At 45.0% G+C, this 72,089-nt stretch overlaps 1 long non-coding RNA gene across 1 annotated transcript; it reads right to left on the minus strand.

Moving 5' to 3' along the window:
- Positions 1–840: 840 nt before the first annotated feature.
- LOC310689561 lies at positions 841–6,093 on the minus strand. Its single transcript, XR_014517494.1, has 2 exons — positions 5,564–6,093; positions 841–2,562 (listed from the first exon to the last, which is right to left on the minus strand). It is a non-coding gene; the product is annotated as an uncharacterized lncRNA (long non-coding RNA).
- Between the last annotated feature and the right edge of the window lie 65,996 nt (positions 6,094–72,089).

The following is a 72,089-nucleotide window of genomic DNA, read 5'->3' on the forward strand; positions in this document are numbered from 1 at the left end:
TCTGGTACCAGTTTTTAAACACCCTGAGCCATGATTAAATTCTAACACTTACTGGTCCCAGGAATTTAGTAGTGTTTAGCATTTCCCCCTTTTGGCAAAAGTGGATGAAATTTACAGGTACAAGAACCCCTCCAGAGTGGATGAATCCTTCAAAATTGCAGACAATAGAGCTCAGGAGCTTTGGGTGGGGAAAGTAAAAGAGATGCACTCTCTTCCATAATCCCTTATGTGGGATTCTTCACACAGATAGTTTTTTGAGGATAGTCCTCTACCCACATTCTGTAGCAGTAAAGTACCGGAAAGATTGTACCATGCATTTTGTGAGAAAAGTCATGTAAATAACACGGATGGAGTCCAGGGATAAAATAAATCTTAATTACTGAGGGCACTGGACAAAAACTGTACAATTTGAGGAGAGAGCAATTTGAGGAGAGTTTTTCAGACTTCAGGCCTTGTATTTAGCAGGGAGACACTAAAACATACAGAGGTAAAAACTCCCTCTGAATTACGCAGCCAATCAGAGCATATGCTACTTCACTAGGGCACTCTGCACTCTGCTAATCAAGACTTCCACCCTCCTTTGGGTTATGCTTGCAGCCTGATACATAATGGCACACATTTGTGACTAAATCTATGCAGTTACATAATTCTTATACTCTGCTGCCTGCTTCACAAAGGAATTAAAGTTATGCTAATATGCACGGGGTTACTCCGAGTTCCAGGTCTTGCATGCACAGAACTAAACAGTAATTCTGCTGTGGGTGGGGCCACCATGTAAATGGTTATGAATCACGACAAACTACTGCCCTGAGCAGTCCCAGCTCAAGGAGGACAAACGACTGGTAGTTTAATTCTTTATTGACAAAGCACAGTCTTGCGGTAGCTCCTAAGGTGCACAGAACACACAAACGCTTCTGGCGACTAAATAGCTGCTGGCATCCCCTCCCCAAACTTGTACTTTGAGCTGGACTATTGGAGCAACAGCACAACCACTCCTTCACCCAAGCTTATATACCTTTGTCTGATGGGGCGCACACAAGCGACCTGCGACAACTTCTATGCAGAAGTTGGCACTGTCAGGGATTGGCTAGACAAAGAGGAGTGGTGGGAGGCACCAGCCAGGGACCTCTCATGGGAAACCCCAGAGGAGGGTGGCTCTGAGCCAGAGGATTGGTGGTGGGACATGGAGAAGGGAGAAGAGGGAGGGGCTGGATGCTGAAGGGGCAACAGGGTTTAGTGAGCAGGAAGAGCCTGTGACAGGGAGCAGTTCAGACCCCAAGGCTGAAGCAGAGGAGGTGGCTCAAGAGGCTGCTTCAGAATCCAAGGATTCTCCCCCTCCTGCTGCGACAAGCTTCCCTTCTTGCTGATCTCTAAGAACGTGCAGAATATTGAGAGCAGAACAGAGTCCAGAGGTGCACAGATGTCATTTGAGACTGCTTGGGAAACATACGGGAGAGGTGAGGCCTTAGAAAGGGTGGAAGACAGGGACCTTCAGTCCTGGCAACTGCTCCACAGGGGGCAAGACCTACTGAGAAGTGTTGCTGAGTTGTTTGCCATTTCCTTGAATGAAGAGTTAACTTTACTGACAATGGAGCCCTGCGTCTTTCGTGCTGACCTGAGTCTGGCTCTAGCCCTGACAGCTGCAGTGCCAGTCTCTTCAGGCCCCTCCGGGGACAGAGGGGGTTCTACTGCCCACCCCATGGCACTATATTTTCCTCCGTTCATTGTGTGTCCTGTTCTTCCTCCTACCTTGGCTCCTTCCCCACATCCTGCACCCATCCCTGATCCTGTCTTGCTCGGACTATTCCCCTGTCTCCAGTCCCCTAGCTCCTGCCTCGTGGGAGGTACAAACCCCATAAATTGCTGTCCCATTCCCTGGGTCAGCCTCTGGCCTTGCAGCCTTTGTCACCTGTTCCTTGGCACCCTGCCAGTCCCTGACAACTACCAAGATCTAATTTTATATCTATTCAGCGTTGAAGACATTTAATTTACGAGTCCCCAGGAAAACTGCCTGGGTGTTCTGATGTTCCTTGACTCTTTCAACAGCTGTACGTATAGTTCATAATTGCTAGAAAACAGTATGGTCCCTGATTCATAGGTAGGAAAAGAACTCCACATTTTTACATCATCTTGTATTATGTGGCATAGAGAAATGTTCTAGAGAAGGAACTCTGTCTGCTTTCTTGAATTTGATGCCTTAGTCCAATTTTACTTGGTTTTCCTCAATCCCTCAAAGCTCCTATGGACTTACAGTTAAAGTGTACAAACATGGTACTCACAAGAAGGTGTTTGGGGAGATGTGTCTTGCACTGTGTACAGTTCCAGTTTTACTATGAAACCTAATACTTCAGTGAAAAGTCTGGGGTGAGATGGGGATTTTGCAACAGAATACATGCATCCAGCCATGAACCTCTGCAAAATGTCATGTCCTAAGGCCGGAATGTGAATATTGGGACCTATAGCAGAACTTTGCTGGATGTTTGAAACTTTCAGACGTCCTTTAAGGCAGGGCTGGTGAGCTTGTGGTTCTCAAGCGTCAGGAGCCAGAGCGCAGGAGTAGGTCTGTAATAAAATACCCAGTGTCAGCGAAGTTAACTTTTTAGTCAAAGAAACCAAAACAGTGCAGACCTAGTGTTCACAGCAGCCCTTCCCAGTAGGTCTTGCCCCAATGAGGCATTGTGAGGACCGAAGGTCCTTGCTTTCCCACCACTCTCTATGGCTTCTATGGTTTATTTTAAAGTTATTGTGACTTTTATATAGGATCTGATTGTTACTATTAATGTTTGATGTTTTGTTATTATTATTTTTGTGTGTGTTGGAAGTCGCTCCGGGGTGGCTGGGGCAACCCAGTCAGATGGGTGGGGTATAAATAGAACATCATCATCATCACATTTTCCTCTGTATTCTGGGAGACCTGGGTAGGAGGGGAGTTGGTTGCAGCAGGAGGGGGAAACTCCCTGGATTCTTCAGCAGTTATGTCTCATCTCTGTTTTTCTGGTCCCCTTCCTCCCCTGCCTCTGAGACTGGACTGCTCTCTGTCCCAGCCTCTTCCTGCTCACCAAACACTGTTGCCTCTTCAGCTTCCAACACAACCCCCTCCCAGTCTACTCCCTCTGACCACTCATCACCGTCCCACCAGCAATCCCCTGGCTCTGAGCCTTCTTCCCCTGGGGGTTCCCCAGCTGCTGCCTCCCACCATTCCTCTGCATCCAGCCAGTCCATGATATCAAGATGCCATTGAACTACAACCCCCAACATCCCAGATGTTGGCTGGGGCCAAAGAGTCTGTGTCCAAAAACATCTGGAGAGTTATAGGCTTTACGATGCCATGGACTAACACAGGTTGTTGTGGTGCATTTGTTAGGACTTTGAATTGGGACAAAACGTGTCTTTGATCGTTGCTCAGGGTCAACAGGGTTATTATCCCTTGCTTCTGTGGAAGTTAAGCACTGGAGGTATTGAGCACTGTGTATTATCTTAAAATAATTTGTCTGAATCAATCCACTGAAAGGAGAACAAAGGCTTGAAAACACATGTCCCGAAACACCCTCTCCAGAGTTCATTCTGGCAATCCTGCAAGGCAGAGAGAGTCTGGAAGGTGAAGAGAACTGATTTGACATGTGGGCAGATAAACGGTGATATGCTCTACTTGTCTGAGACAAGAGGGGAAAGTCCGTGAATTGAGATGATGATGGTGACCAGGTTCACCCTGCAAAGAATGTCGGTGACGTACTGCTGAGTCGTTCCTGTCAATGACGCCGGTGAGACAATGGAATGATTGGCTGGGAGCAGTTGTGAAATCGTCAATACTGGGAAGCAGTCCAGGCAAGACAGGACAGGGAAGTCAAGGAGAGTCTCAGGAAACTGGCGGCGATTAATGCACCATCAGCCCTGTTGTAAAACTGTTAATGCGACTGTCCATGCAATCCCTCCTGTCACTCAGCTCATCTTTCCGTTTTGCATTTGATGGACTTGGCAACCAGCTGTGGTGTTGATCCATGTGATTTAAGAACACGAGAAGATCCTGCTGGATCAAACAAAAGGGTTGTCTGGTCCAGCAACACATGAAACTGCTGTATATCGAGTTAGCCCATTGGTTCTCCTGGCTCAGTATTGCCCATGATGATTGGCAGTGGCTATTTTGGGTAGGAAATGCCGGAATTGAAGCTGAGACCTTCTGCATGCAAAGGAGATACTCTACCACTGTGGTCCTCCCTACAGCAGCCAATCACATGCCTCAGGAAAACCAACAAACAGGAAGGCAATAGCCCAGGCCCACTGTTGCTCTCTCATACTGCTTCTGGTCCTCAATCCCACTACCTTTCCTCAGAGGTCCTTAGCAGGAACTGTTGCCCGGCAACCGCCAATAGCTGGTAAGGAAAGATTGGCCTCCATCATGGGCAGGGAGCCAGCTGCCCCTTGCCTTAGAGATCACCGATGGGCTTTCCTGCCTATCAAGGGCTGGCACTAAGGAAGATCAAGGATGGGGGTGCACAATGCTACCTGAATATCTATCTCTACCACTGTAAAGATACCATGTTCTTCCTGTTCCTGATGCTGTGACTAAGATTTTCCTTGCGAGAATATTTTCTAAGCCACTTACATTTCTCTCAGGAGAAATATAAGCATGCTAAAATAATGGAATAATAAAAGTGTGCAGCTTGAGTCATCATGCCCACAGTGAAGGTTTTCTAATTCATGCTAATAGAACAAGCAGCTCTACTGGGGAGGTTTGTTAGGGCTGCCATATGTCCGGCTTTTCCTGGACATTACCGGGATTTCAAAGGCAGAATTGACTTGGGGGGGGGGAGCTCAGCAACTTTTGGGGTGTCCTGGTTTTTTACTTTTTGAAATAAGGTTTGTGGAAATGCTCTGTGTATATCCACCAGGAACCTATATTTATTTTAGTTTTAAAAGCAGTTTGAGGGCTTAAATTTTTTGGGGGGGGGGCGGGCCCCAGTGTAGTGTGTGTGTGTGTGTAATTATACACAAAGAAAATATAAAACAACAATGAAAAGAAAAGCAGGGGTATGTAAATAATACAGGTAGTGAGGTTGTGAAAGAGATATTTGCCCTGAGAGTCCGCATATTAGAGGGTCAGCTGGATTGTAGTTTAGAGGTTCAAAGCACTGCTCAGCCATAAAGCTTTACTGGGCAACTTTGTGGGCCAGTTTCTGTCATTTGGTCTAGCCTACCTTACAGGGTTGTTGTGAGGATAAAATTGGATGGAAGAGTAAAAACCATGTATGCTACTCTGATCTCCTTGGAAGATATATGTGTAAGGTTCAAGAGAACAGTCTTATGCATGTCCGCTCAGAAGTACACAGGAACATAAGAAACTGCCTCCTGTCGGTACTGAAACCCCATTGACATCAATGGGACTTATTACCAGGATAGGATAGCATTGTAGCCTCAATGCATTCATCTTTGAAGACTGGGGATTTGAGGGAATTGTCTAACCTCTAGAGCAATTGATCGATGGATTGCAGACCAACACTCCTTTCTTCTAGAGAGTTTTTTTTTCTCCCGCCACTCTTTTCAGTCAGGATGGCGTGATTCTTACCTGCTACTGTCAAAAACCTTCTGTGAGCAAAGGCGAAGCTGTCCGTTTCCTTGCCCAAAGCTGTCACCTGCCTTCATCAGATGTAGGTCTTCCCCGAATCCTTTCTTTCTTTGAAGAAAGTCTGTCAAAGGCTTGATTGGCAGGTGGAGATCCACAGCCGGCATTTATCGAGCTGGGCGCACACACAATGCTTCAGGAGAAATTACTGTTTTCAAGAGCTGCACAATTAGTTTGATACTTTGTATTGGTGAAGTTGAGTCTTTCCCTCTCTCCCTCTGTGCGTGCATAAAACCATCATTTGACCTTAATTTTGAGACGCATGATAGAGAAATAAATATGATTCGTTGAACGATGAATAGTGTGCCGTGTTACTTGTGCTTAAGGAGCCGGGGGTGGGTGGGTGGAAATATATCTTACCAGCTGATGTTTTTCTGTTTCCATCTGATGGAATTTACAGTAGCTCAGTCACACGTCTGTCCTTAAAGATTGCTGAATGCTTTGGAAGAGAGCACATGCACACTGGACCACGCAGTTCTGAGATGATTCCATTTATATGGATTTGCTGGTTTGCTTCTTGTTGTGTGTGTGACTACATTATTTTTATAGCCAGGAACATTTTTCAGGCAAACAAGATCTTTGTTTTTAAGGATGTCCCTACCCCTCTTGCACATTTTGTGCCTGAGAACACAATCCGTCAACGTTACCAGTGAAATTATCTGATCCAAAACATTTCACATAGGAAAGGGAGGCCGGTTGCCAAGTCAGCAGACACGGCTCCCACGCAGGAGTAATTTTACACCTGTGAGGTGTGTCAGTTCATCGATGCAAATGGGTAAATGCTTCCATTGTCCAGACTGGGACAGAATGTTTTTTCTGAAGATTATTAATTGCTTATAACTTGGGGAACGGGAAGTGATCGTCAGCCCTGATCTCATTAACTGAAACAACAAATCTGTAAGGAGGCAGGGATTACTATTCACCAACGGAGGGCCCATTATTGTATCTCTGTGTTTGCAGGAAGTGTGTGTGTGTGCATGTGGCTTCCTTGATGGTGGAGCCTTCATCACCACAATGTACTGTTGTTAACTGCCTGCGCCCTTTGCCCTAAGATTCCAGGGCCAGTTACAACATTAAAACACTAAAAACAGTTTAAAGCAGCTTAAAATCACAAACTGCCCAAAATATATAGATTAAAAAAATGAATGTTAGAAATGTAAGGAAAAGGAAGGTACAGTACTTTTTACCATATGTGGTGGACATGTAAAGCTTTCTGGGAAATGATATGTAATGAGTTAAAGAAAATGTTTTAAAACACCTTTCTTAAAAAATCTCAGAAGCTTTTTTATTTGGTATAGTGGGCAGAGAGATACTGAGACAAGATAAAAAATTGTTCTTACAGTCATACCTCTGGTTGTGAACGTGATCTGTGCAGGAGGCACGTTTGCAACCTGCAGCCTGAAGCGTTGTGTCTGCACACATGCATGACATGATTTGGTGCTTCTGCACATGCGCGTGATGTCATTTTGCGCTTCTATGCATGCACGAGTGCCGAAACCCGGAAATAACCCGTTCCAGTACTTCTGGGTTCGGCGTAGTACACAACCCAAAAACGTGCAACCCGCAGCGTTCGTAACCTGAGTGTAACTGACTGTATATGCAACAACTGCGGCAATAATTTTGTTGGCGCAAAGATGGAAACAATAGGAGTTACCAACCAAAGAAGAGTGGAAGATGAAAATGATGGACTTTGCAGAACTGGCGAAACTGACTGGAAGAATCCAGAACAAGCGAGACCATGCATTCCAAAAGGACTGGGACAAATTATTATTATTATTATTATATTTGAAATACAACTGTAAGCAATTAACATCATTAGCAGGGTTATCTGAAGATATGTAAGATGAAATTGCTACCTATTCAAGTTGAGTAATATAATATTTTAGGTAATGATATAACAAGGATAGGAAACGAAGCGTAATGTAAAGATGTAGAGTTTAATTTTGTAAACCATCAGAGGGAAGGGAGGGAGGTCGTCTGGCTCAGTTGAGCCAAAGAAATAAAATAAGAGGGAACGATGTTACGTAATGTGATTATATGTAAAACCAATAAAAATAATTTATAAAAACCTGCCACTAAAAACAGTTTAAAGCAACATAAAATCACAAAAGGTGGGTCCTAAATATATGCACCTCAAGTATTAAAAGCCAGGGCAAAGAGGTGCCTCTTCAACATTTGCCGGAAGCTAGGTAATGAAAGTACCAGACACAGCTCTGTGAGAAGGACCAGACACAGCTCTGTGAGAAGGCAGTTCCACAGCTTAGGGGCCACCACTGAGAAGGCCCTTTTCCAGGCCACCATCCCTTGAGCCTTTGAAGATGGAGCAACTACCAAGCAGGCCCCGTCTGCCGATCTCAGCACCCAAGAGATGCAGCAGTTTTATTTTTCCTCTTGGAGTAAATTCATTTATGATAGAAATTGAAAGGGTGAACTTGACTTGAGAATGCCACAGAAGTGGGGACACACTCACTTTGGGGTGCCCGAGGCAAGGGAGGTCCGGCTAAGGTTTATCTTCCCTGCAATAGCACCTCAATTTGCAGCCTGTTCTCTTTGTTCTGCGGAACTTAATGAGAGCCGCTGAGAACAAATAACCGTTAGGAATAAGAATCTACCATGCACCTCGGTCGGGTGATTGAGACATATGCAACAATTTGGTTAGGACTCACAGGAATATTATGGGAATTTTTAATGGCGGGAAACCCTCTAATACAGCAGGACAGATCCTTAGTGAAAAGTCTCCAAACATGGATGTTGTTTTCAAGCAAGGACCTACAAAAAGAGTGACATGTTTGTTTATCGTTTTATTAGAAACTGTTGTTTTTATTAAAAACATTTAAAATAAAAATAAAAATGCTGTGTGTAAACTGGGCCTCAATCCCTCTCCATCTCACTCTTTTCCATCTGAGGTCAGATTCTAACACTGTAGACCACAAATATGCTGCCTCCTTAAATAACACTATGAGGGTGGGTTTAAAAATGTAAGTTTTTAAAAATAACTATTAGCATGGTCTGAAGGCATCAGCCTGAGGCCTGAGTCAGATCAGGGTCTGGTTCAGCCTTCTCAAACCCGGCATCTCCCCTGTTTATTTTATTTACATTGCTTATAACCTGCCATTGCTAACATGAGCCCAGAACAAAGAGCAGTGGACAATAAAAGAATATTTCATTTAAATACAACTCAGTAGAAAAACAGACATTACACTAACAATATAACTACTACAGTGGTACCTTGGGTTAAGAACTTAATTTGTTCCAGAGGTCCATTCTTAACCTGAAACTGTTCTTAACCTGAGGTACCACTTTAGCTAATGGGGCCTCCTGCTGCTGCCGCCGCCGTGCAATTTCTGTTCTCATCCTGAAGCAAAGTTCTTAACCCGAGGTACTATTTCTGGGTTAGTGGAGTCTGTAACCTGAAGCGCCTGTAACCTGAAGCATCTGTAACCCGAGGTACCACTGTATCAGCATAGCAAGGAGACCACTTTAGCAAAATGCTTTAGTGAACAGTCACATTTTTACCTGCTGTTGAAACTTCATTAGCATTGGCTCTGATCACATCCAGAGTCAAGGAGCCACTATTGAGAATGCCCTCTTATGTTGCCCGAGACTGCATCTTGGAGACCTTTGGCACTGTGAGAAGAGCAACATGCCCTGATGACCACAAAGTCCAGGCAGGTGCATAAAGAAGCAGGTCTGTGGATTCTAAGTAGGGATGGATGCAGGGCTGTCTTAAGCATATGTGGCACCGGGGTGCAAAGATCCACCCGGTGCACCTCCCCCCAGTTTGCCCAGACCCAGGAACGCAGGAGGGCGGAACCGGCCGGCCACCTCAATGTCTCGCTAGCTTGGTCATCCCCCAACTCACAGCAGATGAGCCTGCCACGGCGCTCTGACTGACGAGTGGGCTCTTCTCTGGACTCAGCTCTTGGGCCCCGGACTCAACTCTTGGCCTGGCGCCCCTAAGAGCCTGGCACGTGGGTGCCCTGCACCCCTAATGCCTATGGGTAAGACGGCCCTGGATGGATGGAAGGATCTGTCAATGTTGGTTCTCTCCATTTCTCTTTTTTCCAGTCTTATTTTTTTTATTTTGCACATTTCTGCAGTAAGCTGTGATTTTTCTTTTTAAAAACACTCATGAAAATTATCCATCATTTATTGCAGTTCTCCTAACAGACACACTTTTGTATGCAGTTTTGACAAATGTACATATTTCTGCGAGCCATTTTCCCCAATATAATGCATTGCTAATGCTATTTTCACTAACATGTTCATTTTTTACGGACACATTTACCTAATATATGCACTTTTGTAATTATTGCTTGGTTGGACAACAGAACAGCAAAATTCAAATAGCGGCAAATTTCAGACTGCAGGTAAATGCAAATTTAAATGGCTAGGTTTCAGTTTGTGAAAGTCCAGATTGGATAAATTCAGCTTTGAGCATGAACTGAATTGAATTTCTCCCTGAACCCCAAGCTTTCTATGGCTTTATAGGTCAAAACAAGGACTTTAAACCTGGTTCAGCAAATGGGCATCCAGTGCAGAACTTTCAGTACTGGTGTTATTGCATTTTATTTATTTGCTTGTTCATTTATTTATATGGTTTTTAAAATTAGATTTTGAATATTTATATTCAGAAAGAAACAAGAAAAATAAAAGAAAAACAGAAAGATCATTGTATGTCTGTGTGTATATGGGGAGGGGAAAGGCAGAATCAGCTATTAGCACAAACTTGCCCAGTGCTTGTCATTTATGCAAAGAAATCTGTGCAGGAGGTCCATATACCTATGATAGCCCATCCTTTTTTCGCTTATGGGAGGCCATTTTCTCCTAAGCAGCCAGCAGCCACCGGTGTTTGATGTTGATGGCAAGCTGCCTCCACAAGCAATCTCATTGCAGCATTCTGCACTAACGGGGGCTTCTGAGTCAGACCCAAAGGCAGCTCCATGTAGAATGAATTGTAATCATCCAGGCATGAGATTCCAGCACAATGAACCATGGGAGCCAGGCTATCCCTGTCCATAGATAGTCATAACTGGTCACCCAGCTGGAGTGGGGGGAAGACTCTCTTAGTCTTCGAGGCCGCTTGGACCTTCATCTACAAAGAGGGTTCAAACCTGATCCTTAAGGGGAAGTACAACCACATGGGAATTCCTGAACGAGACAACCAACCGCCCACAAAGCCTCCATCTTATTAGGATTCAACTTTAGCTTTTTGGCTCTCATCCAGCCCTTTGCATTCCAACACCTGCATCAGCTCTCCTGACTCGGATGCTACAGAGAAACAGAGTTGTTTCAAGGCTGATGGGGAAAATCCAACACCAGAGCGACCTAGTCTTCCAGAGAGAATGGAGTAAATTTATTCAATACAATAGACAGTTATTTTAAACATGTAAAGACACTGGCAGGACTGAGATAAATCATGCAGCGTTTATTGAAAGAAATTTTTTACTTGCGCTATAAGTCTAGATTAAGTAAGGAGAAATGTAGAATTGAGATGGTATAAATGTGTGGAATTAAGATGTGTATTTATAAAAACCAGACAACGGAATGGAGGGAAGTTGAGTGGCTTGGTGGAGCTAAAAATATATCAATGTATAACAATATGATGTTAAAAATGGAAAATCAATTAAAAATATATATTAAAAAAGAGAAACAGTTGTTCATCACCAGTGTACTGTTGACAGTTCACTCCAAGTCTAATGACCACCATTTTGGACTACAACTCAGCTCAGGGGATAGCAGTGTAAAGTTAGGATAGCTGTACTAAAAGGAAGGCTGCCTATGATCTCAAGGCTGCCATTTCACTCAACCTATAAAATGAGGAATGTAAGTGCAATCATTCAATCAAAGCTTTGGGACACACAAAATTCATGTTTCCAGGATTGGTTGATTGATTGATTTTTAAAAAGAAACCCTTGCTATGATTATTTATCTTTTAAAATATGAAGTGTTTCACCAGGGATGGGGCATTTGTGGCTGTCAAGGTGCTGCTGGGCTGAAATTCCCATCACCTCTGAAAGTTGGCCATGCTTTCTGGGACTGATGGGAGCTATAGTTCAGGTGGGGGTTGGGCAAAGGATCCCCACACCTGTTTTAGGTCATAATAACCTTGAAAACATTGCAATATATTAAAACAAAGTTGCAAAACTGCCTCCTCTCCCCCATACTTCTAGAATGCTACTAAGTACAATTTCTCTCTTGCTGAGATCGTTTCGGAGAAACATAAAAAGGGGAATTGTCAACTCCATAAGACAATAATCAGCATTTGAGCATTTTTCTAGGCCCTGTGGAGCAATGTGAGAGAAGATCTTTATACAGTTGCCTCAGTCAGCAGTTGCTTCTGTTCTAAGATAAGAAGGAACTAGTCAACACAACTGCATTCGTATCACATGAGAATGAAATGGTTTGTTTTAGCAGTAAGAACCTAAGCTATTTTAATAAAGTTATAAATATTCCACATGCTCTATTTGGGTTCTCTGTACAAGTGCAGAATCTGAAATATGGAAAAATACCAGCCTTCTGGGTTGTTGTTTTTTAATGTGCCTGTTTTTGAGACTTCATGCTTGCCGTTGGAGATCTGTTCCTTTTCTGACCTACCACCCTACCCTAAATCAGATGGTTGTGATAATGCATAATAGAGGCCATCCATTATGAGCATATATTTCAAGTCTCTCATCACATAATTTGGAATTTAAGGGTGCACTTAGCCCTGAACATCTATCTGGTGGTGGTGGTGTCAGGAGGAAACCCCGTTACGAGACAAAACCTGAAGCATCATACAAAGCACTCATGTGCTATACTACCATGGGGTGGGTCTTTTTTACCACAGTGAAGGTGCATAGCTGTGAGTGGATAGTACCTCACACTGTGGGCACACACAACGACATCACTGACTTGTGCTACATGTTGGAACTGGGGATGAAAAGCCAACTGGCTTGGCCCTAGCCGGAGCGTCTCCCTTCTTAGTGACTGTATAATGACAGTGGAAAACATCAAATCAACAGTAAAATTACATTCACAACTAAGTGCAAATGCATCACAAATCAGATGAATAATTCTACATTTCTGGATCACTCATGTGCTAGAGTGAACAGATGAGCTTTAAGCAGATACCTGAATGCTAGTGCTAGAGGCCTGATGTTTATGGGGAGCACATTCTAAAGGGCAGTTGCCACCATACTAAAAGTCCTGATCACAATGGACACTATGCAACATTAGGGACCATACAGTAGTACTATGACTGTATTTCCTGATGATCAAAGTGATTGAGCAGGGGTGTACAAGGGGAGGTATTCCCAGAGATAATCTGGTCCAAAGTTGTTTATATGCCAATGGCAAGACCCTTAAACTTGTCCCGATAACATATTGGCAGCCTGTGCAGCCCTTTTGGCATAGGTGTGGTGAGCTAGTTGAGGGTTATATCATTCCTGCCATGTTTCCTGATATCCTTGGTCCACCATCCATCCTTCAAGCATTCCTTCAGAGCATCCCCCTGCCCCATACTAAGCTTTCAATGAACACTCTCTGCTGTATTCGATTTCCTCATTGACAAGGGGCTATTCATTCCATTAGACTAAGTAGGTCAGATATGACATAGGTTTGGTGTTTGATCGCCACAATGAGTACACCACACATCTCTTGTTTTCGCTGTGATCTCAGTGGGTATGTTATGATCTGTTATACATCAAGGGCTTTTAGTACCAAAAGCTGTAACATAATCACTCTATTAAAGTAGCAGTTTAGCTGCAATTTCAAGAAGATAGTAGCGCCACTCCTTCAGCTTCTTTCAAATCAACACTCGCTACAGAAGAATTGTGCAAATCTGTTATATTTTGGCGACACTAATGTATTCTATATCCTTCAAGATGGTGCATCTATGCACGGCAGGCGGATTCAAGTCCAGGTAGTCCATTCGTCCAAGATGATGAGAGAGCCGAGGGGAGGAACCCATCCGTCAGCCAGTCAATTTTTCTAAAACACACATGCCATGGAATCTTAAAAAAGAGAAGCGTACTTTGTCAACTACAGATACGGACAATGAAACTGCTAGAATCTGTGCTACACAACAGATCCATGCATCATAAAGCATTGCTGCAATGTGAGTAATTCATAGTGAGACTCAAAAGGTCTTCTCAGTTTTGCTCCAGTTGGTGCCACTGATCATAAGACCTATGTTCTCCCTCCACCATTGGTGATAGTATGCTTCTGAATGCCAGTTTCTGGAAACTGCAGGAGGGGAGACGGCAGGCACTCCCGCACTTGCAAAAATTTAGGCCACATCCACACCCTATATTTCACTGTTATTCCACTTTAAACTGTCATGGCTTCCCCTAGCAGCCATTCTCAGCCTGTGGGTCCCCAGATGTTGAACTACAGTGGTACCTCGGGTTAAGTACTTAATTCGTTCCAGAGGTCCGTACTTAACCTGAAATTGTTCTTAACCTGAAGCACCACTTTAGCTAATGGGGCCTCTTGCTGCTGCTGCTGCTGCGCCACCGAAGCACGATTTCTGTTCTCATCCTGAAGCAAAGTTCTTAACCTGAACCACTATTTCTGGGTTAGCGGAGTCTGTAACCTGAAGCGTATGTAACCCGAGGTACCACTGTACAACTCCCATCACCCCTAGCTAGCAAGGCCAGAGCTCAGGGATGATGGGAGTTGTAGCCCAACAACATCTGGGGACCCACAGGTTGAGAACCGCTGAAAGTATCCTGGATGCTGTCATTCATAGATACACAGCTCAGTTGGTAGAACATGAGAGTCTTAATCTCAGGGTTGTGGGTTTGAGCCCTACACTGGGGAAAATAGTCCTGCATTAGGAAACAGCCAAACCAAAAGTTTGAAAAGGAGTGGGAAATTTATAAAAAATAATTAAAAAAAAGAAAAACACAGTGTCCTCAAAACCTGGACATGCTTTGATTCATTTTCGCAAACTGCAGTATAGATTATAAGTATAGTATTCAGATAACAGAAGAAATGGGGAAATGATCAAAGAAGCAGTTTAACAAATAGCTAAGACAGAAGTCTATTGGGAAAGATAAGTTATCTTGTAAGAACTTTGGATTTATGGATGGATGGATGTTTTTTTCCTTTTGTTATTAATTTATTATTTTTGTTAATTTTTGTGTTTGTTTGTCAGGCAAGAAAACTAATAAAAAGCATTTTTTTAAAAATTCCTGCGTTGCAGGGGGTTGGACTAGATGAGCGTTATAGTCCCTTCCAACTGCAGTTCTAGGGTGCTGAATATTGTTAGGAGACCCCTATCCTGCCCAGAGTTTCCTGGGGTGAGAGACTGACTATTTAACCACCACAGGAATTGTAGTTCTGTGAGGAGAACAGGGGGCCTTCTAACAACTCTTAGATCCCTTAACAAACTACAGCTCCCAGGATTCTTTTTTTTTGGGGGGGGAGCCACCGTTTAAAGTGGTATCGCAGTGCTTTAAATGTCTGCTGTGACTGTGGCCTTGGTCTCCCAACTCCGAGTCCAGCACTCTTAACCACTAGGTAACACTGCCTCTCAGGGCCTTTCAATACAGTAGGAGAGGGAAGTTACTAACGTATAGTTATGACATAAGGGGGATGTGAGGCATCAGGCATAAGCCTGCATTTTATTAATGTTTGATCAGGACTTGTATATTAGAGAGAGCCTAAAAGATTTTCAAATGTTTCAATGCCAGGCAGAGAAAACCTTGGCCATTCTCCTAAGACAAGGGGCCCCCTTTTTGATTGATAGCAGAAAACAATTCTCAAAGTCATAAAAGCTGAAATTACAGACTAAAAGCAGGACATTGACCCTACATGTTACAGAAGATAACAAAGGCAGAGATAAATATAATTAGGAATGGGCAAATAGTAAAATGATACCATGGGCCTCTCTTAAAACCTTGAGCTGTATTTTCTAAGGCCAGAGGTAAATGGGAGAAAAAACATCTAGCTGGGAAGTCTTTTTAAAGCATCTAGCTGGGAAGTCTTTTTAAAGCTGTTTCTTCCTTAAACAGATAATGGGAAAAGCAGCTTGCTAAAGGGGGGGGATGTGAACTGAAGAGCCTTCTTTTGAAACTGTTTTAAACTGAGTCCTTTTCTTTCTTTCTCTCTCTACTTTAAAAAGGCCTTATTCCTTTTAAGAGGCTATCTGTGTTGTGTATTAAATATGTTGGCTTAAATGTAATTATGCAAAGGATTTAACAAATGCTAGAAGAGTTGTATTTATCTTGAAATTAAGTCAGCCACCAGTCCAGCCTCTTGCCAGACAAGAAGACGCCATCAAATGCTGTCCTGATATATTAGCTGCCAGACATTTGTTTAGAAACCTTCAAATGAAGGATATCTTTCAATGTTGATGTGAAACTCAAGATCCTTGACATATGTTTAAGATAAAAATTTAAGATTAACCATTTGTTTTAGAAGGCAATAGGGCAGGGAGGGCAAGAGGTGAGCTGGTAATTAAGATTCCTTGTTGAGACACATGTAAGATATATTACTACTTATTTGTCATTTATAGATGTAACAATATATAGCTGTTTGTGTTCCTTATAAGGACAGGAGGATGTGGGTGTATCTTTTTGTGATTGGTTATAGCAATCAGCCAATAGGAAATCCAACCAGGCTGATTGGACAGAGGCAGCCCAAGGAGGAGCAAAGGGGGCTGGATTAAGGGAATATAAGTGCTGGCCATAATGGCAGGAGGCCAGGCCAGAGCTTGGTAACCATATACCACTGTGCCTCTCATTTATTTGTCTGACAAATAAATAATTATTTTAAATTCTCTATTGCTGCGTTGAATATTTCATTCCAGCTAAGCGTTAACCACAAGCAGGGTGCTACATTTTATGGTGCCGTGACTCGGATAAGTGGTCTGCTGGAACGCAGCCCCTTCGCTCTACTGAGCAGGGTACAAGAGAGAGGATCTCTAAACTGCTTACCCAAGCGCGCACTGGTAAATTTTTCCAGGGGGAACGCAGAAGTCTCGTCTGTCTGATACCCTGCTCACTGGCGGCGACGGACCGGGGGGAAACGGAACCAACCAGGGGTAAGTGCACTAAGGGGTTTTGGCCCTCCAATTAATTGGGAGGAAGAGAAGTCTTGATCAAACTTCTGCGTCTCAGTAAGTGGGAACTGAGTACGCTAGGTGGTTGGGTATATCAGATGGTGGTCTGGTGGGGGAAAAGGGGAAGTTGGGAGGTAGTGTGTGGTGAAGTATCCAGCGCATTGTATGTGTGAGAAAGTACAGAGCAATCTGTAGCTGACCTGAGTGTGGAGTGGGTAGTACTTCGGTTCCCAGTGAGGCGACTCCATCTGGGCAAGAAACCCCACGAAGCGTGTGTGTGAGTGACTGAGTGGATACTTCACAGGGCCATACAATGGGAGTTGGGGGTTCAAAAGGGGAAAATACACCTCTTGAATGTATGTTAAATAATTTTAAGAAAGCCTTCTCAGGGGCGTATGGAGTCAAAATGACGCCAGAGCGCCTGAGAACGTTATGTGAATTAGAGTGGCCAAAGCAAAATACTGGATGGCCATCTCAGGGAACTTTTGATATAAATTTAGTAAGCAAACTTTGGTCTAACATCGCCAAAGAAATTGGAGGGTGCCCAGAACAATTTTCATATATAGATTCCTGGCTGAGCACATTAAATAAAAATCCTCCATGGATAAGGGAATGCAAAGTCCAACGATGCAAATTATTGGCTGTAAAAGCCGAAGCCAGGAAAGGAATCTTGCCAAATAAACTCAAACCCATTTTTGAGGGACCAGAGGAAGAGCTGCTTCCACCTCCACCCTATGCTCCACATCGAAGGGAGCCTAATCCAAACACTCCACCAGTTGTAACCCCAAGGCAAGAAAGTGGAATGAATAATGGGGCTGGAGTCACAGAACTTGATTCCTTGATAGATTATGATAAATATCTTCAGGAGGCATTGGAGGCCTATAATAAAGCCCAAGCAGAAGTGGTTATTCCATCTGTGAGTCCCAGTAGAACTCCATCTACAGTCTCTTTTAGTGAAACAACTGATTGCCTACCCCAAACTCCTGTACATCCAAGTCCTAGAGAATTATTACAGAAGTTACAGGGAGACCTTAATCGGTCAGCAAGCAATACAGCCAGGCGTATAAAGCTGCTAAAAGAACGCCTTGGGACAAATACCATCCCCTATGATTTGAGGCCCCTAGAGCAAAGCGAAGAGAAAGATCACGTAGTAGCCCCTCTCAGAAGAGTATTTGATGCACTTGAGGAGCCTGTGCTGGTTAACGGGCTACCTGGACCAAGGCCACCTCGAACTTCGACCCTGCAATATATTCCATTCACGACTACAGATCTGATGAATTCGAAAACACACACCCCATCTTTCGCAGAAAAACCTCAGGCTATGATGGACTTGGTGACTTCAATAATAAATACTCATAGTCCTACTTGGACAGATTGCCGCCAGCTCCTGAATACTCTGTTCACCACTGAGGAAAGGAGAGACATAATTGAAAAGGCACAGATATATTTGCGTGAGCAGGCCAGAGTGGGAAATATTTTTAATATTGACCGTCATCTCCAAGACAACTTTCCCTTGGAAGATCCTAATTGGGATCCAAACAATGTAATTCACCTGGCCAGACTTACCACCTACCGCCAGACGCTTGTGCAAGGTATCCGCAGGGCATGCCAGAAGCCCACTAATATGTCTAAAGTCTCAGAAGTAGAACAGAAACCAAATGAGAGTCCAGGAGACTTTTTAGAGAGGCTGCAAGAAGCCTATCGTATATGGACTCCTTTTGACCCTGAAGCCCCTGAAAACAGCAGAATGATTACTGCTACATTTGTGGCCCAGTGCGCTTCTGACATTCGTAAGAAAATTCAGAAATCAGAAGGATGGGAAGGGATGCTGATGAGCCAAATTATGGCCATTGCACGCCGAGTTTATCGGAATAGGGATGAGGCTGAGAAACAAGAGAAGAAGAAGTGGCAGAAGGAAAAGATGGTAATGCTAGCCACAGCAGTAAAGCAAGACTACCGCCCCTTAAATGGAGGAAGAGGGCGGGGAAGGAATCCACCACTGGGAAGGAATCAATGTGCAAATTGCAAGAAGGAGGGTCATTGGAAGCGGGAGTGTCCTGAACCCCTGAGGTTGGAAGAAGTACGCCCAGGCCCAGGCCCAGGCCCAGGCTCCGGCCCAAGAAACCAGGGACGGGGACGGGGAATGATTCGAGATGGAAGATATCAGAGACCTGGACAAGGACGGAGTAGGGACAATGTCATTGGACTGGCAGAGGAGGATTTTACCCAAGACTAGGAAAGACCGGACTCCATAAAGTTAGGCTTCCAGGAGCCCACGGTCACGATCCAATTAGGAAGCCATTTAATAGACTTTATGATTGATACTGGGGCTGAATACTCAGTACTCCCAGAACTATTGCAGAAAAAGGCATCCAAAAGTGTAGTCATTAAAAGTGCCACTGGTCAGTCAGCTAAGAGGTCTTTCCTCCAACCTTTGGAATGCCAGATTGGGGGACATCGTTTAACCCATCAGTTTTTGTATATACCTGAGTGTCCAATACCTCTCTTAGGTAGAGATATGCTGTCCAAATTGCAGGCCCAAATCACCTTCACTCCTCGAGGTCCAGAAATGAAACTGCCATCAAAGGCAGCAGGAATAATTTCCCTCTCAGTACCTAAGGAACAATCATGGCGCCTAATGTCAGCCCTGCAAGTCCAACCTACATTGGATACAGAGTTAAACAAGCTCCTCCGAACTCTACAGGTGCCACCAGGAGTATGGGCCGAAAATAGCCCACCAGGAATGGCCAAGAATATAGCTCCAATTGTAGTAACCTTAAAACCTATGGCTACCCCTGTATCTGTAAAGCAATATCCTTTACCCCGGCGAGCAGCAGAGGGCATCCAGAAACATTTGGACCGCCTATTAAAATATGGTCTGCTTAAGCCCTGCCAATCAGAATGGAACACACCCCTTTTGCCTGTTCGAAAACCTGGGACAGATGAATACAGGCCAGTGCAGGACTTGAGGCTCGTAAACCAGGCTATCGAGACCTTGCACCCAAATGTACCAAACCCATACACCCTGCTGAGTTTGATCCCACCAGAAGCAACATTTTTTACTGTATTGGACTTGAAAGATGCATTCTTCTGTTGCCGGCTGGCACCACAGAGCCAACCTATATTTGCCTTCCAGTGGGAAGACCCTTTAACAGGAACAAAAGGCCAGCTAACTTGGACGAGATTGCCCCAGGGATTCAAAAATTCCCCAACTTTATTTGGCACTGCCTTGGCGAAGGATCTAACAAGTTACCCCTCAATACCTGGAGAAAAGGTGGTTCTGCAATATGTAGATGACCTTATACTAGCAGCAAAGGATTTTGATACCTGTAAAGAAGGTACAGAGGAACTGCTCCACTTGCTCTGGCAAGCTGGCTACCGAGTTTCCCAGAAAAAGGCACAGTTATGTTTAGAAAAGGTCAAATATTTGGGCTTTGACATCTCACACCAACAACGAGCATTGAGGCCAGAGAGGAAAGAAGCTATTTGCCTTATCAAGGAACCTACCACAAGGAAACAACTTAGAGGATTCCTGGGAACAGCAGGGTTTTGTAGACTATGGATACCTGATTTCAGCAGTCTGGCCAAACCCTTACATGAAAGCACTCGAGGTGCAGAAAAGGACCCATTTGTATGGGGACCTGAGCAGCAACAAGCCTTTTTAGTTATCAAACAACGACTTATGGAGGCCCCAGCCCTTGGACTGCCTAATTCGGAAAAACCCTTTCAGCTGTATGTACATGAACAGAATGGGATTGCAGCGGCAGTCCTGACCCAGAGATTAGGAAGTTGGAACCGTCCAGTAGCTTATTTGTCAAAACAATTGGACTCAGTAGCAAAAGGATGGCCTCCATGCCTAAGGGCAGTAGCGGCCACTGCAAGCCTTGTCAAAGAAGCTGATAAATTTACCTTCGGCCAGACGATGTATGTGAATGTACCTCATGCTGTTCTGACACTCATGGAATATAAGGGTAGTTATTGGCTAACGAACCCAAGGATGGCTAGGTACCAAGGCCTATTGTGTGAAAATCCCAGGATTCATCTACGAGTAGTGAATATGCTCAATCCAGCGACTTTGCTGCCCCTACCAGAGGTAGATGATGAAGAATCACATGATTGTCTCCAAATAATGGATGAAGTTTATTCCAGTAGACCCGATCTGAAAGATGAACCATTGAAAAATCCAGATGTTGTATATTATACTGATGGTAGCAGTTACCTGCATGAAGGTGCCAGACGAGCAGGATATGCTGTGGTCACCAATGAGGAAGTTGTGGAAGCTGAAGCTTTGCCTGCTGGCACCTCAGCACAAAAAGCTGAACTTATAGGTTTAACTAGAGCTCTGCAATTGGCAGCCGGATGTAAGGCAAACATCTATACTGATTCTAAATATGCCTTCTTAACCCTGCATGCACATGGTGCTCTATGGAAAGAAAGAGGTCTAATAGGAGCCCACGGGAAGGCCTTGAAATATGGACCTGAAGTAGAAATCCTGTTAGAAGCAGTATGGGCTCCAGAACAGATTGCTGTAATGCACTGCAAAGGTCATGGACGAGGAAGGGATCCAATAACCAGAGGAAATCATGCTGCTGACAAAGCAGCCCGAGAGGCAGCCCAAAAGCCTGTGGGAGGATTTATAGCAGCCCTCATACCAGAGGTAGCTCCAGAAGAAGTTAAACCTCACTATACCCCAGAAGAGAGGAAGTGGGCTGAACAGGAAGGAGCAGTTGTGAAGGACGGTTGGATGATCCTGCCAGACAATAGGATTTATGTACCTCATCATCTAGCAGGCACAATTGTAAGAAATTATCATGAATCTACTCACCTTGGCGGTACTGCAACCAGAGAAAGTCTCAGTCGGAAGTTGTATATTATTAACCTATCACAATTAGCAACTTGCATTTCACAGAAATGTGTTCTTTGTGCTAAAAACAATCCCAGGCAGGGACCGGTACAACCTCCTGGAATCCAACATGTGGGATATGTCCCCATGGAAAGCCTAATTGTGGACTTCACAGAGCTGGTCCCTTCTAAGGGATTCAAGTATCTCCTTGTGTTTGTAGATACTCTTACCGGATGGGTTGAAGCTTTTCCCACCCGAACTGAAAAGGCACGAGAGGTAACTAAGAGACTCCTCACTGAATTGATCCCGAGGTTTGGATTACCTAGATGCATTGGAAGTGACAATGGGCCAGCGTTCATTGATCAAGTAGTACAAGAAGTATGTCGAGTCCTACAAGTGAAATGGAGACTGCATGCAGCCTATAGGCCTCAGAGTTCAGGGAAAACTGAAAGAATGAATCGGACTCTGAAAACCCAATTGGCAAAATTAACCCAGGAAACGGGATTGGGATGGGTAGATGTGTTACCCATAACACTGTTTCGTGTTCGGTGTGCACCCACAAAAAGACTTAAGTTGTCACCTTTTGAGCTCCTGTATGGGAGACCGCCCTCCTTTGTTCAGGATATTCCAGCTGATCTTAAACAAATAGGAGACCATGTGACACAGGGACAAGTGCAATCTCTCTCCCGTGTTTTTGTTTCTCTTAACAGGTGGGTCCTCGAGCGCACGCCGTGCAGCATTGCCGAGCCGATTCATCAGTTCCAGGCTGGCGATAGCGTATGGGTGAAAGAGTGGAAACGTGATCCACTTGCACCTAAGTGGCGTGGACCTTACACCGTCTTGCTCTCTACTCCAACAGCGGTGAAGGTAGCTGAGGTGACCCCCTGGATTCATCACTCTCGTTTGAAGAAGTCCGAAGGCAGTTGGACGTGCAAAGGTGACCCCTCTAATCCTCTTAAACTGACTCTCTCCAAAAACCCCTGTATCTAGCCCTACCGGGAACGGGCTAGGTCACGGGCAACATTAGACGACCGGCCTGCTGCAGCCACAACCTGGAAGCTGGCTGACCTGCGCACGCCTGAAGCTTGAGGAGCATCTGAACCAGCGATTGTGAAAGGAAAGATTCTCTTATACAATTAATTGATTGCCCACCCCCTTGTGGAACAATTATCAGAGATATTACTCATTGGGGATCCTCGGGATATATGTTTTGGTCTTGGTGGTTCCCCATTTCTGTCACTGGGGGAATTATATTGGGACTAATATTTATTTGCTATCACTATAAGGTAATCTTTTGTGGAAGGAATGCATATGCTAGACATCAACATGATTCTATTATTAATCCTGATCCCTTGGGAAGGGGAAGGGTCCTTGAATCTGGCCAAATTGACTAAATATGGATTCCACCATGACCACAATATGTGGGTAGGTTTAGCTGAAATGGTAGCCAATGTTGCAAATAGGACCAATTGCCTTGTTTGCTCTCTTGGGCCAGATGATTCAGAGGGAGGTATGCCCTTATTACCGATACCATTAGATGCCATTGGTATGGTAAGCGAAATACCACACCAAACAGAAGTACAGAATTTCCCCGGATGGAACTCAACTAAACCATTACGAGTTATACCTGTACAAGGGGAATTCTGTGTACATAAATCATCAGATGCAGCTGATTCTACCATGATAGGCTCTTCTCATTGTCACTATACTTGGGATAATATTAAGAATACCTGGGCACACGATACTACCTATCGAACTCGGGATGCCTTGCCCTGTGCACCTCCTTTTATTCATGCATGGAAAGTGGTATGGAACATAACTGTGACAGAAAAAGGCAATCTAACATACTGCACTGTGAACTCTCTACCTCTTTTGCTATTTCGCCTTCTGTACTCCACGTACCAAAGACCTCAGACACGATGGTTGTGGTGGATATGTGGAGAATGGGCATACAAGAAACTCCCCTCCAAATGGAGTGGGACTTGTTTCCTGGGATGGGTATTACCACCAATGTGGATTATGCCTACTAATTTGCCCAAGCGTACACGAAGAAACGCTGATATTTCTCATATAGCAGGAGGAAGTACCCAAAGTTGGAGCGGTACTGATGATTGGCCACCAGAGCGCATTATAGCCTATTATGATCCTGCCTCCTGGAATCCTGGTGAGCTCATACAAGGGGCACGGGATCCTATTTATAATCTAAACAGAATAATTCGATTGCAAGCAGTAGTGGAACTTGTAACCAATGCAACGGCCCGGAGTTTGAGACTTATTGCACAACAGTTGGATGAAAGTAGAGCCGCCATTTTGCAGCTGAAAATGGGAATGGATTATGTACTTGCCAAGCAGGGAGGCCTATGTGGAGTCTTGAACTTGACAGGGAATGCCTGTTGCTTTAACATTTCAGATAATGGTGAGGCAATCCGTGTGTTGGCCACAAAAATGGAGAATATAGCACATGTCCCAGTACAAACATGGGAAGGATGGGATATGGGATGGCTCACCAATTGGTTACCTAATGTCACAGGACTCAAAGGGATACTATTGTCTTGCTTGTTTTTCTTGACAGTAGTGGTAATGGTTTTATGTATGATGCCATGTATCATTTCATGTTTTAGAAGTACAATTAGCAAGATGGTTTCAAATGAAACTCTACCTCATATCATGGCCCTATACAGAGCTTTACCTCAGGAATATGATGAAGGTCAAGCTATCAAGGACACTTGGGACGAAGGTCCTTGAGCTTGAAAGGGGGGAATGAGGCATCAGGCATAAGCCTGCATTTTATTAATGTTTGATCAGGACTTGTATATTAGAGAGAGCCTAAAAGATTTTCAAATGTTTCAATGCCAGGCAGAGAAAACCTTGGCCATTCTCCTAAGACAAGGGGCCCCCTTTTTGATTGATAGCAGAAAACAATTCTCAAAGTCATAAAAGCTGAAATTACAGACTAAAAGCAGGACATTGACCCTACATGTTACAGAAGATAACAAAGGCAGAGATAAATATAATTAGGAATGGGCAAATAGTAAAATGATACCATGGGCCTCTCTTAAAACCTTGAGCTGTATTTTCTAAGGCCAGAGGTAAATGGGAGAAAAAACATCTAGCTGGGAAGTCTTTTTAAAGCATCTAGCTGGGAAGTCTTTTTAAAGCTGTTTCTTCCTTAAACAGATAATGGGAAAAGCAGCTTGCTAAAGGGGGGGGATGTGAACTGAAGAGCCTTCTTTTGAAACTGTTTTAAACTGAGTCCTTTTCTTTCTTTCTCTCTCTACTTTAAAAAGGCCTTATTCCTTTTAAGAGGCTATCTGTGTTGTGTATTAAATATGTTGGCTTAAATGTAATTATGCAAAGGATTTAACAAATGCTAGAAGAGTTGTATTTATCTTGAAATTAAGTCAGCCACCAGTCCAGCCTCTTGCCAGACAAGAAGACGCCATCAAATGCTGTCCTGATATATTAGCTGCCAGACATTTGTTTAGAAACCTTCAAATGAAGGATATCTTTCAATGTTGATGTGAAACTCAAGATCCTTGACATATGTTTAAGATAAAAATTTAAGATTAACCATTTGTTTTAGAAGGCAATAGGGCAGGGAGGGCAAGAGGTGAGCTGGTAATTAAGATTCCTTGTTGAGACACATGTAAGATATATTACTACTTATTTGTCATTTATAGATGTAACAATATATAGCTGTTTGTGTTCCTTATAAGGACAGGAGGATGTGGGTGTATCTTTTTGTGATTGGTTATAGCAATCAGCCAATAGGAAATCCAACCAGGCTGATTGGACAGAGGCAGCCCAAGGAGGAGCAAAGGGGGCTGGATTAAGGGAATATAAGTGCTGGCCATAATGGCAGGAGGCCAGGCCAGAGCTTGGTAACCATATACCACTGTGCCTCTCATTTATTTGTCTGACAAATAAATAATTATTTTAAATTCTCTATTGCTGCGTTGAATATTTCATTCCAGCTAAGCGTTAACCACAAGCAGGGTGCTACAGATGGGGTTCCTCCAGTTTTATAATAAGCTCAGTGACAGATCTCCATGTGACAGTTTTAAAATAACACCCGATCCAGTGACAGCTGATAGACAGAGGGCTGCTTGAAAGGAAATGGCCGTTGTTGCTCAAATATTGACATCACCCTCATATTATTATCAGGGAAAGTTATCCAGCGCATATGCACACACACCCCTGTTTATTCATCTTTGCCACCACGGTGATGAAGATGGAAAGGAGAAAACAACAACTGGCTGAGAGGACTTTCCCCATGCTGTGACAGGGTGGGAATCAAGGGGTTTTTGTGTTGCCTGTGGCCATGGAATTTTTATAATTATCCTTGAAGGCAACAGCTTCCCGCATGCCCTGAATGAAACAGCCGTGCTTATCAAGGAAGGGTAACTTTGCTGGTATTCCCCTGCCTTCTCCAGCATGGAATCCATTTAAAAATAGTTTTATTTTCCCTCAACGAAACCTGTTGCCTCATGAAACAGCAGTGTGTGTGTGTGTGTGTGTGTGTGTCTGTCTGTGGTCAGGAGGAAAAAATGACCACCTCATGTTGCTGAATACAGTATCTGATCTCTCGTTGCCAAGGCTGAGTCATTTCCTGTCACAATAACAAGACTGTAATCTGCAGAAAAAGAAAAGGGGGTGGGAAAAAAAGCCCTCCGAGCCAGTCTATGTTTTCTCTTTGCCTTCGCCAACCTGGTGCCCTCCAGACATTTTGGAGTGGAAGTCCCATTAGCCCCAGCCAGCTGGGAGCTGAAGTCCAAACTGTCTGGTGAGCGCGCAAGTTAGCGATGGCTGGTTAATCTGGTTTAGTTTGGAAGAGCTTACATTGTGCAGATTGTCAGAAGGCTTAGTTATGAAATGGGGGGGGGGGGGATTTTGTAGGCAAATACTGGGGCAACTCTTCCCCAGGATCTGAAATGAGAGTTTTAGGCAGTGCTTTTTTTTCCTTAAAAAGGGTACTTTCGTTTTCCTACTCATAGTGAAATTCTGCCCCTCAATGAGGCCAAACTTTGATTCACAGAATGTATAGGGGTATGCGTCCCCTCAGAAAAAAGCACTGTTTTTAGGTCTCGAGGCTGCATCTCTCTCTCTCTGCTCTGTAAGCTCTTGTGACAGCATCCTTTCTTTTTTTAAAAAATGTGTTTTTTCAGTGGTGTGATACAGCACTTTTTGAAAGTAATGAGCATGTGTGTGTGTGTTTTAAAAAATGTGGACACAGTTTCAGAATATTGTTGGAGAGGACTAAAGCAATGCTTCGCTTTTTTTTTTTTTAAAGGTGTCAGGCACCAGTCCAATGGGGAAGCCAGTCACCACCTGTGTCTTCTGCTTCCTTCTACATGTGAGGAGACCAGCATCATGGTGAGGGGAAGCCAGGCTTTGCTTCTTTGTGCAAATTCTTTTGCATAGGCAGCTAATTAAAGATTGCACACTCAAAAGAAGGGAGTTCTTCACACCTCAACGCAAGAAGACGTAATTAAATACTTAGAAGGCTGGGCGAGTTCATAGAGGGCAAGGTTTTCAATGACTACAAACCACCATGGCTACACAGAGGCAATCTACGTCTGCATAGCAGTCTCTGTGAATCACGAACAGGGAGAGCTCTTCTAGGCTGAGGTCCTGCTTGGAGGCTTCTCATAGTTATCTGTCTGGCCACCGTGAGAACAGGATTCTGGACCAGATGAGGCCTTTGTCTTGATCCAGCATGGATCTTCTTAAGTTCTTACAATTTGTCAACACCGAAAGATGTTCTGATGGCTTTTAACTTGGATAGCTCTGAAAGCAGGGTTAGACAAATGTACAGTGGTACCTCGGGTTAAGTACTTAATTCGTTCTGGAGGTCTGTTCTTAACCTGAAACTGTTCTTAACCTGAAGCACCACTTTAGCTAATGGGGCCTCCTGCTGCTGCCACGCCGCCGCAGCATGATTTCTGTTCTCATCCTGAAGCAAAGTTCTTAACCCGAGGTACTATTTCTGGGTTAGCGGAGTCTGTAACCTGAAGCATATGTAACCTGAGATACCACTGTATTGTTTATTATTATTTGTTACATTCATAGCCTGCTTTTCTCCCAGTGAGCTCAACATGGCAAAGATCGTTCTACTTTCCCCCCTTCCCTTTTATCCTCACAACAACCCTGTGCGGTAGGTGTGGCTGAGAGGCTGTGAGTTTCATAACCTTGTAGCTGAGTCACCAATTAATTGAGCTTCATGGCCAAGTGGGGATTTGAACCCTGTCTCCCAGGTCCTAAACTGATACTCTAACCACTGTACCAAACTGGCTCTCTCTCTCTCTCTCAATTCATGGAGGTTATATCTATCAATGACTACAAGCCATGGTAGCTAAATGAATCCTCCAGATTCATTGGGAGTCTTCCCCTGAATACCCATTTGATATACCACCTTCATGACCTGACTGTGGAGGGAAATATGCTCTGCTAGACAGGTCTTTGGTCTGGTCCAGAAAGTTTCTTGTGTTTTTGTGGCTAATAATGGGGAATTGAGCTTGGTTAAAGAGGGAGGGATAGGGCTAAATGAGAACCAGTAACTGAAAGAGGTTCCTGGGCCTTTTCTGCTAACTCTACGCTGACTGCTTGGCAGGGAAATGAAAGGAAAACCCCAAGTAATCCTGCTCTCCCTTCTAACCAGCTCTTGCTTCATGCTGAATAAAATTCCAAGGCATCAGCTGTTTCTCAAAAGGCAAACACAGTGGCTGCACTTTCCTCTCCCTCCAATTGTCATACATGATCCCTACACTGAAGAAATTAAATAATCCACACTCAGTGGTGTGTCGTAATGCTGCAATTTCATCAAGGGAGCATCACAGTGTGGTGTTAAAGGTGGAAATCCTTCGGATTTGGTGTCCCTGTGCTGAACAATGAACTGAAACAAAAATGTGTACTGGGTCAACATGCTGCTCCCAAAGCACTTTTGGGTGGTCCACAAATTCCTACAACTTTGTGGCCTCCAAAGAAGAAATCCTAAATGCTAGCCACCACAGAGAGCCCCTGGGTGAACTTTCACGTTCCAGATTTGAACCCAGGAAATGTAAATACCATCCAAGACATTTGGGATTACTTTGCTTTGAGTTCCACTTCCGAAAACATAAGTAATTTTGGCCTGCCTTCAAGCTTTCCTGAGAGAATCAGCAAGCAACAGCCATGCAGCTCATTAAAAGTGCTGAGATATAATCCCTAAATGGATTTGGACCAGAATACTTGAAGGACAGCCTTCTTCCACTTGACCTGCCTGCCCACTCTCTTCATCAAATGAGTCTTTGATTCATGCCTAGTTGCCATCTGATAGGCTGGGATAGCCTTTGCAGTAGCACCCAAGCTAGTATCCCTCGAGAAGCCCAGTTGGCTGCCTCGTAATAGGCATTTAGAGAGGACGTGAGAACCATTTTGTTCCACAGTATCTTCAGTTATCCTCCTTCCAGTGTGAATTTTTGTTTAAGACTGGTTTCACATAGGCCTACAGATGTTCACATTAATTATATAAGTTTATTTACTGAGCTAAGCCACACCCACCATGTCTTACAATCCCTTGACGGTTATGCACGTGAGAATAGACTGTCATGCTTTTCAAAAGAGCCAGTTGCTTGATGCTGCCGTTAAGTGGAAAAGAACCAAGCAACAAACACGTATGCGCGATCCAGAGCTTCATGCCCCATAGGTGAATGTGTGAATGGAGCCCTCTGTAAAGTATTGTGTTTGAGGGGATGTGGAGGTTCTAAATGCAATGTCAGGTCTGAGATCGCTTGTTCACCCATGGTAGTCGTCACTTGATGGTGCACCCATCGAGTGATAAATATTCCTGTGTGAACCAAGGATTGAATTGCAAGGACTTGCCAGATGTTGGCTGGATTGTCCTCCTGGAAAGCTTGCCCGGGGTCTCAGACTGTAGCTTTTCCCATCACCTGTTTCCACATTCTTTTAATTGGAGATGTGAAAAACGCAAAGCGTGTGCCCTCCTGCCACTGATCTGTGGTTTCTCCCTGGTCCCTTGTCTGATGACCCCCCCAACCACCCCACGTTAGGAGAAACTATCTTAGCAATGATCTCTTATGCAATTAACCAGCAAGACACAAGGCACCGCTGGCCCTTTTATGGTATTCTACATTTGCCATCCCATACTAGTGCCACACCAAAGGTTTATCAGCGTTTCCCAAACTTGGGTCTCCAGCTGTTTTTGAAATACAATTCCCAGCATCCACTGGTCCTGCTAGCTAGGGATGATGGGAGTTGTAGTCCAAAAACAGCTTGAAACCCAAGTTTGGGAAACCCTGATTTACATGGACATTTTATGAAGAAACTCAATTCTTCTTCTTCTTCTTCTTCTTCTTCTTCTTCTTCTTCTTCTTCTTCTTCTTCTTCTTCTTCTTCTTCTTCTTTCTTCTTCTGCCTTGTGCATGTCAGCACCACTGTGGTTGTCAACTCTGGCAAATGGTGGGGCTGTTTTGCATCTCTGGATTAAAGTCACTGATTACACAGCTTAGGTCAAGAAAGCCATCTCTACAGGGAGTATTTGGGTTTCTGTCATTAAGAAGTTGTAAATAGGGAGCCTGCTTTAAAAGCATCTGCGGAGACCCCTGCCTGAAATCGATGGCTGTGTGGAATCCTCCATGTACTCTTCCATTATTTCTGGAAGGGGATGGAAAAATACTGTCAGTTGTTTCACTCGCCCCACACTGAAGCAAAACAAATGTTGCTCGTAAACTTGCATAGGTAGTTTTCCAGGCTGTTTAAATGCAAAGACCTTGTACTTGCTCCAGACCCCTTCTAGCCTGCAGCGCTATTTCACAGGCAGGCGGGGGTAGGGACAGGACTAATGCTGCTTTCGAAAGATACATTTATTTGCTCATGAACTTCCACTCCCTGCCACATACCTTGAACGTTTTGCTACGGTCAGAGTATTCATTACATATAACCAGGTTTTGCTTCCCCTCTCTGTTACCTCCATTACCATCCGTGTATCTGGGAATACAATTGCGTCTCAAATTTCATCAGGTATTAAATAAAAGTCAGAAATGCATGCCTTTCCCAAAAGGTTGCACATCATTTGCACATTGACTTTTTATGGGCCTGCCCCTTGGGGAACATCTTGCGGCATAATTGTCATCTCTGATACAAAGGGAAGCCTCCAGGACCACTAGGCACAATGTCATGGGCTTTATCGTTACCAAATTATGCTGCAAGAAACTGTGTAGAAAGCCACAGACATCATTATTACTGAAGCAAGAAGCAGGCTAGCCACAGAGAATGAATGACAGGGCTGGTCCAACCCAATAGGTGAGGGGTAGCCAATGTGGTGACTTCCAGATGTCATTGGACTACAATTCCCATCCTCACTGGTCATCTGGCTGATGCTGGTGGGAGTTACAGACCAATAGCATTTGGAGGGCATCATCATTTACTAAATTCCTATACTGCCCTTCATCTGAAGATCACGTGGAATTTTACAGGGCCTGTGCAATAAATGATACAGGAAGCAGCCTATGGTATCAGAAGTCAAGAAGCACAAACAAAAGTTCACCAGGTTGGGTGGAGATGCTGCCTTAGCTTCCTGGCAGGTGGGCCACTATTACTTATTGGGATGGAGAGTGCTGACGCAGTGGGGAGGTCAGCACAATGCAAATACACTGGCAGAGGCGATTGGACTCTCCTGCCAACGTGTTTGCACCAACCTCATCTTTCCACTTCTGCTTCCTGGTATACAATACAGTCCTGCCTGCCTGGAAGCTAGTGTAGGAGCTCAGCACTACCCACAAAACCACCTTTTGATGCCAGGTAACTCTGGAAGAACTTGGAAAAGGGGAGTTCCCACACGTATGACTCTTGGGGCAGCAGGATCCAAGGGAAGGGAAGAGATGTGTTCCGCCAACAGTGACTTCCCAGCTCCAACCCCCTTCTGTTGGGCCATTTTTAATTATTTGTTTATAATATTTCTATCCTAACTTTCAGTTTATATATCACAAGGCAGTTTACAGAGTTCAGGAGGTAGGGGACACAGAATGCATTAAAACAACAACAACTAACAATTTATGGCTCAGGAAAAGTGGACTGAGCCACTTTGCATGCAACAGCAAACTAGAGTTCGGCATTGTACAAGCAAGCCTCAGAGACACCTGCCTTCCCACCCCCATGCTCTGATTTTCTCCGCAAAATACTCTTCCATAACAGACTAACTCATTGCATAAGTGAGTCCATACGTTTCGCAAAGGCATAATTTGTCTGCAAGTCAGAAATTGGAAGCCAAAATCAGAACACGGTTTCCGCTGGGGTTTGCTCACAAACTGTGGGTTGCACAAACCATCGTTTTGCCTGGTTCAGGTGTAATGACAAAACATGGCTTGTCAAGGAACTCAGGAAGTATGAGAGAGACAGAGATAAGCATTAGGGAGTAGTATGCAAGCCTGAGGGTTCACTCATGGAACCCCCAACTGTGGTTTGGCTCTCCACCCAAACCCCTCAATACAGTGGTACCTCTGGTTACGAATGCTTCTGGTTGCGCATGTTTCGGGTTATGAGCTCCGCTAATCTGGAAGTAGTTGCTCCTGGTTGCGAACTTTGCCCCAGGATGTGAGCAGGAGATGCCATTAGCGAAAGCGTGCCTCAGGATAAGAACAGTTTCAACTTAAGAACGGACCTCTGGAACGAATGAAGTTCATAACCAGAGGTACCACTGTATAGCTTCAGCTGACCTCGATTACATTTACAGTATCTCCCTCTCCCTCTTTCTTAATCATATGAGCCAAGAGTGAAACTGCAATGTAAGACCTTTGGCACTCAAACCGTCTGACTTTAGTTCAGGGAACGGTGAGTACTTAGTTATAGGGAGTGGGGAGATGATGTCACGGCAAAGATATTGCTTTTGCTTCTGAAAGGAGTCAATTTGTTTCAAAGTTATCCAGCGTATTTTCAAGCCTGGAAAAGGAGGTGGAAGGGGGAGGATTGGAGGGGGGTAAAGGGGAAACTCCTTTTCCACAGATTGTGGAACAGAGACAGTTTCGCTCTCATTCTCCTCGCCCCCCTCCACAATTTTCCTCCTTCTCTTATTTGCACTGCCACAATCTAGGACTTTTGTACTAATTAAAATGCAAACAAAAGGCATTCATCTGTTCCTAGTAGGCAAGGGGTGCATGAAACACACTTCAGCACTCAGAGGAGTGGGTAGAAACATATTAAGCATACTTGGGAGCATTAAATTGAAGCCAGAAAGCACGGGGGAGAGTTGACAAGCAAATGGGAAGATTCATTAGGAGGAGGGTGCTTTTGAGGACAATTTATCCACTTCAAAACATACAGGCTTCCACCAAGGAATAAGATACATTCCAGATTATTATTATTATTATTATTATTATTATTATTATTATTATTATTATTTCTCTTCCTTTTATTTTTCACAGGGTGATTCATGCTTTATATTTTGAATTCCAGCAGAGTAACTAAGGTGAAGCAATGAGAGGGAACCAGCCTTGAATGCAAGCTGGACAGGGTTGCAAAACGAGGCCTCAACATTCATGCCATATTTGGGCAGCTGTTCGTGTTCAGTGTCGTAATGTTTTCTTTTCCGCACAGAATGAAGGATTCGGCATGTTTTCAAGATGGCAAGCGATAAGGGTATTTGCTCGCTCGGAGGCTCAGTAAGGGTGGCAGGCCAGACAGAGGAGCACCGTTCACAGCTCTCATTGGCCCCCTGTGCCTGCAGCCTAGCACAGTAAAGCACATTCAGTCATTAAATGTTTCTGGTGCTGGAGGAGGAAATTTGAGGCAAGGCAGCAGCAGCCAGCAGGAAGGAATTGTGTGCTCGGATTGGCTAGTTTTCATACATGATGAGCTCATGGTCAAAGATGGTTCAGACAGACAGATCTCATAACAGAGAATGGATTACGCCAACCGTCGCTTTGTAACCGCAACCAATGCCTGGGGACTCTCCCTATATAATCTCATTTGACTGCATGTATGTACGTCATACACTGAAAGAGTCTAGTTGGGAGAGTTGCCAGATGACAGCAGACTTCCTGCAATAAAACCTCATACAGCAATGCCCATTAGTTTTGTAAAGTTTCACCTTGGTCTATTCACCTTGAGAATATCCATAAATGGGTGGCTTATTGTTTTTACTTTTCAATGTGCCAGACTGAGATTCTGTCAACCAGCCTGTGCACATGAAGTGACCTCTTAAAAATGATACAGTGGTACCTCAGGTTACATACGCTTCAGGTTACAGACTCCGCTAACCCAGGGATAGTGCTTCAGGTTAAGAACTTTGCTTCAGGATGAGAACAGAAATTGTGCTCCGGCGGCGCGGTGGCAGCAGGAGGCTCCATTAGCTAAAGTGGTGCTTCAGGTTAAGAACAGTTTCAGGTTAAAAACAGAGCTCTGGAACGAATTAAGTACTTAACCCGAGGTACCACTGTATTCAGCACAAAAGATATATAGGGTGCCTACATTCTCCATGTGCAAATGGCTTTAGATACCTATTAGGTCCATAAATTACTATATAGCATATATTCAGCACAAAAGACAGTGGCAATTTGTTGTTGGCAAAGGACAGCTGGACATATAAAGGGCCCCCTTACCTTGAGTAGCTTAGGGCCTCATCAAAGCTAAATTCGGCCCTGGGTATATACAGACATGGAAATTTTCACAGTGCGGTTCTAGACAGGCCCGTAGTCTGACTCAGTGTATCCTTTGAAGTGCCAGACACAGCCATGCAGCCTGTGGGGATGGACCACCTGGACGCATGAATGCCTGTGGTCCTCAGAGCATGAAGTAGCCAGAGGGGTGTGCAAGGCCAGTCGATTTGCAACGAGCAACTTTCATCTTTCTGCCGCTTTTCTTTCCAACTTTTTTTCGCATCTTATTTTTCTTACAGAAGTCACTCCGAATGCAGATGGCCGAGTCTTGTGATTTCTCCGTCTGTGTCTCATGATTTTGATGGTTTATCTTGCAGTTCAAAAAAATAAATCACAAGATGCATGATAGCATCATGAGAAATCTGGAGCCGTTTCCCCTGCAAACACACACACTGTTATAACCGAGTGTCCTAATCATACCAAGCCATTACAAGTTTGAGTTTTGCATTCCCTGTGCAGACAATTGCGCAGAATGTGCATTAGCGGAAGGAAGAAATATTGAGTGTGAGATGAAAAGCACGGCCCCATTCCTGATTTAATTTGGGAATTGCCCTATGTATGAGTAATGTGTGAACTGGAATTAAGAAACAAGGAAGCAAACTGCAACTATATGCAATGAGGAAGAAAATCCTAGAGTTGAATGCATTCAAAATGTTGCAAAACTATTATTTAATCATTTCTTTTCTTGCTGTGTGCAATAATGCGCCCTTCAACATTTCTCCAGTTAAATTAGAAGGATGTCCTATTTAACAATAATACCCTGCCCATCTGACTGGGTTGCCCCAGCCACTCTGGGTGGCTTCCAACATATATAAAACCATAATAAAACATCAAACTTTTTTTAAAAAAAATCCCTATAAAGGGCTGCCTTCAGTTGTCTTCTAAAGGTTGTATAGTTATCTCCTTGGCTCAGGGCTTGCATAACTCCACATGCTCCAATATTTCCCCAATGAAAATAGGGACGTTGTAAGGGAAAGCGGGACATTATGGCAGTGTTTCCCAAACGGTTTTTGTTAAGTCGTGGGTTGACATAGCAGCCGGCACAGCGATTTCTTCAAGTAGCTCTTTATTTTGGTAAGCTGGAGTAGAACTGACTGAGAACAGCTCAGCCGGCCTGTATTTATAGGCAGCCGGCTGTCAACATTGTAACCACCACAGCCCAGAGTTCCCGCCTAAAATAACTGCCGCGGACCTGAGTGAAAACTATCTACAGACCTGAGTGAAAACTATATACAGTATCCCCCTGTTGGCCCAGGGTGAAACTACACTACATAACACCCCTCCCCACCGAGATAAGGCGTTAGTTACAATCGTAATGGTTTCCTTATATACAGCACTACGCGTAATGGTTCAATTAGGCACAAAAGCATATCGGTTACATTTCCCATACTTAGACCAACAGTGATACCTGTCCAACAACATAGTCCTTTAAATGAGTTGGGCGCTTGGAAACTCTGCCAGACCGCCGGGGACTGGTAGCCAAGTCCGGAGGGCCACACAGTTCTCGCTGAGGCTGTGGTGCGACCCTAGGTGGCGTTGGAACCAACTCCCCTGGATCCGCTGCTGTGGGTGGAGCCTCCGCAAGTGGAGTGGTCTGAGTCTGTTCTGAAACGGCTTGGTTCGGCTCCATGCTGGCAGCTTGTGAGGGAGGTGTAGGTGGGGCCTCGCCATCTGTACGTGTCTCTTCTGGAGCCGCAAGCGCAGTTGGGGGCACCTCGGTAGTGTCCAAGTCCGCAACCCTGCGCCTAAGCTGGTCTATGTGCCGTCGCCACAAGCGTCCGTCTTCGAGTGCCACCTGGTACGAGCGAGGTCCAGTGACTCCCACTACTGTGGCTGGCACCCAAGGGATGTCCCCCACATAGTTCCGGGCAAAGACCTGGTTTCCTGGGACAAATGACCGTGGTGCGTTGGCACAGCCTGGGGGTTCAGCCACGGCAAAGTCTGGGTGTAGCCGGTCGAGCGGTGACCTGAGGCGGCGGCCCATAAGCAGTTCAGCAGGACTCCTCCCTGTGGCCGCATGAGGGGTGATGTGTTGCACGAACAAGTATTCGGCGACCCGCTCATGCCAGTCTCCCCGGTCCAGGCGCGCCAGTGCCTCTTTTGTTGAGCGCACCATTCTTTCCGCTTGCCCGTTGCTGGATGGATGAAAGGGTGCCGTTAGGGCATGGCGGATGCCCAGTCCCAAAAGATACCGCTCAAACATGCCTGACGTGAACTGCGGTCCGTTGTCAGAGACAAGGACATCAGGACACCCATGCGTTGCAAACAGGCCTCGCAGCACCCGGATGACAGCTTCGGTAGTGGTGGAGGGCATCAGGGCGACCTCCAGCCATTTGGAATAGGCGTCCACCACTACCATAAAGGTCCGGCCGTGAAAGGGGCCAGCCAGATCGATGTGCACCCTCGACCAGGGTGTCTTTGGCGTCTCCCAGGTGTGTCCCTTAGCTGCCGGTGGTGCAGGCCTCGACTCCTGGCACGCTTGACAGGCGGACACCCAGGCAGTGATGGCATCGTCCATATTAGGCCACCAGACGTAACACCGAGCCAACGCCTTCATTTTGACAATTCCCGGGTGGCCAACGTGCAGAGCCTCCAGGACGCGCTGACGGAGTCCCTGGGGAATCACGACGCGGTCTCCCCACAGCAGGCAGCCGCGATGAGCTGAGAGTTCATGTTGTCTGGTTGTGAAGGGCTGGAACTCCGATGCAAAAGGCCCTTGTGGCCACCCCCTCCACACCCAGTTGAGCACCCGGCTGATGGTGCGATCCTGGGCAGATGCGGAGGCCACAGTGGCAGCCGATACAGGCGCTGCCGGAAGATCCTCAATCAGAAGGAGCGATGAAGCTGGAGCCGGGTCTTCCACAAATGCTGGAAGAGGGCAACGGCTGAGGGCGTCGGCATGGCCCATCGATTTCCCCGGGCGATGGATGAGCCGGTAGTGGTAGGCAGCCAGGAAAACAGTCCATCGCAGCATGCGTGGTGAGAGGACCGGTGGAGTTGGACGATCACCGGCGAGGAGGCCCAGGAGTGGCTTGTGGTCAGTGATGAGGTCAAAAGTCCTGCCATAGAGGTATTCATGGAACCTCTTCACTCCAGCCACAAGTGCCAATGCCTCCTTGTCGAGCTGGCTGTAATTCCGTTCCGTCGGAGATAGTGTCCTGGAAAAGTAGGCGAGCGGTGCTTCTCTTCCATCTGGAAAACGGTGACTAAGGACAGCACCGATGCCAAAAGGTGAGGCGTCGCAGGCAAGGACCAGCGGCCTGGATTCACTGTACTGTACCAGCACACTGTCTGAAGAAAGGAGAGCCTTGACCGCGTTGAAGGCCGCCGTCTCCCGATGACCCCAGGCCCAAGGCGTCTTAGTGCTAAGGAGTCGGTGAAGAGGCTCAGCCACTGTGGCTTTGTGGGGCAGGAACATGTTATAAAAGTTCAGCAGCCCCAGGAATGCCTGCAACTCCGTTTTGTTCTTTGGGGTGGGGGCCTGCTGGATAGCGCGGATCTTGGATGTGGTTGGATGAAGACCGGAGGCATCGATAAGATAGCCCAGGAACTCTACCTGTGGAACGGCGATCTGGCACTTCTCCCTCTTTACCTTGAGTCCGGCCTCCTGGAACCTGGTCAGCACGGCACGGAGGCGCTCGAACAGCTGCTGGTGTGAGTCTGCAGACACCAAGACGTCATCAAAATATGGTACCACGCCCGGAAGCCCTTGCAGGAGACGCTCCATAAGGCTTTGGAAGATGCCAGGAGCCACACTCACCCCGAACTGCAACCGGCGGCAACGGAATGCCCCCCGGTGGGTGACGATCGTCTGGGCTTCAGCAGTGGCATCATCGACTGGCAGTTGTTGATAGGCTTGGGCAAGGTCCAGCTTAGCGAAGACCTTACCCTCACCCAGGGAATGCAGCAGGTGTTGGACAACAGGAACCGGATAAGCATGCTGCTGAAGTGCCTTGTTGATCGTGCACTTGTAGTCAGCGCAGATTCTCACCGACCCATCTGGCTTGACAAGCGTGACGATGGGGGTTTCCCACTTTGCGTGGTCAACCGGCTCCAAAACTCCTTGGGCAATCAGTTTGTCCAGTTGTTCGTCCACCTTAGCCTTGAGAGCAAAGGGAACCCGGCGTGGCTTTAGCTTGATGGGGGCGACTTGTGGATCAAGGCTAAAGGAGATGGGCGTACCTGTATATTGGCCCAAGGTGCCGTCAAAAACCTCGGCAAAGTCTTTGACCAGACCCTCAGTCTCTGCGTTAGAGATGCAGTTGATGCCGGTGACTTCCAGGCCGAGGGCATCAAACCAGTCTAGCCCTAGGAGGCTTGGCCGCTGACCTTCGACCACCACCAACCGGAGCAGGCCCGAAAAATCCTTGAAGGCGATCCGGAACCGGCCAACGCCTACCACGGGAATGTCGTTTCCCTGGTAGTCTCTCAGGTGTACGCGGTGAGAGTCGAGTTGCCTTTTGGACACTCTGGGTACCAGTCTTTTGATGGTGCTCCATGACACGATGGACAGGGCAGACCCGGTGTCGATCTCCATGTCACATGGAGCTCCTTCAATGAGCACCGTGACGTTCAGCTTGCGTCGCGTAGTCGAGTCGGTTTGGCCAATCGTGGTTCCAGACGGGCAGCGGCAGTTGGTGAGAGCGAAACAACTTTCCTTGGCAGACTGGAGTGAAGACTTGGACTTGCGAGTCGATGAAGGGGGGGTGTCAGACGGAGCCGATCGGCAGACCTTAGCGATGTGACCCCTTCTGGAACACTTCCTACAGATGGCATCTCTGAATCGACACTTGGCACGGGAATGGTTGCCTCCGCAGCCAGCACATTCCGGTTGGCCCTTGGACTTCTGTTGGAACTTCCTGCGCTCCCGCTTTGTCTGGTGCACGTCATCGTCTTCACTGGAGGATGCCTCCTCACTGCTGGCCTCTTCATGATGCACCGGAACTGGCTCCCTAGCAAGACGCGGGCTGCTGGACTTGCGGATCTCCTGGGCGGAGCGTTCAGCAGCTTCTGAGGCCACAGCCTCCTCAATGGCTTTCTGTAGCGTGAGGTCTGGCTTGGCTAGGAGGCGCCGTTGCAGATGGATGTCCCGGATCCCTCAGACGATTCGATCCATCAGGGCATCGTCTAAGTCTCGGAACTCACAGTGCATTGCAGCCTGTCGCAGGGCGGTGGTGTAGTTGTTGATTGACTCCCCCTCTGCCTGGTTCCGGTGGTAGAACGCATGGCGGGCAGCAATCTTGGACGGCTTTGGTGCGTAGTGGTTGCGGAGCTTCTCTTGGATCGTGTCCCATGGTGTTGCCTGGACTGCTTCAGGCGCAACCAACGCTCGGGCCGTCTCAAACACCTCAGGCCCACAGAGGCTGAGGAATAGGCCCCGCTTCCGATCCTTTGATACTGCTGTCAGCTCGTTGGCTTGGAGGTAGCAGTCGAACCGAGCGAGGTAGGAGTCCCATGATTCAGAGGCTGGCGCAAACGGCGGTAGAGGCACAAGTGAAGCCATGATTCCGATGCCGGCGTGAAGGGCGATGGATGGAACACAGTGCTCTAGCCAGAACAGTCAGCTCTGAATTGGTTCTGCCCAGTGATTTCGCTCAGTGATTTCGCTCTGTGATTCAGCTCAGTGATTCAGCTCAGTTCAGAGGCTGGCCGCATCTAGCTGTGCTCTGATGTCCATCAATCCCATCCTCGTCGCCAGTGTTAAGTCGTGGGTTGACATAGCAGCCGGCACAGCGATTTCTTCAAGTAGCTCTTTATTTTGGTAAGCTGGAGTAGAACTGACTGAGAACAGCTCAGCCGGCCTGTATTTATAGGCAGCCGGCTGTCAACATTGTAACCACCACAGCCCAGAGTTCCCGCCTAAAATAACTGCCGCGGACCTGAGTGAAAACTATCTACAGACCTGAGTGAAAACTATATACAGTATCCCCCTGTTGGCCCAGGGTGAAACTACACTACATAACAGTTTTGGGCAACGGCACACCTGTTTACCGGGAAAAAATCTTGCGGCACACCACCATTAAAGCCCCGCCCCGTGACGTCAGCGCGCAGCGTCACGCCGGGAGGGACGCACAAAAGTGAAAGTTTTTTCCCTTCCCCTTGCCGGGGTGGGAGGAGGCAGCAGAGCGAGGGATTGAGGGACGGCGGCAGCTGAGGCGGCGGCGGCTGTTGTGGTGGTGGCGGCGATAGCGGGCGGAGGAGGAGCCGTCGCCGGGAGTTGCTGCTGCTGCTGTTGCTGCTGCTGCCCGGACATGCCGGCCTCCTCCTCCTCCGCTGTCTCGCGCTCCTCCCTTTTGCGCGCGCTGCCCCGCCGCTCGGCACCAGCACCGCGGAGCCGCCCCCGGCTCGACGCGGATCCTCGCCGCCGCCGCCGCCTCTCGCCGCCCGACTCGCCCGCCTCCCTCCCACGGCACACCAGCCGGTGTCTCACGGCACACTAGTGTGCCGCGGAACACCGGTTGGGAAACACTGCATTATGGGATCAAATCCGAAAGCAGGACGGCTTCTGTAAATCCAGCACTGTCCCTGGAAAATAGGGACACTTGGAGGGTCTGCAATAATTGGGCTTCAATCGGTCACAAATTTATCTTGTTGTTTGTCGTCATAAAGGTCAAGGTGGAAGGAAAGAAAAGAAAAAAAGATATGGAAAGAAAAGAAAGGGGGGATAAATAAATAAATTAAATAAAAATGTCTACAGCAGCATGAGGACTACACCAGCATAGGGAACCACTATAGGGTGACGGTAGCCTCAATCAGCATCTCCAACCAAATATACAGAGACATGGCTTGCATATAGCAGGCATAGGCAAACTCCAGCCCTCCAGATGTTTGGGACTACAATCCCCATCACCCCTAGCTACCAGGACCAGTGGTCAAGGATGATGGGAATTGTAGTCCCAAACATCTGGAGGGCTGGAGTTTGCCTATGCCTGGCATATAGCAATGGAAGGATCAATTTCTCATTTGCATCTGCAGGTGAGGCAGTCTAGCAGATGCTAGACTGATGTCTGGCCTTGGTAATGGAGTGGAGGTGAGCCAATAAACTGGCGCTTAATCAATATAAGACCGAGGCGCTGTTAGTGGGCGGTTTCCTTGACTAGATGGCTGGGCTGTAACCTGCTTTGGATAGGGTTTCACTCTCTCAGAAAGCCTGAGGTGCATAGTTTGGGGAAAAGATGGTCTGAACACAAAACACCAATTCTGCATGGCTGCATTTGCTAGCCATTAGCTTCCAGACCATATTGAAAGTGCAGGGTTTGACCTATAAGGCCTGATGTGTCTCAGGAACCTGGTACCTAAAGGTTTGCATCTTTCCATGTGATCCAACCTGGACCTTGCATTCCTCATTTGAGGCCTTCTCTGTGTGCCCACTCTGAGGGAGGTACAGCAGGTGGCAACATAAGGGCAGGCCTTTTCAGTGGTGGCTCCCTGGTTGTGGAATGCTCACCCCTGGGCGGCTCACCTGGCACCTTCACTATCTGTTTATAGAGACCAGGTAAAAACATTTATGGTCACCCAGGCTTTGGGAGTTTAATATCTGCATATTTTAGTAGGGTGCGGTTAAACTGGATTGGATCAGCTCTTTTATACATTATTGTACTTATTTCAGCTTGGGCTCATTCTTGTTTTTGTAAGTTGCCTTGAGTTCCTTTTTAAAAATGACTAATAGATATTAACAATAAAAACAAACTGTTAAATGTTGGTTCTCTGAGTTTCTCATTCTTCCAATATTCTCTACATTTCTGTGGCAGTTTTAATAAAAATTGTCCAAATTTCTGCTTGCAAACACATCTTCCCTAACATACACAATTTTTTTTGCAAGCAATTTTCCTCAAAACATAATGCATTTTTCTATGTCGGTCTCACTAATATATCCATATTTATGCACAATTCCCCCTTATATTTGCATTTTTTAAAAGCATTGGTTGGTTGGTTGGAGAACTGCATTGCATAATTTAAATAAATGCTAATTCTGAACGATAGTTGTGTTTTGGTTGCTGTGTAGTGTTTCAGGGAGTGCATGCATGCCTTTAAACGCCGACTGAATCAACCTTTCTTCCCCATCTGCATTGGCATGCTTCATTTCGTCAAAGCAAAGCGGCGCTTGCAGTCCAACCTGCTGCATAGTTCTTGACCTCGCTCTCCTCCACAGCATATCCTGTAAGATATTATGCAGCGATGTCTTCGTTGCTTTCTCCCCCCCTCCCTGCTGACAATAGAGCCTCTTTGTCCACCGGACAAACTGATCTCAATCCAAGTCATTTAGTAAATTAACATAATCTGAGCAATAACAGCCATGGATGTGCCTAAGACAGAGTCACTGGTGATGTCATTGCAGAATGTGTTCCACAGGGCTCACCTGTTTGTCAGGTTTAGTCAGCGCTGAAGTTAAACTGTAAGCTCCACATCCGGTAAAGAACCTGAGAGCATTGAGCAAAAGGTGAAATTGCCAGGAGCAGTTTCTGGGAAATGGCTGCACGGTCCATAGTGCCAACCATATTGCACATTTATTATATTTATGTTGGGGGTGGGCAGTGATGAGACAGCAGCAGGATAAATCACCACTGACGTTTACAGGCAGGGAGAGTGGAGAGTTGCGGTCAGGATAAATTTATGGGGCAAATGTACGTTGTAAAAGGAGGGTGGTGGCAGAATAGGGCACTGGAGCACTGCCTCCTTGGAAAGGACTGCTACCTCATTGGTAGAATGCATGCAGAAGTTCCTGGGTTCAAGCCCTGGGACCTGTAGTTACGAAGGTCAGGTAGGAAGGGGATGATGGGAAAGAGACCTGAGACCAGGACTGCTGTCAGTCGGAGTAGACAATATAGTCTCTTTCCAAGTTTCTTAGAAGAGAGCAGGCTCATTCTTTTTGGCAACCCAGGATTCCATACTAATTTATCCCCTTAATACAAGGTTTCGAGTTCTCATGGTGACAGAACTAAGCATGGGCATGGCGATGCTGACAGAGGCAATGGGGTCGTACAGCCTACTGGGGTCATATCCAAAATGGACATACTCAACGTAGACCCACTGAAATCAATGGACCTAAGTTAGTCAAGTCTATTGACTTTAGTGGGACTATCTGTGTAGGACTAAGATCGTGTGCCTGACTTTTGTGCAGCTGGGCTGAAGCTTAATAAGCTTTCCTCATTCTGTGGCTTACTTGGGAACCAAACAGGTACTTAGACCTGGTACAAACAGGTACTTAGACATTAACGTTTCCCACAGACTGCATAGCTTCAGGCTATTCTATCACTTCCAGAAATGGAAATACATGAGCATAGCACTGTCTTATCAGCCATAGGCTTTTTTTTTTTTTTAAAGTTTTATTTATTAAAAACATTTGAATGCCACTATTCATTCTCTCTCTCTTTCTCTCTCAGGTATACAACATTATGCAATAAGAACCATGTAAAAAAATAAATAAATCGGAGATCATCCACCAGCTATTTACAGATATATATTTTATTAATTGCCTACATAAGCCTGGTGGCATGGGGAAGTTTTCAGTACAGTGGTACCTCGGGTTACATATGCTTCAGGTTACATACTCCGCTAACCCAGAAATAGTGCTTCAGGTTAAGAAATTTGCTTCAGGATAAGTACAGAAATCAGGCTCCAGAGGCGCAGCGGAAGCAGGAGGCCTCATTAGCTAAAGTGATGCTTCAGGTTAAGAACAGTTTCAGGTTAAGAACAGACCTCCAGAAAGAATTAAGTACTTAACCCGAGGTACCACTGTAGATGTTTAGCAGTTAAAGGCGAAGGCATCTGCTGAATTCCCACTGGCAGACTGTTCCACAGGATCATTGCAGAAAGTGTTTCGGGTTTCGCATGGCCTCTAATGATATTTAGGTCAGGGATGGAGACCTCTTTCAGATGTTGGCAGCGCCCAGGGGCGGGTCGAGTTGCCCATAGGGGTGGGGCGCAGTATGGGGCCTCCAGAGTCTGCCTGCCTCCTCACACTCAGCTGCCCTACGGCGGGAGGGGGGGCAGTGAGCGGACTGTTTGGGCAGCGTGGAGCCTGTGGGTGCCCACGCCACCGCATCTCTCCCAGCAGAGATGTGTAGCTCGGGCGTGCTGCAGATCCCACGGTGGGTGCCGCCTACCATTTTGTCACCCCCCTCAGTGCTGACACCCGGGGCGGACCCCACCCACCACACCCCCTTCCTCCGCCCCTGGATGTTGGGCTCCAAGTCCCGCCCCCTCTGACCATTGGCCAGGCTGCCTGCAGCTGATGGGAACCTGAGCCCAACAATATCTGAAGCAGCACCTGATTTTGTCACCCCCAGTTTTGGAAGATTACCCCTTCCAGCTTCGGAGGCATCTGAATATATAGACTCTGATGCTGATGATATAATTTTCCTCTTGTTCCGGCCGGCACTGAGACATGTTTCATTTGCGGCCTGATTAGATCATGATGTGATGAGACACTGTGTACACCATGGCTATGCATTTCGATTAGTCATTTAGCTCTAACTGGAACTGGTATCCATCTTTATAACTCCAAATTGAAGCTGGGTATATTATATAATAACACAGGCATTCCAGGGCTCTCAACAGCAGCAGGACGGAGCAGGATCAAGGGTAATGGGGAGTGGGTGAGAAATTCTTCCTTTTTGTGAGGCTCTGAAACGTACAGGAGGTATCACCTGATCTGGGTCAAGCAGGCCCATAGATCCATGCTGTTGTTCTCCTCATAATAATACTTCAAAAAAGTATTATTATGCACAGTGCAATCTCTGAGCAGCAAGGAGTACCAGGGGTGTCTGTGCTTTGTACAGGGTCCGGTTTTATTGGAAGGGAGGTCAATGGAGACCATGGTGTCTCTAGGATATACAATCTCTAGGATATACAACCCAGGCATAGGATGCAGGGGCTCACAGCATTTATACCCCAACAGATCTTGCTTCCTCAATAGGGTTCCAGGGAAGCTCCAAGACATTTCTCTTGGGTCCAGCACAGAGCGAAACATGCCTCTGTCTCACCAGTTTCCAGCATCAGTCAAAACTCACACTCCAAAACTCTGGCTTTTGCTCATCTACCTTAGAAGGTAATGTCGCTTCCAACTAGGTGAGTGTGGGGAGTGCCGCCATTTGTCCCTATGGCATCAGGGCAACCTCTTTCTAAAGTACATGACAGTACTTAGCCAGCCAGCTAAGGCCATTACCTTAACAAAGGAATGAAATTCACGGCATGTAGTGCCTTAAAGGAAAACATCATGAAAATGGTATACAGGTGGTACATGACCCCAGTCAAACTTGCAAAGATATATCATTTGTCTGACAATAAATGTTGGAAATGTAAGGAGGCTGAAGGAACTTTTTTTCACCTCTGGTGGACATACCCGAGGGTGAAGGCTTTTTGGGAAATGATCTATAACGAGTTGAAAAAGGTGTTTAAATACACCTTTCACAAGAAACCAGAGGCCTTCCTCCTGGGCATTGTGGGCCAGAGAGTGCCAAAAAAAGATAGAACTTTCTTTTTATATGCAACTACAGCAGCAAGAATTCTTATAGCCAAATACTGGAAGGCACAAGAGCTACCCACGCTGGAAGAATGGCATTCGCAGCTGATCGACTACATGGAAATAGCTGAAATGACGGGCAGAATCCGAGATTTGGGAGAAGATGCAGTGGAAGTGGACTGGAAAAAATTTAAGGATTATTTACAAAAACATTATAAGTTATATGAATGTTGAGAATTTGCTAAGTGTACTGGAAAAACATGCTTCAGTATTGAAATTGGTAAACGTTGGAAATCAAGTTAAGACTTAGAAAGGTATAAATTGTGGACTATATAACTAAATGAAAACACAAAAACATTTGAAATAAGGTATTAATTTGCTGTTTATTTTTATTGTAAAGAAAACAGGGGATGGAGGACGTGGGGAAGTCTGGTTGAATATGAAAATTGATGTGAAAAAGTGAACTTTTTTCTTTCTATAATTTCTTTTCTTTTCTGTAAAACCGCTTTTGTTGTGCTATTGATGATGTATCTTTTACCCTGGAAAAAAGCAATAAAAAACTATTATAAAAAAAAAACAAAGGAATGGGTCTAGATGGTTTCGTATTATTCTAACTCCACATACCAAGGTTTTTGGGGAGACCCATGGCTATCATCCAGACTAACTGTCCAAACCCAAAACACCATCTTTAAAAACATGGGTGGGGGAAAACCATATTACTACATTTATTTATTTAATGAAATACTCACAGGCTTCACAGAAACTCTGCAAGGCAGTACACATCGTGCAAAATTACAAAAAGGACAATTAAAAACGTCAATAAAAACATCGGCGAATACTGGTTGGTTGGTGAAAAGACGTTTGCATTGCAACAACAATGGAACCAGGATTAACTAAATCAGGAGCAAGAGTGTGGCTTGACTTCTGTGATGTCAGTATTTGGCCCAAACTAGACTTTGTTGGGTCTGAGAAGCACACTCTATCAGATCTCTGAAGCCTACACATGAGCTCTCTGGCTTCACGTAGACCCTGTTTGATAAACCCTTGAGCAACTGATGGGTAAACATTCCTTTGGTTTCCAAAATTGGCTTATCCCCTGGGTAAATAGGCCACATGCTTGTGAGTAGATTGGCACAGCTGAAGGATGCACTTCAAATGTTTGGCAGGGAAAAGAGCTGTTCCTGTTGTCACAGGTCTGTCGCCCTTCAGGGGAGGTCACTCTTGAACCATATTTGGGGTTCTCTTTTAAAGTTGCAGCCTTGGGGCTCTCCTGCTCAGAAATGTGACCACCACTATCCTATGCAAACCTATGAGTGAGTCTATTGAACTTACTTCTGAGAAAGTGAAGGCATTCCTCCTCCTCCTTCTTCTGAAGGAGCGTCTCTCTGCCCCCCCCCCATTGTTCTGTCCAGACACTGAGGTCCAGCGCCAAGGGCCTTCTGGCGGTTCCCTCACTGCAAGAAGTGAAGCTACAGGGAACCAGGCAGAGGGCCTTTTTGGTAGTGGTGCCCGCCCTGTGGAATACCCTCCCATCAGATGTCAAGGAAATAATCAACTATCTGACTTTTAGAAGACATCTGAAGGCAGCGCTGCTTAGGGAAGTTTTTAATGTTTGGTGTTTTTAATATTCTGTTGGGAGCCGCCCAAAGTGGCTGCGAAAACCCAGCCAGAGGGTGTGTGTAAATAATAAGTTATTATTTCTTCTTCTTCTTCTTCTTCTTCTTCTTCTTCTTCTTCTTCTTCTTCTTCTTCTTCTTCTTCTTCTTCTTCTTCTTTGTCATCATTAACACCTTCTAAACCACCAGCTCAAGGTGATTTACATATGAAAATTAAAAACAGCTGAAAGAACACACACACACACACAAAATCCCAAATACATTTAAAATAAAACTAAAATCCTAACAATTGGGCACTTGTGGTAAAGTCTCACTATTTAGGCGACCTGGCCTTCATTTTTTCAAAAAAAGAAAGGGAAAAAAGAGTGGTTTTTTTGGCCACCTCTGAAAATAATCATTTAACAAAATCAATATTTTGTGTGTCTTTCTCTGCCTATGACAGCTTTGCCCATTGCTCAAGCCTTTAAAAATAGCCACTTCTTGAGCCCTGTAAATAGTCAGGAGTTCAATCCCCCGAGGGGGTAAAAATATTTTGTCTGTTGACGTTTCTCTGGATCACTGCTGGCTTTCTCCTTTGCCTTGGTGACCTCAGCCAAACCTGAAATTGCAGCTTTTAAAGAATAGGAACTTGTCTCAGCCTTCATCTGGCTCTGGGAGCTTCAGAAACATAAATAAATACGAAGAGAAAGAGAAATTGAATGGTTAACCAGCAGATGTTTCCTATAGGAGATATAAACAGGGGAGGGAGGGAGAGAAAGAGAAAGACCTGGGATTTCCTTTAACACCTGCAAACTCACTTGACAGGTTTGCCAAGCAGGATGCCCGGACGGGATACCCCCTTTCCCCCCAAAGGATTGTTTGTGCAGTGATATTATTTTATTTCCTGAGCAGCTTGACTCAACCTGATAAGATGTTCTCTTTAGAATGACATCGCCAATTGGCGCACAAATAACACAGGCCTGGGAGCTCCTCCTCCTCCTTCACAAAAATGTTTTGGTGCTTGGCCTTTTTGTGAGGGGGAGGATAATGGTCGGTTACTTTAATTTGGGCTGGAATGTTTAAAACTTTGTGTACCAGGTTCCAGGAAGAACGAAAAACAGCAACAACTCAAAAACACTGGTGCCATCTTAAAGTAGATTTTGAAAGCCCGCTTTGCTGTACATAATATACACTGCTATTTTGAAATACAGTCATATCTCGGGTTGAAGTAGCTTCAGGATAAGTATTTTCGAGTTGCATGCTGCGGCGACCCGGAAGTAACGGAGCGCATTACTTCCGGGTTTTGCTGCTTGTGCATGTGCAGAGGGTCAAAATGACCTCATGCGCAGAAGCGGCGAATCGCGACCAGCACACACGCAGATGCAGGTTGCATTCTGGATGCAAATGGGGCTCCAGAACGGATCCTGTTCGCATCCAGAGATACCACTGTATCAGCAGACCCTCCAAGTGTCCCTATTTTCCAGGGACGTCCCTGATTTAGAGAATATTTCCCGGTTTCTGATTTGATCCTGGAATGTCACACTTTTCCTTAGGACATCCCCATTTTCATTGGGAAAATGTTGAAGGGTATAGGTTTATTTGACTCCAGAGCTGTCTGAAAGCAATCCTGTATAGGGAAGTTTTTTCAATGTTTTCTTATGTTTTTATATATGTTGCAAGCTGCCCAGAGTGGCTGGGGCAACCCAGTAAGATGTGTGGGGTATAAATAGTAAAATTGTCATTGTGGAATGGGATGTTTCATCAGAGAAATGTTGGAGGGTATGGATCAGGCATTTTAGAAATGGTTTTAACAAATATATATAAATATGTAAATACAATTCTGTATATAAAAACAATTAAAAATAGTTCCATTTGTAAACATAATTTCATATGTAAAAACAGTTTCAAATCCAGTACAGATACAGTATTATTATTATTATTATTATTATTATTATTATTATTATTATTTGCTTCTCCCTTATAAATGGTTTTTGATAGGTCACACAATTTGTCAAAGCAAAGGGAATATGTTACTTTAAAAAATGAAGAAGAAATGATGGCTTTCTCAAATACTTCATTTCCCGCAGTATTTTAGCAAAGGTTTCTTGAAAAAAGTGACATTCACCTAACATTTTCACCTTCATCAAAATTATTATCTCTCGTTTTGAAGTCAAGAGACAGCTGAGAATAAAGGCTAGAGTTCACGTTTGTTTGTTTTTTAAATGTTTCATCGTTTTGAAACCGTCAAATGCTTTCAAACTGATGAGATGATGTGGCACGAATGGAGGTTGGAAATCCACATCAATAATGAACTTTCCCCCTTCTCTTTTGGAGGAAAACTTAAGAGTGACTTCACCTCCCTTCCCCCAGGTTGTGTGTGATTTATTTTTTTTAAAACACCCTTGTTTTCAAAGTTATGGATTCCAGGAAGTTGTTGAGTTTGGCTGGAGGTGGTCCTAATGTTCCTTCCGAAGGACTGATCTGCACATGTAAACAACTGCTGGCCCACTTTCCTGTTTGGCTGTGGGCCTTGTTTGATGAGATGGAATGCGAGGCATTTTTATTTTGCTCAGGTCCCTTTGGCCCTGCAGAGCAAGATCTCTACCTTCTGAGCGCCAGATCTCCTTTATCAGAGCCATTCATGTATTATCTACCAAACGGATTAGGTCATTTAGCTGGCTGCGTGTCTCTGTGCTTGTGTGTTAAAGATCAGGCTGACCTTATGGCCTTGTGATCTTCAAAGGAGCCCCTGCCGTGCAGCTGAATCTGATATGGCACCATTGTGTGAGGAATAACTGGGGCAGAAGTCGTGGATGAAGCTGTGGAGCCAAGGCCACGATCAAAGGTTGAGCCAACCGCTGACTGACTTCTTTTCCTTGTGGCTCCCCTTCCTCAGTACAAAGTGAGGTTGCTAGATGAGTACATAAGACAGATCTCTGAAATCTAGGTGTGACGTATCATAGTGGTGGCTTCACAGTGGTGGATGCTGTTCTAACCACCACACGTTACTACAGAATCATAGAGTTGGCATGGATCTAGGGCAGGCATAGGCAAACTGGGCTCTCCAGATGTTTTGAGACTACAATTCCCATCATCCCTGACCACTGGTCCTGTTAGCTAGGGATGATGGGAGTTGTAGTCCCAAAACATCTGGAGGGCCAAGTCTGCCTATGCCTGATCTAGGGGATCGTCTAGCCAAAAACCCTGCAATGCAGGAACCACACAGCTAAAGAATCCCTGGCAGATGAGCATCCAACCTCAGTTTAAAAACCTTCAATGAAAGGAGAGTTTACCACCTTCCAATGGAGTTTAAAACCTTCTGCTATTGAACAGCTCTTACTGCCAGAATATTCCCAATATTCAGTTGGAATCTCCTTTCTTCTACTTTGGATCCATTGGATCTGGCCCTACCCTATAATATTGCAGTGTATGTTGGTTAAATAGGTCCTTCCTACCTGTGCAAACAGGCAAGGGGGGGAAATCCCCCTCCAACTTCTCTTTTTAATATTCTCTTCAGACAGAGGCACATATGTGTGTGAAGTACAGTAGTACCAGCCGCCTGAGTTATGAATCCTCACCCCAGCTAAACGCTGCAACGATAAATACATTTTCACCACAGGCAATAAAATACTGTATCATTAGTAAAGCAAAGTGCAGAAATATTATCCCCTTCCATCTCATTTATAACCTAAATTCTGCACAATTCCACCCTTATAATTTAGTGCCGCACATTAAACACTTCTCCTACAATGCAATTCCCCTCTGGCCCCTGCAATCTCGAGCTACTGTGGCTTCGAGGAGTGATGAACTGGGGAAATGGAAACTGATTTTCAAGGATGAAATAATGGACTAATTCAGTTAGTAACAGTTTCCGAAGAAAGGCATCGGAGAGAGGCAGAAGTAAATGGGGAACTAACAGGAGGTGAACTCTCCAGGTGCTCCCTGAGAAGTGTGGTTCAGCCTCTAAAGTAGCAAACGCTCAACAACAGACAGTGTTTTCCAGCCTGCAAGCCAACTGACTGACATTAAGCCAGTCTCCTCGGTAACTATGCACATGTAGCATATTTTGAGATGTTCAGAACAGATGTCTCCACCCTCCCAATTGAGAGAGCCAGTATGGTGGAGTGGTTAGAGCGTTGGACTAAGACCAGGGAGCTCAGGGTCTGAAGCTCACCTCTTAGAATTGGTCCGGTCACTGTCCCTCAGCCAAACCCACCTCACGGGGTTCTTGAGAGGAACAAATGGAGGAAAGGTGGACTATAAATGTCCTAATAAAAAAACCAACGTTTTCTAGAGCTGTTCTGTGCAGCCATGCTGGCTGAGGCTGATGGGAACTGTAGTCAGAAACCTCTGGATTACAAATAAATGATTAAATAAAAAACCATGTGATATTTGCCCACTATAGTCCTAGTTCAGACACTCTGCATCACAGATGTGGAACGAGAATTTCACATGGAAGTTTGTCTTCTCCTTTACCGCCCCCCCCCCCCCGTCATGAGATTCTTCATCCTCAAAACTAAAATAAAATGTGTCTTTAACTGTGTCTGCATCTTCTTGGGCTTTCCTGCTTCCTGTCCTGCCTTGCCTGTTGTCTCTGTGGGTTGCCCCCTGCCCCGGCGAATAACTACAATGGATGTCATTGGCTCCGATTATGCTGTATTTGGTGTATTGTTGGGTGATTGGACAAGGACAAGCACATTAAAAGAACATCCGTGCTTAGGAACTGGAGTCAGCAGAGCTAATGAGCTCGGCGTTGCAAAGCTCCTATCCATTAACTTTAACTAATCTACCTGGTAAAAGTCCAAAGATGAAGTCATCTGTAATTGTGAAAGCTATGGGGAGGAAAGTTCCTCCAGACAATTGTTGAATGAAATGATGTAAACAGTATGTCGAAGCCCCATACCAGGTGATATTCTGCCCCCCCCCCCCATGGTCAAATTCCAAGAAGAATTCTCTGCAGTCTACAATTCTGAAGTTGTGTCACACTTTGCCTTGAAACAAGGCCCTGAGTGAGGGATGCCCGATTACCCAGAGATAAGTTTCTCAACAAGGGTTTAATTGCCAGCAAGGCAGATTTGTCAAAACCATTGTAAAATGCAATTATTATTCATGAACTGAAAATCCCTTCTTTCATTTTACTCTTTCTCTGTAATATTAATTTGTCTGGGAAACATTTCAGAAAACCTTCTCTCTCTCTCTTTCTCTCTCTCTCTGTTAGTTGCTGGGCAAGAGAGAGATTCCTTATAAATCTAGAGTCCCCTCCGTCATTTCATTGCAAAGGACAGCATGTACAGAAATGCCCCCCTTTGTTGAAATTTATGGATATGTTTTTGTAGGCTGGGCAAGGGGACTGCATATGTGTTGGAATAGCAAGACTCTCAGGAAATCACTGGATTGGCTTCATTCTCTATGTGAATAAAAAAAAGAGTAAGATGAGTGTATAAGGTTATGCGTGGTATGAAGAAAATGGACAGAAAAACGTGTTTCTCCCTTTCTCATAATTAGGGATGTCAGAGAATTCTGTCACAAATGGAAATGGGAGTGGAAATTCTTGCAATTCACATGCTTGTTGGGAGTCAGGAATATGAGCAAATATGAGCAGTAGTCGCTATTGTTATTTTTCAGTCTGCAAAAGGTATGTAAATAATTAGGTTACATTTTGCATTGCGTTTGATGTTTGCCTTCCATGGAAATGCATTGAATGTTAGTAGATGTCAAAAGGAACAATGTCGGTTTTAGCAGAAGCTGAAACGTAGCCAAGTGGAAGCGCTGTGACGAACACAGAATGGGATAGAAATTGCTGCCTCCTTACATCCCTACTCATCATACCACAACTTGGGGACATCTAATGGAGTGGAATTGTGGAAGATTCAGCACAGACCAAATAAAGTACTTCTTCAGCTACTGCACAATTAAACTGGAATTTTCCACCACAAGATGCAGTGATAGCCACCGACTTGTACAACATTAAAAGCTATGAGTGGCTGCTATTCACAATGACCATGTTCTACCTCCACTAGGAAATGCTTCAGTGAGTTCTCTTGCTTAACATCCAGGACCGTAGGTGGAAGAGGTGGGTGGTTCAGATGAAGATGACTTACTGAATTTGGTTGCAGCAGAATTGGAGGAGGAACTCACCTTGGATAGGTTGTTTAGCAGGAAACATGTGATTCACATTTACTAATTACATTAATGTGACCTTTATTTAGCAGGAACCCACGCTTCCAATCACCTTCAATACCAAATTCATTGGAGTTTCATCTTCTGCCATTGCAATTTATGGGCTGGAAGAAGGAGAAAAGCATCGGCAGTTGCTGATTACTATAGTCAGAGGGGGCTAATATTGCCTCTTTTTGTCCAAGTGCATAATCTGTCAGATACAAAAGAACAGGCTTTAATTTAGCATCCTATTGATTTGTAGTGAGTTACAACTATGTGATCAGAAGGGCAATGTGTTTGTAGCCACTTATCCTATAAATGTAGCTCCATTTGTATGGTGTATGGTCATTGGTAGGGAAGCGGGGGAAAGTCTGAGTTAAATTAGAATTTGATTGTTGTTGCCTCTAATCCAGCTCCAGCTCCTTCTGTTTTGAAAAGTTTAGAGACTTTTTCCCCCCCTTCTCCTTCCTGGAAAAATCTGACACAAAAGAGAGTAATGCAAAGCTTATCCCTAATTCAGTGTACCTTGGTGGGACGATTGGTATGTTTTCCCCAATAATTAAACATGTGGCATCAGTGGCGTAGCGTGGGTTGTCAGCACCCGGGGCAAGGGAAGTAATTTGCGCCCCCTAACCCGTGGATTTGCGCCCCCTAACCCTAACCCCCAGATGTTGCGCCCGGTGTGGCTGGCCCCCCCTGCACCCCCCACGCTACGCCACTGCTCAGCCTGCAGAGGCCTCTTCCCAGCCGTGCTTGAAAGGGGCAGGCAGGCACTGCCCCCACCTCCCCCCAGACAAATAGGACGTTGATTAGTTTTTCAATGGACCTGTTTAAAAGATTTTGTAAATTGTTCTTCTTCCTGAAGGAGCATCTCCACCCCCATTGTTCTGCCTGGACACTGAGGTCCAGCTCCGAGGGCCTTCTGGCGGTCCCCTCATGAGAAGTCAATTTGCAGGGAACCAGGCAGAGGGCCTTCTTGGTGGTGGCGCCCGCCCTGTGGAACGCCCTCCCACCAGATGTCAAAGAAAAGAACAACTACCAGACTTTTAGAAGACATCAGAAGGCAGCCCTGTTTAGGGAAGCTTTTAATGTTTGATGTATTACTGTATTTTAATATTTGATTGGAAGCCGCCCAGAGTGGCTGGGTAAACCCAGCCAGATAGGCAGGGCTTAAATAAATTATTATTATTATTATTATTATTATTATTATTATTATTATTATTATTTGTTTTCATTACTTTGCTCCCCACTCTTGGGAGTGGGGAGAATTCAGCTGTAGAGAAGGCTATAGATTCTGCGAATAAGTCAATAATATTTCCCCTCTTTGGCCAGCTGCTGGTCCCTCCATGTGCACCCCTCCATTTGTCAACTCCGAGGAGCCCAGGCTCTGCCTGTCCCTAAGCAGGGGCAGAGGAAGGGGGCGGTGGGGGCGGTCCACACCAGGTGTCATCACTGAGGGGGATGACATTCGGCGCACCGTGACTCCCAGGCCTACCCCGAACCGTCAGGGGAAGGGGTGGAGATGCGCCGCCTTGCCAGCGGCCTTCCCCACCTTCCCCCTTTGTTTTGACAGCTGGGGGAGGCTTTGGAGTTGTGGGACGGCGTCGCGCCATTGCCCCTCGCTTCCGGGCTGCTTGGGGGGGGGGAGCCTCCCCATAGCTGTTAAAAGGAAGAGGGAAAGGAAGAAGGGCGCTGGCAAAGCGGCATGGCTCCCCACCCCCCAGGAAGCAGCCCAGCATGGACAGCTCGTTCCACCCCCCCATGGGCATCTCTCCCCCTGGGACACTCACCCCATGGCATGTGCACCGCTCCGGGCGCTGGAGCAGCTAGATCTGCCTCTGTCCCTAAGGCCAGCCTCTCAGTCCCCCCCCCCGCCAATCATAGAGTTAGAAGGGACCCTGGGGGTCATCGAGTCCAACCCCCCCTGCAATGCAGGGATAAATATGCAGCCGTCCCAAACGAGGATCAGAGACGCAACCTTGGCGTTCTCATCGCCGCGCTCCAACCAACCGAGGTATCCACACTTCTCCCAAATGCCCCCTTCCCCGAGAGCTGCCCGAGGATTTGCTGTCGATTCCCCACGTGAAAATGCTTGCCCATTAAAAGGAAGGGAGGCTCCCTCCGCCCCTGCCACGGGGAGCTCAGCCTGCACTTGGGCGTCACGTGCGCTTGGCGCGCTGCTCTTTCCAGCTTCCTCCCCTCCGGGCCAGCGGCTCCACCTCTTTTCCTTTGCCTCTTTGAGCCGCTTAATTCCCAGCAAGGAATTAGCAGGCTCGCTCCACCTCCTCCTCCTCCCGACTTTGCTGCTGCTGCTGCGCGGCTTTTTTCCTCTACCGACGACACGCTGTGCCTTGGAGAGGTTCCCACTTCCTCGAGGGGGGCCGGCCAAACGCGCCCCCAAAAATGTTGCGGCCGGCACCCCTGGCACCCCCCACGCTACGCCACTGTGTGGCATGGTTCTGTGGGCTAAGTAGATTGTTAAATACAGTGGTACCTCGGGTTAAGTACTTAATTCATTCCAGAGGTCCGTTCTTAACCTGAAACTGTTCTTAACCTGCAGCACCACTTTAGCTAATGGGGCCTCCAGCTGCTGCCGCGCCACCGGAGCACAATTTCTGTTCTCATTCTGAAGCAAAGTCCTTAACCCAAGGTACTATTTCTGGGTTAGCAGAGTCTGTAACCTGAAGTGTATGTAACCTGAAGTGTCTGTAACCCGAGGTACCATTGTACAGTGATTTAATTTACTCAAACTGGGAATGCTTAAATGCATTATTGTGTGTTGAATTTTGGAGTGTTCCCTCATTACTCTTGTGTGATTGGTTAACTTTGGTCACGTGACATATCTTATTACATTATCCATTTGTTTTGTATGTGAGTGACTTGACTGCATTGGCTGCATCTCCATGAACATTGAAAAAGAGTTCAATAACTCTCTCTAATGCAATACAGGACAGGAGTGCTAATGTTTTTGTGTGGATGTATGTGACAGAAAGAAGTACAGAAGTTGATATTTTCCCAAAGGAGCAGTAAGGAGAAGTCTGCTTGAAGGAGAAAGTAGAAACCTCTTAGAAGGAACTGCATGGCCCAGCTGGGTAATGCACAGAAGACTGTGCACAAGTACTGGAAAGAAAGACATAGCTTGTTTGAATGTTTAAGGAAGAAGCTGCAATCTTCAACTAAGAAAAAATAAGCCCATGCTTGGATAAGCATGTGAATGTAAATACTTTGCATATATTCTTCTTTAGCTACATATTCTGCAAAGCAAAAGCTTCTGAATATTTGAACAAGTGTTTGGACATTGTTTTAAGCTCAGGAAAAGAGTCCGTATTGCACATGATTTGGCTTCCTAGCTGCAATTCAGCTACTCTGCTAACACAGTTCAAGATGAATCAAGAAGCAGAGCAGGGCAAAGCCCAGCTTTCTGGAAGGCAAGGAAAGTGTTCAGGATCCAGACAGCACCTTGAACAGCTCCACAAGGACCTCATAGCGGAGACTTATAGGGGAAGATGCAAACGTTGCTTCAGCAATGGCAAACTAAGCCGTAAATACTGTAGAGCTGCCTCTAGGTGGGTGGCTCCACTTCCAGTGAGAGAAGTGTCTTTAGTTAAAGCTGTACTCTTCAACCTGGGCTCCCCAGATGTTGTTGGACTGCAATTCCTATCAGCACCAGCTAGCAGTTCCCAGAGTGGATTAGGAATCCATCACTTTCCCCAGGGAACTTAGGGAATTGCAGCTCTGTGATGAGAATAGGGGTCTCTTGGCAATTCTCAGCACCTTTAACAAGTTGTAGTTCCCAGGATTCCCTGGGGGAAGCCACAACAATTTAAAGTGGTACGATACTGCTTTAAATGTAACGTGCTGATGGGGCTTCATTGACTGAATGGGCATGAGCTTCTCCCTTAGAGGAGAGACGCTGCAGAGCTTAAAGAGGAAAGCTGTTGTTACAGCAGAAAATGCAAAGGAAGAGGCCATTTACATCTGTGGTCAGTCCATAGCATGAGGGAATAGAATGATTTAGAGATTCTAACCTCAGGGGAAATAGAACATGAACGGTGGAAAACAGTATATCAGCATCTTTCAGACACTATTAAGGAGGATCTTCCCCGGAAAGACTCAAAGTGATGGTTTCAACCTTCATTTAACTAACGGATACATTGCAGAGCCCCCAGAGGATTACTGCAGAGGGGGAAACAAGACAAGGGAGGAATTGAATCGATACAGGACAAGTTACTCTACTGGAGCCACTGTAAAGGCTGGACGTACTTGCACTCAGCCAGATGGTATCATTCTAAAGTCATCTGCCTTAGCCTTATTCTTGCAGGTCGGTGATGCTGAGTTAATCCACAGGCGGACAAAGAAGAAACAGTTTAAATAATGCATTCATCTTTTTGATATATTTTTTTTCAACTCAGATGTGTGGATCACAGTTTGGTTGGTTTGATCGCTCAGAAAGCGGAGTTGGCTTCACGGCTGAATTGGAGCCTTCTGCTCTGTGTACCTCCCAATTATGTCATGTAATATTTCCCCGTAATTACCGGAAACGTCACTTGCGGTACTGACAGCGACAACGAGCAAAGGAATTGCAAATGGCATTGTGCTGGTGTCACAGTGGAAGAGGGGATGATTAATTATGGAGCAGGATAAATTAACTCTCATATCAAACATGTGAGAGGCAGTAGATGTGGTTCGTGTTTTCCTTTTATTTCCTTCTGGGGAGGAAATTGGAGACAATTGTGCTGGATGATAATGAGCAGAAATGGCCTTCTTGACCAAGGGGGTATTTAATCCCACCTTAATGTCTTTAGATAGTTAACATGCCTATTTTAAAGGGATGCCCAAATATCTGCATACACTTCCCAACACCTGGAAAATAGGGACACTTGGAGGGTATGGAAATGTGGCCTTTGACTGAAAAGCATTCCCCTCTACTGATATAGGGGACCTGTTTGTTCTGCTATTATGTATTTATATTTATGCTTTGAATGTGCTGCAAGTTGCTTGAAGACCTTCAGTTAACAAGCAACTAACATGCCATAGGACACGGGTGGTGCTGTGGGTTAAACCACAGAGCCTAGGACTTGCTGATCAGAAGGTCGGTGGTTTGAATCCCCATGATGGGGTGAGCTCCCATTGCTCGGTCCCTGCTCCTGCCAACCTAGCAGTTCGAAAGCACGTCAAAGTGCAAGTAGATAAATAGGCACCACTCCAGCGGGAAGGTAAACGGCGTTTCCGTGTGCTGTTCTGGTTCGCCAGAAGCGGCTTAGTCATGCTGGCCACATGATCCAGAAGCTGTACGGTGGCTCCCTTGGCCAATAAAGCAAGATGAGCGCCGCAACCCCAGAGTCGGCCACGACTGGACCTAATGGTCAGGGGTCCCTTTACCTTTACCTTAACATGCCATAATAGTCATATAGAGGACAGTCCTCTGTGGGGTAGAATACACAGCCACCCTAACAGCAGAGTTCTCTCATGTGGTCCTTTAAACTGCAGGTGCCAGGGAATGAATGTGTTTCACGTTTTGTATGCAAATCACCTCCTCTGCCACTCCGCTAAAGTCTCTCCCTGCCACCAGCCAAATGCACGAAATGTTTCTTGCTTACTGAGAAGGGTAAAGATGGCCTTCTTCCCAGAAACTGTGCAGATAACATATTCAAATTTGCTTCCTTGCATGTCAAGTTGGCAGCCAGCACATACATTGCAAGGCATAAATGTTTCAATATGTAGCCCATCAAATTTGGGTTGTTGCTCTGTCTATACAGCAGTGTTCTCATTTACCGAAAAAGTGTGAAAGTAAATGGCCTCATATTAAGAACCTATACACTTTAGGAAGGTCCCTGCCCACTGCTTTGACCAGAGCTAGCCTGGACTACAACTCCCATCATCCCTGACCATTGTCCAAACATCTGAAAGGCACCACATTGACTACTCTTGTTTCAGACTTGATACATGACTTGATACTCTTGATACATGACTGAAAAGCTCCCCACTATTCTTTTGTACATTGTTAGACTTCTTTTTAGCATTTCTCTAATCCAGTGGGCTTCAAACGTTTGACCTTCAAGGAATTTGTTCTGCTTTCCCACAGGAACCTGTGCAAGATCTGCTACTTTCTGGAGCCATGTGGGCTCTTGGCCAGTTTCTCTGGCCCTCTTGAACAGAGAGGGTGATCTTGGAAATACCTTGCACTCTCGTGATGCTGTGCATTTCATGGAAAGGTCAGTCTTGAAAGCAAAGCTCCCCTTCAGGGAAGCTTGCCCGACATTGTGGATCTTGGGAAACCCCCATAAACTTTCCAACAAATGAATTAAAATACAGTGACCAAAACATGGTTCCTTGAAACACGCATTGGAAACCACTGCTGTAATCCCCAAATTGTTTATTGAGGCTTAGCCGGGAGAGCTGGGTGGAAAGACATCTCCACTCATCCCTCCACCACCTCCAGTCTGGCATATTTGTGTGTGTGTGTGTATGTGTGTGTGTGTGTGTGTGTGTGTGGATTGCTCTGCCCTTTATTAGTTAATTGCATTTCTATCCCACCTTTCTGAGGTCAAGTTAAAGTACATGGTTCTTCTCCATGTTTATTTCCCACGCCAGGTTAGCCTGAGAGATGGTGACTGGCCCAAGGTCACCCAATGAGCTTTGTAATGGAGTGAATTTTGGAATAAGGCTTCCTAGGGCCTAGTTCACCACTCCAACCATTGCACCGCACTGCCTCACATTCTTTGATTTTCTTCCTTATTCTGGTGCATTCCTTTGGTGTGCCATTTATAATGTGTCATTCCAGTCTTTCTGCCGTTCGCTCCTTCTTTCTCCTTCCTCCCCCCGCCCTTTAATATATATACACAAGCTTTCGACCCTTTCCTGGTTGTTGACACAACGTGTAAATTATTCATCTCTTACGCTTCATGTAGTGAATTCGAGGATTTCTTTAAATAATTAAAAACACAGACAAATGCTTATTAACCCCAGAAACAGTTGGCGGTGCTCAACTAAAATGTGGAGCTAAAATGCATTTCAGTCCTTATAGAGGGTTATTTTAAAAGGGAGAGTGAGGGGAATTGTTCCACGCCTGTCCAGATGCGTATTTTTATTTTGTATTTATATGCTGTGAACTGCCCTGAGATCTACAGATGAAGGGCGGTATACAAAAGTAATTTAATAATAATAATAATAGTAAGGCAAACAAAAATCTACCCAATAATCTCATTCCAGAGTAAGGACAATTGCCAATGAGGAAGCTGGAAACTCACATTTTCAAAAAGAAGCAGCCAGTGTGCAAATGGTGTAGCAATAAAGTAATTTTAGGCTCTCAACCTAATGGCATATACCATGCAAACTCTGTAGGCTGGGGCTGGGGAAACCATTTTGGCTTGAGGACTACATTCCATTCAGGACAACTTTACAGGGGCCACATACTAGTGATGGATTGAGCCAATGGCAAAAGAAGGCGGAGCAAAACATGTAAATGTTACCATTGTGCAGTAGGCTAGATTCCTTACACTCACGCTTCCCCCTCTAAGCTTCATCCAGGAAGACAAGAAGCATTCTCAGTGTTCAAGGAAACATTGTATGGTGTGGATGGGCCTGTTATTCCTCTCAGAGGATGCGCACAAGAAATAGAGCACTTACCAAAATAAAATGCTTTGTTTTTCTTCTCGTTAAGAGAATAGAACACTTGTGAACATATGGCTTTTGCACCTCTTGACCATGTTCACTAATAACTCCTGGTGGATCTGTGTCATCTGATACAGACTAGGTGGTCCGAAACCTTTATTTCCTGCCCTAATGTAGTAGCAATGATTTCTTATTCATCACTGACCCTTGATTTTATCTTGTTCAAATATGACTCAGCTGTCTCAGTGGTGCTTTAACAAGGTTTGCCCTCAAGGCCAAGGATGACTCAGGGTCCCATAACATCAGTGAAATTAAGGTGGGACAATATGTACTTAGAAGTGGAGATATTAGTCATTAGCCTGGCATGCAATGTTGCACTTCAGTTGGGCTTCCGAAGTCCATGTAGGAAGTCATGAGCTGACAAGTGTTTAGAACAACCTTCCTCACCCTGATACTCTCTAGATGTTTAGAGCTGCAGTTCCCATGAGCCTTAGCTAGCCCAGCTGACCTTAGCTATGCTGCTTGGGGCTGATGAGTGATATTGTCCAGAACATCTGGAGATCATCAGGTACAACATTCGTTTTCTATGCAGAAGATTCCAGGTTCAATCTCTGGCATCTCTGAAGGCTTCTGTCCAAAACTCTGGATTGCTGTTGCTGCCAGTTGAGCTAGAGGGACTAGTGGTGTGACTTGATAAAAAGTAGTTTCCCATGTTCCTCTGTTGTTCCTAGATTCCATAACAAGACTAAACAATCAACCAAAAAGCCAAATAAAGAAACGGAAAATGACAGAAAAGAAACAAGAGATGATGATGATGATGATGATGATGATGATGATGATGATGATGGTAAAAAGAAACAAGTTCCAGCAACACACATGTAACACAGCAGCTTGCATCATTGGGTGAACCAATATGTGTCAGCCTCAATTCTCCACCTTTAAAATAGGTACAGTTGCCTTATAAGGAATGCGTTTCTTGCCTTATAAGGAATGCGTGGGGTGAGGTAAACAGCATTCATTCTGTGCTTTTGGAGACAGGGATGTAAACAAGGCATCAGAAAGGAAACAAACCTAGAGATAGATATTGCAAAATGGACTACTGGAAATCCCCAGAGCCTGCCTGCTCTTTACCTAGTTACTGCCATTTATTTCTGATATGTCTTACAACATGCATGTCATTATGAAAATAGAATGGCATCTCGGCATCCATTCATGCAACTGGATCAAGTTTCGGCAGTTGCTCTATTTTAAGAAGTTCCAAAGAGGTTAGCGTAGATATTCAAACCTTCTAGGTCCTTGGATTTACATGACTTCAAAAACCTTTGACCTAGATGAGAAAACTCTGTGTTGAAGCACATAGCTGAAATAGCCGTCTTGATGGGCCTGTTGAAACCAATTGAAATGCAGAGCGGATTGCAGTTGTAGGAGTCCTAAAATATTTGGTCAATCTGAAAAGTTTTCCACCAGGAAATGTCGCCTCACTCCACCACTACGGATGTGGAAGAAATGCATTTCAGTTTGCAACATGAGAAATGAGACACAGCCATCCTTTGAAACTTTGAAAATGGATTTTGTGGTGCAGTTCTCCCCCGAATGCATACATTGGGGTAAAATGTGCACATTTATTTTGCATATACTAGTGAAAGGGGACCCGGGTGGCGCTGTGGGTTAAACCACAGAGCCTAGGACTTGCCGATCAGAAGGTCGGCGGTTCGTGAGCTCCCATTGCCCGACGGGGTGAGCTCCCATTGCTCGGTCCCTGCTCCTGCCAACCTAGCGGTTCGAAAGCACGTCAAAGTGCAAGTAGATAAATAGGTACCGCTTCACCGAGAAGGTAAATGGTGTTTCCATGCGCTGCTCAGGTTCGCCAGAAGCAGCTTAGTCATGCTGGCCACATGACCTGGAAGCTGTACGCTGGCTCGCTTGGCCAATAAAGCAAGATGAGCGCCGCAACCCCAGAGTTGTCCGCGACTGGACCTAACAGTCAGGGATCCCTTTACCTTTATACTAGTGAAAATAACTTTAAAGTGAATGCAGAACCTATAAACCCACCAAATGAGGATCTCTGGCTCCATCTTTATGTTCACACTGTGCATGATGGAAAGAATGAAAGAAACCCCCAAGAATTCCTCCCCTTTCCTGACTCTCTCAATTACTGCACATGGAGGCAATGGCTACTAATCTCACTTTTGTAGCAAGCAGCCCCTCCCCAAACACACACGCACACCCCGTTTCTCCTAACTTCTGGATGTGCGCCAAATACATTAGAGCAAAAATTGGAGCTATTCTCTTCTCTTCTCTGCCAATGTTCTCACAGTGGGGAATAATAGTTTATAATTTCCCCCAGAAGATAGGGTGGGGGGAACCCGCCAGTCTCATGGAAGCTCAAAAGACCTGTAGGATCCAAATCACACCTTCTCCGAGTTCTTTTATTCCAGCATTTGCATTTAAATGTAAACAACTCTGATTTCCCCACCCCCACGCCGTATTAAACATTTAGAAGAGGTTGTTTTACACGGTGCTCACTTCTGAAATAGCTGCAGCTAATGCCTTCATATATTACTGACTCGTTCATATTGTGCGTCCTCAAAAGGGGTGGCGGGGGGGGGGGGATGGAGAGAGAGAAGTGTGGGAACAAGCCAAGCTGTCTTAATTATTCACTTTCCCTAACAGAGAACCATTAGAGAACAAAATAAAAGCTTGCCTCATGCAGTTTGTTTTAGTTGTTGGGAATTTATTTGGCTTCCGTTAAGAAGCTTTTAAAGATGATGAACCGCCAGTTATTGGAGGAGGGAAGAGAGAGGGAATCTATGTTCTGGAACATCTTGAGTAACAGTGATCACAGTTTCCCTGGTTCTGGAAGGTATGATGTGGCAGAGAATCAGAGAACTGTAGGGTTGGAGGGGACATCAAGGATCATCAAGTCCAACCCCCTGCAATGCACAAGTCACTGCTAAAGAATCCCTAACAGATGGCCGTCCAGCCTATGTTTAGAAACATCCATTGAAAGGGAATCCACGTTGTTCCAGGCTTCCACTGTCAAACAGCTCATACCACCAGAAAGTTCTTCCTAATGTTCAATTGGAATCTCCTTTCTTGTAATTTGAATCTGTTGGTTTGGGTCCTATCCTCTGGAGCAAGCAGGAGAAACCAAGCTCTTGAGATATTTGAAGATGGCTATCATATCTCATCTCAGTTTCCTCTTTTCCAGGCTAAACATACCTAGCTCCCTCAAGCATTCATCATAAGGCTTGTTTTCCAGACCCCTGATCATCTTGCCCTCTTCTGCACACATGGTAACTTGCAAATATCCTTCTTAAACTGTGGTGCCCAGAACTGGACACAGGACTCCAAGTGTGGTCTGACCGAGGCAGAATAGAGCAGGACTATTACTTGATCTACTTCTATCAATACAGCCTAGATTGCATTAGCTTTTCTATTTTATTTTTGGCAGCTGCTGCATCACACCATTGACACACCTTAAGCTCATGGTCTACTAAGGCCTGTAGATCTTTCTCACATGTCAAGCAAGGTGTCGTCATCTCCGTCCTATGTTTGTGCATCTAGTTATTCTTGCCTAACTATACAACCCTACATTTGTTTCATGAGGACATGCGATGTGACATGGATCTACCAAAGCAAAAGTGGTGGGGGGAGGATACTCAGTAGTCAATTTCACTGATGTATTTATATAGATCAAGCTGTCTGAAATCTTTTCTTTCTTCACATTGCTGCTTTTCTCATAGATCAGGGATGTAGAACCTCAGGCTCGAGGGCCAAATGTGACCCTCTATCCAGCCCATTTTAGCATTTCTTCTTGAAATAATAACAATGTTGATGCTTATAATAATAATAAAGGGACCCCTGACCATTAGGTCCAGTCGTGACCGACTCTGGGGTTTGTGGTGCTCATCTCGATTTATTGGCCAAGGGAGCCAGCGTACAGCTTCCGGGTCATATGGCTAGCATGACTAAGCCGCCTCTGGCGAACCAGAGCAGCGCACGGAAATGCCGTTTACCTTCCCGCCAGAGTGGTACCTATTTATCTACTTGCACTTTGAGGTGCTTTCAAACTGCTAGGTTGGCAGGAGCAGGGACCGAGCAACGGGAGCTCACCCCGTTGCAGGGATTCGAACCGCCAACCTTCTGATTGACAAGTCCTAGGCTCTGTAGTTTGACCCACAGCGCCACCCGTGTCCCATATAATAATAATAATAATAGATAATAATAATAATTCTCTGAGCTGCTTAGGGGAAGCATGGAGTCTCTAACAACAGGCAACAAGAATGAGGATTGGCATAAAATACAACCTTCATCACCAGAGTACCTCAACACTTTATACCAGGCATGGCCAAACTTGGCCCTACAGTTGTTTTGGGACTACAATTCCCATCATCCCTGACCACTGGTCCTGTTAGCTAGGGATGATGGGAGTTGTAGTCCCGAAACATCTGGAGGGCCAAGTTTGGCCATACCTGCTTTATACAGTGGTCTCAAGCCTTCCTCTGTTTTCACAGACCCATGCGACCTTAGGGCAGGTGGTCTACAAATTACTATTACAGAATTTGGAATTAATTCCCCAGGCTTGACTGGTTTGAGGTGCTTGCCCAAAGGCTTACTTAGTTACTCAATCATTTGCTACTGTTAGTACCTAAATTTTAGCTTCTGTGTTTTTCTAGTCAACCAGTTCATAGAAATCTAGAGTTGGAAGGGACCACCAGGGTCATCTAGCGCAAACGCACAACCCTGAGATTAAACTCTACTGATTTAGCTAAGCCCCAAAGCAAGTCTTTCCCCAGTTAACTCAAGGACTTTCCAATACAGTCATGCCTCGGGTTACAGACGCTTCGGGTTGCGCGATTTCGGGTTGTACACCGCGCTGAACCCGGAAGTACCGGAACTGGTTACTTCCAGGTTTTGGCACTTGTGCATCCGCAGAAGTGCTAAATCATGCTTTGCGCATGCGCAGAAGTGCCGAATCGTGGCCTGCGCATGTGCAGACGCAGCACTGCAGGTTGTGAACGCTGCGGGTTGCGAACGTGCCTCCCGCACGGATCATGTTCACAACCTGAGCATCCACATCCTCAACGTGGGAAAAATAGGGGAGGGATTTAGCCCCTTCCCACCATTTCTCTTTTTTTTAGAAAAAAATATTTATTAAGTTTTCACACATTTTAAAAACACATACAATACACACCAAACAAAAATATACATACAATAACAAACAAACACATATAATTTCAACTCCTTTTTTTCTTAAACTTACTTCCTCGACTTCCCCATACCTCCCCTTTCTGCATTCCAATTCCCAAAATTATTTCAGCAAATCCTTCCCCTAAATTTAACCGATTTTTTCCCTTTCTTTTCTTTTACTTAATCCTTAACAGCTGTAATCCCTTACTTTATATAACCACAACATTTTAGCATTCATTAATTTTACAATATTTCTTAAGATAAATTTTAAATTTCTTCCAATCTTCTTCCGCCGTCTCTTTCCCCTGGTCTCGGATTCTGCCAGTCATTTCAGCCAGTTCCATATAGTCCATCACCTTCATCTGCCATTCTTTCAAGGTGGGTAGATCTTGTGTCTTCCAATACTTTGCGATGAGTATTCTTGCTGCTGTTGTAGCATACATAAAGAATGTTCTGTCTCTCTTTGGCACCAATTGGCCGACAATGCCCAAGAGAAAAGCCTCTGGTTTCTTAGGAAAAGTACATTTAAGTACCTTTTTCATTTCATTATAAATCATTTCCCAGAAGGCCTTCCCACCATTTCTCGACTGGAGACTGCAACGTCCCCTGCAACTTTTTAGATGTCTTAACAGAGTCCTGGTTTATCCCTATGAAATATAGTTTATCCCTATGAAATACAGCTTTCAATAGTAATGGGATGCACTTTATTACCTCCTGTTGTAGATCTGTGTCTAGGAGGGCTTACTTAATAAGTAATAAAAAAACACTATTAAAGTTTGCTTCCTGTTCTCTTGAGGCACCAATCCAGGGAGTGCATCATTTCATCTTGCACAGAGTTACTCAAAGGAAGATGAAATGTAACAAGTGGCTCATTAAGGACAAAAAGATTGGATCTATGTTAATATGCAAATTTTAATCCATTAGGACTGTGCTCATACACCAATCCATCAATTAACTTGTCTGTCTCTGTATTGTTCATTATTTGAAAACTGCTTTTAATCACTTTGAAGTGCATTAATTAATAGAATACTTTGTTAAGAGAGGGGGAAAATGAAATTTAGCATTCCCTAGAGCTTCTAGAGGCAAATATTTAATCTTCAAGTATAATTCCATGATTAAGCTATATCATACATTTGACAGGGGTTTTACTGAAGTCTCACGCTATAAAATTTTATTTCATATAGAATCCTTCATATAGGACTTTAACCTAGAGGAGTTTTTCAAGATGAAATAAGTAGAATTCTAAAACTGCAATAAATGAAGACAGGCAGTAAGAGAAATATAAAAAGAACCTATTCATATGAATCAATGTTCATCTCTTTTTCATTTGTAGGTGAATTAATGCTTTAGAACTCATGACTGAAAAGATAAGTTTCATTAAATTTTGAACTGCGAAGAATGCAGACGTAGTGCAGAAATGAAAATAAATAAATAAATCCGCTTAAAAAACTGTTTAATTATGAAAATACAAAACAAGCTCTAGTCACTGACATTTTATGCTTTGTGTTTCTTTCTTGTATTGTCTTGCTGATTAATAATTTAATGTTTTATTGTAATTGGTGGGGTGGTTTTGTTTTATTATTGCAGATATTTTGTTATTATCCCATAACGTTATATGTGAAACAAATGTTTGGATTTTTTAAAAACCGTTTTTTTTTGCTATAGGATGCCAATGTTTTTTGTTGTATGTTTGGTCCACACATTTCTATAGGTTGTCAACAGGAATGCAGAAAGGAGGTGTGCAATTTTTTTAAAAAAACCAACTACACACACACAAACATTAATACACATAGAGAGATGAGGGGTAGACAATGTGTTGCACTAGTAGCATTTTGGACTACAACTCCTATTAGTTGGCCAGCAGGGCCAATCATCAGGAATAATGGGAACATAGGTGCCAATTCCTAGGGGCTGAGGTGATTTCAGTCCCACAATATATTTTATCAAGGGGTTCAGCCTTCACCCCCCAAAAATGAGGGAGCCAAGGACAGAGCCGAGAAAGGCAGGCTCCTCCTTAATCAAAGGAGCATCATTTTCTTCCTCAGATATGGAGAGCAGTGATGACTTTTGGACCCATTACACCAAGGCAAAATACTTGATGCTTTACCTTTTTTTTGCCAACATGGGCTTTATTATCCTTAGCCCATTAAAGAGACTGCTAATTTCCCCTTCCCAGTATAAATGAAGGGGAAAATGAAAGTTTCCTGGTGCGGTTGGATCAACCAGCCATCACCAAGGTAATTTATGTTTACTGAGACATCGAGCTGTGTGTCAGTGGGGTTTTTTTTTAGTTTGGGGGGGGGGGGTCCCTTGCATTCGCAGCTCTTCTTTAAATACAGTGGTGCCCCGCAACATGAAAAACTAGCAAGACGAAAAACTCGCTAGACGAAAGAGTTTTCCGTTTTTTGAGTCGTTCCGCAAGACGAATTTCCCTATGGGCTTGCTTTGCAAGACGAAACGTCTTGCGAGTTCTTGCGAGTTTGTTTCCTTTTTCTTAAAGCCGCTAAGCCGTTAATAGCCGCTAAGCCGTTAATAGCCGCTAAGCCGCTAATAGCCGTGCTTCGCAAGACGAAAAAACCGCAAGATGAAGAGACTCGCGGAACGGATTAATTTCGTCTTGCGAGGCACCACTGTATAGTTCATCTCAGTGAAATCCAGACAAGCTATGCACTCTCTCCATTAATGCTACACATGCACACACAGAGACGTACCTGCCTTGTTAAGATTCTGACTCACAATGTTCAATCATAGCTACTGTTTGTTCATCTCTAACAGGAACTCCTCAAACATTTACTGTAGCAGAGGGAAGAAACTGAGACACTCGAGGAATGTTCTGGAGCTGAGAATGTGTCAGTACCACCCCCTACCCTATTACCATACATACAAGCCTCTGGGTATCTTTTTATTAGCTGTTTTGCTCTGGGATAGCTTTTGGCAATTGGAATACAGGGGTTGTGATGCTATCTATCTGGAGATTTAAAGGAGCTTATGTGGATAAATGGGCATTGAAACTAGATATAAACAAAACTGGTAAGTTCAGCTTGCGTTCTGCGAAGCGCAGATATAGCAACGGCATTGAAATCCCTTCCAAGGCTGATCTGATTTCATCTGCAGGACTTTGGGTTTCTAGTTAGCTGTCCTTAATTTGGATAAATATTTTGTTATTTCATGATGAGGAAGAATAACGCGAGCCACGCCAAGTTGGAACCCTCTGACAATTTGATATAGCATGGCTGCCAAGTTGCTAATGGAGTCAAAAACAGGAAGCAACACCCACCTCATATTGTCTTCATGTTTCAGGCATGCTTAGCACAAATTTAATCGCTGAGCCCAAAAAACGAGAAAGAGGTGGCATGGAATATGGACATGACAGAATAACTGCTTGAATTTATTGAGTGACATCACCTATAGCCAGGGGTCAGCAACCTTTTTCAGCTGTGGGCCAGTCCACCGTCCCTCAGACCATGTGGTGGGCCGGACTATATTTTGAAAAAAATAATAATGAACGAATTCCTATGCCACACAAATAACCCAGAGATGCATTTTAAATAAAAGGACACATTCTACTCATGTAAAAACGCACTGATTCCCGGACCGTCCGCGGGCTGGATTGAGAAGGTGTTTGGGCCAGATCTGGCCCCCGGGCCTTAGTTTGCCTACCCCTGCCTATAGCTGTCTGGGAAGGATGAGGTCATCTGTCACCCCAACCATGTGATAAAGTCCATGGGTGTGATGCTTATAAGTTTCTTGAAGTACTTCTCTCAGCAGAGAAGATACCAGGAAAAATTCAAAATAAAAAAATTGCCAAATGGGCCCCACGTCTTATTTTAGTCAAATCGGGGTCAATATGGATTGTTGTGATGTCTAGCTTGACCCTCAGATTAACTCAAACTGAATAGTGGAAGGGAAATGCCCCATTTTTTAAAAAAAATTGAACATGATGGGGGTGAATAATATTGGGGTTTTTTTTTTTAAAAAAAATCACATTGATTATTTTTACATTCAGGGATTTTTTTGGCCAGAACTCACAGGAACTCAGTTCTCGCATCTCTCAGGTGGGCGCTTTTGCCATTATAAGAGAACAAGGGAGGTGTTCGTGGTGAGTTCTGGCACCTCTTTTTCTAGAAAAATAGCACTGTTTACATTTATATCCCTTTTATAATCACATTAACCCTGTTGCTTTGGGAGACATCCTTTTCACAACAGGCACCAGGGACTGACTTTAGCATCTGGTGGCTCTAAAGATATGAACCAGAAAGGGCCAGAGAGTGGCTGCATTTTCTGTTTTTCTTCCAAAGCCCAGTGTTGTGGACCATTGCACATTCAGCTGAGAGCGCTGCAACTCTGCAAGCACTTCTGATACTCAAAGAATTCATTTGGAGACATTCTTTTGTGCCTAGGATTGCTCCTATCTTGGCTTATAAACATATAGTAAATCATTAGCGTATGGGAAGCTGTCTTGTTACAATGATTACAGATAACGGATGGCATTTAAAGCAAAGCAAGAATTAAGTCCTCCCGTGCCTGGCAGTTTGGCCACTACCTACTGAATTCCTGATCTCTTTTTTTCCACCTTCTTTGGCTTTTTAAAGAAAAATCAGACTCCCTTACCTCCCCACCCCCGGCCTCCATCTCTTTTCTTTTCTCTTTTGAGATGGTTTATGTGCAAGCATTGAAGTGTTACTCTCTTGGATTGCAAAGTGACTCAAGCAGCCTATCCGTCTCCTCAGCAAAACGGTATTGATGGAGCTCTTGCCAGGCTCCATGTCGGGAAAGAAATGGCTTTCAAAGGGAGAGTTACTGGTGGTTACACTAAATTATTAATTGTTATGATTGTGCTTGTTAAAATAAATATGTGCTGGGGTATTTGTCATTTTCCATTCCGCACAGTTGTCGGTTAAAACGTGCATTGGAATCCATTTCGCATCGGACCTGGACTATTTGCCTCCCTATAGGGCAGTGTTCTTCAACCTTGGATCCCCAGATGTTGTCAGGATTACCATTTCCATCACCCCCAGCCAGCTCAGCCAAATGGTCAGGAATTATGGGAGTTGTAGTCCAACCACAGCTGGGGACCCACAGTTGAAGAGCATTGCTATATTCTGTGGATTACTTGATGGAGAAACCACAATGTACTTGGAGAAAATGAGGAGTCCCATGATAAATTGACTCTCTAGAGGTCCTCCAGGAAACAGGATGAACACTGCAGCTTGTTATAGATGCTTTAAGATACCATCAGTATTGTGATTTTCCAATAGGTCTCCATCTTGGCAAGAGACTCCATTTCAATCATGGCTTTTTTTCCTGAATCAAAAGCCCAACTTCCAGTAACTTCAACGGACAGAGATTTTTTCCCCATCTTCAGTTCTCCCCCCCCATCTCCCTTCCCCCATCATTTAAATTAAAACAACAACAAAACAGATTAGAAATAATATAGGGTCCCACACGCATCACGTTTCAGCACAGAGCCCACCCTGTCTTTTCAGTCCTGTCCTTGAATGCAGTTCTGATAAATTAAAATGCTGTTAACAGACAGCACCTGTGACAGTGAATACATGAACAATCCAACTTTCTTTGTATATGTGTGTTAACAGATTGTAGCCCTTAGCAACAGCTATCTGATTAATACCGAAACTGCCTGAAGCACAGGATTCTGCATCGGGAGATGGGACCTGTGAGTCACTGACGAAAGCTTTCATAACCCTGATCTCTTTCTCTCTGTGTCTCTTTATTTAGGCATGCAGTTTCATTATTATAAAGCATCAAAATGCAACACCTTAGAAGCGGTCAGGAAGAAATGTGAACTGACTGCGGGGAGGCAAAAAAAGGAAAGTTATTAATATGCCTACCTTGAGTTGGATTGTGCAAATGTCTGGCTAACCAGATGCAAACATTATACTTAGC

Source organism: Podarcis liolepis (assembly GCF_965112155.1).
Source record: "Podarcis liolepis genome assembly, chromosome: 12".
Lineage (NCBI taxonomy): Eukaryota > Metazoa > Chordata > Lepidosauria > Squamata > Lacertidae > Podarcis > Podarcis liolepis.